A 72089-nucleotide genomic window follows, 5' to 3' on the forward strand; every position below is an offset into this window, starting at 1 on the left:
AGTGGCATCACTCATTACCTAGGCAGGCTAGTGTCTGGTATCCACTTTATATAATGGGCATTGTAATGGCCAAGTAGGTGCCCCTGCTAGACCCTCTGCAGCAGAAGAACAAATATCTGTGTTTCCTGACTGCACCAGGTAGGAGCCCTGCTAAAACCAGCACCTGTGAAGGCCATACCCACCCTACTGGTCTTCAAGAAGAGCAAAATGGTAGCCCTGAGTGCATGGCCAGATGGTTGGACATCATTTGACATGCATCAATTGTCAGCAACAGTGGGCTATCGAACATATTGCTAACACAGAGTGACATCAATATGGACATTGCAGGCTTTGTTCATGAACATAGTATGCAAGTCAAATCAGGTCCTGAATGGGTATAGACAAGTATGCTTGTAGTACCTGGTTGTAATAGGTCAGTATGTTAAAGTTACAGTTTAAGGGCAGATATGAAAAATTACATCAAGATAATTGCCAAGCTGCAAGACTCATTTTAGCTTGATAAAGCATGTATATTGATGCATACTGCACTAAGATATGCAAATCAAGAAACAGAAATTCATTGGTGAAGTCATTAAACTGTTACAAAAGTATATGGATGGAAGATAACATGCCTCGTAATGTACCTATGAGCTGTACTGAGTAGCCACAAGGGATGGCAACAGCAAGGGTAGAGTGAAACCATTAAATACAGATGAATTCACAAACACTGGGGAGACCATTCTGCAGTAGGCTTTGCACACATTGTGTGGAAGACATGCTGCAGGGGATACAGCAGACTCTCTGTTCACAGGACATGACTTGGGTTTGTGTATATAGGGAAGGCAGCAGCACAGAGTGTGCACAGCTCAACTTGCTGGTAGGAGAGTGATGCAGATTATGAATGTTATAACATGCCCATTACAAATGTTAGTATGGGACAGGGTACGAATGGCCACAGCCAGCATCACTCAGGTGAATAGCCAACAAATAGATGGAGGAACACCAGCGGTGCATTTGGGCAACCAAGGACAGACATGCATTTAAAAACACAAACACACACACACACACAGACACACACACACACACACACACACACACACACACACACACACACACACACACACACACACACACACACATATAGACATGCTGAACAACTTGTTTTTTGCAGGTGGACACATCTTGCCATGGGCCCAAAAAAGATCATGAACCATCTCACACCTCTCAGAGTCTTGAAGAAAACATTGTAACATCTGACATTTTAATTTCTTCATTTCTTTTCAAACTCCCTGTACCTGAACATTCTTAATTTCCTTCAGACCATATTATCTTGTTCCCCCACAAGGCCTCAGTTCTATCCCTCTTCTCTTTTTAACACCTATTGTATATAATATACATATAATTTCTGCTATTACCTTCTTACACCATTCATTTACTATTAATCCCCTGATATAATTTCTAATTCTGTTTTCATTAGCACTTAGTATCTTTCTTTGCTTTTTTTCCCCACTTTTTCTTTTTCTTTCCCTTCTTCATACACTTATTCTTATTGACTTTTCATTATTTTGTTCTTGTTCTTTTGCTGTGTCAGAATGCCATCCTCTCCTTCCTCACTTCCCGGTAGTTCATATCTACTCTCTTCCTAAATAACAACATCTTTGTCAGAATATTTAACTCCATTTTTCCAAAATTATTATATTTTTCTTCAATATTTTTATCCACATAATTATTTATCTCCTATTTGCTATTATTGTCAGTATTTTCTTCTGCTATTCCTTTGTCCTGTAATATAGGCCAATTTAGTAGAAATTTCCTTGGATAATATATTTACTACACTTTGCTTCACAATTTTTAGCTATATGTCCCCTCTCCACATTGCTTGCATCTTGTTTTTTCACAATCCTGTACTAAATGCCTTTCCTCTCCACAAAAACATGTATTTGGCTGGACCTAGTATCACATAGTACTTTTCTATCCATTAACATTTATCACATTTTGGACATGCTGCATCCATCCTTCTACCACAGTTAATGCTATTACCACTTCCCAACACAGTCCACACAATTATTTCATCAAATATTTTTTTGTATGATGTACTTCCTTACAAACAGATAAGAAAATGAATAACATGTGAAACTTGTTGGAACTGCCAGTTATATGCAATTTAATGAAACCGTCTGCAGTTGCAATGTATAGGGAGATGTTGCTATAAGTGAATTTTGAAACTTCATCACAGAATTTGATGACATTAGTACATTCGAAATCTTTAATTTCTGAGATACTGGTTTTTATATGTTTAGTGATTTGGAAGGTGAAGGTAACTAGTTTATAATCTGACTTAACTAGGGAAAGAGGTACTGAGGGAGTAGTACATGAAGAAGTTATATTCATAATGACCATGTCAAGAAGATTCATCCTCTTGTGGTATGCTAATAATCTGGTCCAAGCAGTTTTTGTTTATTAAGCCATCTTGCTAATACATACAATAGATTTAGGAGAAAAAGTTTTCAACTGTTGAGAGTAATGTTAATTGAGTTAAATATGGTGTTGCTCTGAATAGCATTCCTTACTTCAGGTCAATTGTTGCTACTACGTAGTCAATGTGTTTGTCAGAGTTTACATTTTATTGTTTAATTATTTAAGAAGCATGTGTGTGTGACGTGCTGTGGAACTGTTGTTTAGAGGATTTTATATTGAATTCAGAGTTACATTTTGGTGTGTATTGTATTAAAGTTTTTAGCACTTAGGACTAATTGTGAATCAAATTAACCAGTAACCATTTGAATGTCTGGACTCACTACAGAGAGCCCCAAAACACAGAGACTGAATGGCCAAAAACACAAATGTAGATATACTAAGTGCAAGATGGCCATTTATCAGAATATTCCCTCTGAGGTATAGGTTCATAGATTCATAGGTATGGACTAGGCTAATTGACCTGGAGCCTTTACAAGCCTAGCCCATAGAAGTGCCCTGGCATTGTGTTGCCTGACGTTAGTTCCCAGTGCCTCTATCAAGTAGAGCCACTGGAGTGATCCCTGGGGTGAACTTTCTATTTCCCATACACTCATCAAGATTTCTCTTGAAGACAGATGGTGAGGTGTTTTGCTTGACTTGTATGGAAAGTCTTTTCCAGAGCATGGACAGTCTCTGGGTGAGGACCCTGTCCCTCCAGCATGTTCTGTTGATTGTGGTAATGAGGTTGAGGTCTCTGGAGCATGTGGTGTGTAAGGATTGGGATTTCTTTAGATGTAGCATTTCTAACAGAGGTCGGTCATACATGGCTTTGTAAGTCAAGCGGAGATCCCCTCTAAGTAGGTGATATGAGACAGAGAATGGATGAAGTCTTTTGAGTCTGTCCATGTAGTACATGTGTTTAATGCCTAGAATCCCCTTCGTAAGGTACTTCTGTGACCTCTCCAACTGTTGCAGGTGCCTAGTGAGGTACATGCCAAATGGGGCATTATACTCATTGATTGGTCTAATGAGGGAAGAGTTGAGAGAGATGATGACCACTTTCTTCCTGGATGCAAAATCCTTGGTAATGAGATGTGCCACATAGTAGGACTATTTGACTACAGTGGCAATGTGGATGTTGAAGGAGGGGTTTCTGTCAACCTGCATCCTCAGATTTCTTATAACTCCTTCAGTGTTCAGTGAGCTCCCATCAATGTGGTAGTTAGTGGGAACTGAGTTTTTACCAAAGGGGATGACGAGGCTTTTTTTGGCATTAAGCTTAAGGCTGTGGTTTCAACACCAGTCATTGGTCTCAGTGAGACCTTTCTGTAGGATATCTGCATCACTTGGGGAGTTAACAATGGCTCCCAGCTTGCAGTCGTCTGCGAACTTGGACAGCCAGAGTCCCTTTGTGTTGAACCCCCAATCCACCACACAAAGGGTGAGAATAAAAAACAGAACAAACACCAAAAACAAAAAATGAAGGGCAAACCACACTGGTTCTCGAGTGGAAACACTGCTTTTAATATCCTAATAGATTACTGAGCGCTTTCACCTGTAAATCTCAGGCTTCATCAGAGTCACCATGAAATAACATCTCTTCCTTTATATACTAAAAATCCAGTGACATCACAAGTAATTGACTGCTGCCTAAGTTAAAACCAATTAATATACAAACAAAATAAATTGTAAAATCCGTATATGACCCAAAAATTAAAAACAATCCCATAAATGAATTAATACAATTATATCATAGCATATGAAAAATACAAAAGGTAACCATGTTTTAGTCACAATATAGGCTCTATATAATAAGAGATCTCTGTTTCAGCAGGGGGGGGCAATAGAAATATTGTCGTTAATGCCTGGTGAATTTTTGGCATTTAATCTCAGTTGCCGGTTTGTTTCACACAACTCCAAAATAATTTTAGTGTTGCCCCCTCTTTCATTCATTTCAATCCTATCAATGATAAAAAACAAAAATCTTTTAAAATTAGGACAAGCTACAGAATGATTGTAGAGTGCACTACTAATGTTCCTATTCTTGATATCCCTCACATACTCAGCAATTCTGTCCCTTAATTTACGTATAGTTTTTCCAACGTAAAATGCCAACCATGTACTACAAGTTGCTACATACACAATCCCCAGGATTCATGAACGTTGCGCCAGGCGGACGCATAGTGTAGGCGTTACAACACCAGATATGGCCGCTGAGCGATCCAGGTACGATCCAATTCCACGTGCACTACCGGCGTGCGCCAGATTTGCGCCGCCTCCGGCATAGGTATGTTAAACACCCCATGTGCGGTGTTGCACCATGCAAATGAAGGCATATAGCGATCCACGAAGTGGCGCAGGAGTAGCATAAGGGCACGGCAATGTAAACCAAAAAAAACGGTTTACATTTACCCAAACATGACATAGGAGTAACGGAAGGCTGTCAACGTCAGGTATCACACTGTTGCCACATGCCAATGGCGAAAGACACAGAGAATGTCAAAAGAAAACATGCACAACATGTAAATAATGACATAAATGGTATGTCCACAGAAACTCACAGCAGAACCCCAGGACATGTCCGCGGAAGGTGCTAAACAATGAAATAATATGACAATGTCATAAAAGAGCAGTGTAATACACATCAGCTTCACAGCCACAATACACCATGGTATGCATGGAAAGCCACATCCACGGTGCAAGGGTTGCCAAGGAGTCGCGGCAGTGTTCGGCGTGGTAACTATGAATTAGTAGTCAATGCCATGCAAATGAGGCAGATAATACTGAATTGCAAAACCCCCACCGGCGTAAGGCTGTACCAAACGGCGCAGCGGTAATACACCGAGGAGTGGCTCAGAGGGAATACATGTCAACTGCAGAGGGGTGTGCCACAGTAGGAGGAAGCACATTGGAGCCCAGCAAACATGGGCTGTACATTGCACATCACAGCAGCAGGACTGGCATGTGGGGAAATAGTTGAGCTGACAGCACACAATACGTGTAGAGATGCATATGCACGAGGATGACTATGTTCCCTTAACCCAGTCATGTGACGCCTGCCCCGTCAACAACAACGGATACAGGAAGGTGATGCTGCGAATATGGGGAAATGCGGAAGCAGTGTAATTGAAGTAGTAATGAGCAATCAACACTAATCAACCCACGAAGGCCAATTGGCGGCAGCTGACAACTCTGCATGCAGAAACCTGCAAAATGGGATAGGGGAGGCATATGAATGCAAAGAAAGTAGGGGAGGTAGCAGATTGCAAAGAGTGAAGAACCGACACAGCAGAGCCAAGTAAACAGGCAGCATAATGGCGGCGGAAGACAAAATGCACGATATGCCATGTCCCAAAAACTACACATGACAGGGCTCTGCAGGATGCAAGCCAGGAAATAGTAGGCACAACGTGCAGAAACAGTAAGGTAAGGTCGAAAGCTAATCCAATGCAGGCAAGAGTAATGCAACACCAAAGGCAACAGCGTTGCAGTGCCAATGGTAAAACACGAAAGATAATCCACAGATACGGCCGCACAGACACACCCTATGACATCACCGGGTGTACAGCACAACAGTATAAAGTGCGAATGCACACAACACACAGCTGTGTATTCCCAAACGCCGCACTCTAGGTGTAAACACACGGGGAACTTTTAAAATGTACATGTTGGGTGCCGCCATGGCTGTGATCCATCAGCATGTGTTAGAGACAGACGGAGTTGTGGAGGAGGGTGCCGACAACTACCGTAGGCCTCAGAGGAGAAGGAGAGTGTTCAGACCAAGGGTAACCTACCAGGGGCTACAAGACCTGGAGATAGTAGAGCGTTACAGGGTGGATAGGGACACTTTACAGCAAATAGCGGAGCTGTGCCGGCCACGCCTGAGAACAAGAAACAACAGAGGGGAGCCCATCCCAGTGGACACAAAAGTATATGTAAGCTTGTGAATACTGGCCACAGGTACCTTTCAAAGGCCAACTGGGAATATAATGGGCATCTCACAGGCATCAGCATCCAGGGTACTACACCAGTTTCTGGATGCCATGTTACCACATGCCAATGAGCATATATACTTCCCCAGATCTCAGGAGGAGTTGGCTAGCAATATGCGCCACTTCCACCATGTGGCACAATACCCGGAGGTACTGGGTGCGATAGACTGTACACACATACAAATCAAGTCACCACCTGGGGAGCAGGGTAGACACTACATAAACCGCAAGGGATTCCCCTCCATCAATTGACAGGTCATGTGCAATACGCAGGGCATTATCATGGATGTGTGTGCTGGCAGCCCTGGAAGCTACCACGACTCCCATATCTGGCATGCCTCACAGCTGTATCAGGTACTCGCCAGGGGGGACATCACACAAGGCCACCTTGTGGGGGATGCTGGCTATGCACTGGAACCGTGGATGATGACTCCCATCAGAAATGCACACACACATGCAAGAACGCCATAATGAGGCACACGCACAAACCAGAATAATCATAGAACGTGTGTTTGGGATGCTGAAATCACGGTTCCGGTGCTTGGATACATCCGGTGGAGCCCTGCAGTACTCTCCAGGCACATGTGCCCACATATTCATAGTATGTGCCATGCTACATAATATGATCCTGCGGAAGCAGCTGCTGCAGGGACATAATGGTGAAGGGCCACAAAGCCCACCACAACTGCCAAGGCCAGTACAGGCACAGAGGGTTCAGGACCATGAACACACTGTGCCAGCCCCAGTAGGCAGACGGAGGCATACCCAATATGCCTATGCCCTGGCAAAGAGGGAACGTATAGCACATACTCTGACAGCGTAGGCCCCATGGACTGACACCTCCCTACCTGCACACACAGTGAAATGGACGGCACACAAACATGGCCACCGTAGTGTACCGTATGGGTGGCCCCATGTGTGACTCCAACATAGGCAGCACCCAAACACTGCACACCCAACAGCCAGCGGAGCATGGAACGCCAACACCTGAACCGTACGTGGGTCCTACAGCAGACGGCGTTGCTGTATGCTGCCACATTCGCCGCAAGGTGTATACATATAGACATGTACATATGTGCATATACAGATATGGAGACAGATATAATTACACACATAGAAATATATGTACACATATACATATAAAGTACAACAGGTAAGACAGGTAATCAGAGGGATGCAAGGTGACAGAGAAGTAACACGCGATATCTGTACATAGCAAACATAGTGAACGACAACCTGAGCATCCGGGAGGTTTAACAGAACAGGAAACCACCACCCATGGAAAGGTCAACATACCGAAATGCATAACCGCGAGCCGGGATGATCGCCAGGCCACAGTACAGTAACAGTACATGTGCGGGTAATACTATGATGATATGAGGGGGGAGGTAGACACTGCCGCCGGTGATGCGGGCCATGCAGGTACTGTGTGCAACGGTCCCTGTGACTGCCGCAGTATGTGTATGTGTGCGGTGAGGGTGCTGTGTGTTTTGCTGTGCGAGTGTAATGTGTGTGCCACTGTAAAATGTGTATGTTGGTGCCATGTGACAGGCGGAGTGGAACAACATGTGTAGGCATACAGTATAGGAACCACAGGCGTATGTACAGCAGTACTCCCAAAGTAGTACTGAGAGGCCCTCCTGGCTAGGCGGTGGCGGTTATAACGATGTAAAGTGAAAATGTCCCAGAATGTACCACAGGAATATAGCCAACATGAAATGGAAAGGACGTATGTACAAATCATGACCGTATGTATGACACCGATATGCTAATTGCAAAACGATACGTCGGCAAAGTTACACAGCAATAGGTATGTACCGCTGAAATACGCATGTGCTACCCGGTACTGATCGTGGCCACGATCGTCCCGTAAACACCGCTGTGTGTTCTACAAGTGTCAAACAAGCAATCGCCACCTGAATAGGTGGCAACCACTAGCAAACAGGCCGTCCCAAGTACAGGACCACAATGACTGTAAATATCCGGGACAGAATGACAAGGGATAGTCGCACGCACAAACAACCGCAGATATACCACCGATGTGACGGAGGAATACATGCAGGAAGCACACACGCAGGTGATACCAACACCACATGACAACAACACAACCTACACTCCCAGAACAACAGACAAGTAACTGCCAACTTCCCAGGCAGGGATGGAGCACACAGACAAGCATACCGTATGTAGAGATGCAAGGCCCACAACCCGTATCCGTCACCTACAACCTCCGATATTCCCCATCGCACATATCAAAGGGATACAAGCCGTAATAGCAGCACAAACATACAGGCAGTCAATGACAGCTGCATAACCGCAACATCTCGCGTGGGAAACACTATCAACAGCGGATGCATACTTGCATCCGTTGTTTAAAGGAATACAACAGCTATGTTACACATCCGAATGCAAAACTCCATCAACAGACGCCGTCAGGACAGGGACACCCACATGTCGAACATAATACCATACCCAACACACACAATCCACGGCTAACACCACTGCAAAATGTACCTGACGCCACACATAGCGGCTGCAGTTACACATAACATAACACAATACAGACCATCTCCACGAAGGTAGGGCAAATAACCAACGCCCAGGTGAGGAATGCAACCATGCCCTAGTTACGACGCGTAATGTACGAATGGAGTAGATGCACAGGTGATATGTGCACAAGTACATACTGAGGAACAGCTATTGGTGTGATGAACCCACATGTTGCAGGTAATGACGGATATAAGGATGACTCCCAGGATATTCAAACCGTATGCTCATACCGGACTACATACTCAAAAATGGATAGAGTGAGAAAACGCAATAGCGAGACACGCAATGAAAAATGGAAGGAAACACAGAAAAGGTATGTAGAACCCACGATATGTACGGGTGTGTAACGCATGATGTGTATGACGAAGCTGCACTGTATGTGAACGGTGTTTGTAAGTAAGGATACTTGTCCATAATGCAGAGAGCGGTGAAAGGTGGTTATGTAGTGCTATCCTGCTGAGCATACCAACGACTGTGGACACCGTGTTCACAGCAGTGGGACATCATGTACACAGCCGGGATAACACAAGGGCTGCCACAGGGGGGCATAACACAGAACAATGCCACACCACACGCCGATGCTGGCAGTGGATGTCCAACAAGGAAGTGCCATAGCAGGGATAGGACATGTATGTATACTGTCACAGCACACATGTGTATGGGCATATACCGTCGATGTCATACGTAATGTGCGCATGACGTGCACGTATGCCTTGCAGTAGGGGATACTATGTCAACTATGTGTAATGTAAAGCTGTCATGGTGGATATGACAGACATCATACACAGTATCACAGGCATATCATGCATAATGGAGTTATGGCCTATTGGTATGTACAATAACAGGATACGTATGGCCTGTACATATGGGACAGAGTAGTAGCATAATAGCCATCCGAAATGGAAGGAACACCAAGTAACCATGGCCAAACGATCTGTAGCAGGTGCAATGTGGGCAACAATGAAGTCCGGCAGGTCCATGTGTAAACACATGTGCAGTGTACACAGTAGTGTCACCTCCCCACGGTAGTGTCCAGTGAACAGCAGAGGTGGGTGTCAACTGCATGTCTACACAGTACTGCTGCTGTGGTGGTACCATGACTACGTGTCACTCAAACAGCAAGGGAGCTATCACATGAACAGTGCCACTGTGTGTCCCTGTGGGATGTGCACAGGACCTATGTTAGACAGCATGGTGTGTGTTGTGTCTGCGGAAGTAACACAGAAGCCCAGCCCATGCAATGTGGCATGTGTGCACATATCCATGAGTGGTCCGTTCACACTGCCCACTGCAATTGCCATGTATGAGTACTACATGCATCAGTAATGCGGAGGACATGGTCCATGTCAGAGCAGAAGACACCCCTGTGTATGTGGTATGCAGATGTGTACAGATGTGTTACCCGTCTGTCAGCCGCATATGTAAACTGTCTGAGCCTGGTACACATCATGGCATGATAATGCTGTGCCATGTAAAGTCATAGCCGTTGTGGAAGGTACACCACGAATGTGGTATTGTAACCCTGCCCATGTGTAGATGTGTGTATGCCACAGGTACAATGGCTACCTATGTACCAGCATCACACACAGTACAGATAGGTGTGGCCCTGCAGATGTGTACCCATGCCACAGTGGAATACGGCAACCACAGCACCATGTGGGGCATGTGTGTACAGCAACCATGTACAATTTGATATGCATGTACGGGGACAGTATCCATGTGATACTCAGTGGATGAATGTTGCTATGCAAAGGTGATGTGCATGCACCATGTGTCATGCATCCTGATGCCATGACACCCACATGATGTATCTGCCACACCGACACCCATACGGTTGTTATCAGTATGAGCTGGTGGAGCTATAATGGTGCCAGGTATGTAGATGTGGGATATCTAGGCATGGACAGTACTCTGTGACAGCATGTTGTGTATGTAAGCAAATAGTGAACATGAGGGGCCCCATGACTGAGGACTGTGTAATGCCACATGTACCTGACATGTAGTAGGTAGCATGATATGCTTGCACCACTGTGTGTCCTGTCCAGGAGTCATATAGCCTAACATCCTGAGACACAGGGTATGATGTGACGGTGGATGTGTACATTGCCAATACCAGAATGTGGAATGGTGCTGAAGGGCAATGTGAGGACAATGTCTGATCTGTTGCCCTCTGTACTACACCAACCACCCATGCAATGGTATGACAGGTGGCCAGCATGTGTATGTGGCGTGCTGTGGCACACAGAAGCCCAACAAGGGTGCCAGTAAAGGCATGGAGGTCATCAATGAGTGTGTGAAGCACATTTGTGAGGATGTGCCCCAGTGCCATACAGAATGGACCAGTCATGGGTGTACAAATGCAGTCCCACACGTGCAATGCAGTGCCACCCATGTGTAGTGCGATAGATGCAGCAGTGTGACGGTCAAGGTACACAATGTCCGACAACAGGCTAGCAGTGAATTCAGTGGGCTGGTGTGGAGACACATACCAAACAGGTTGGCGGGACATAACAGCTAGGGAGATCGGAAGGTGACATTGGGACAGTGTCTTAGGACATAACGTGTGCATGGCAGTACCATGTATGTGTCCACAGGGACATTACGATGTCCATGTATGGATTGCAACCCTGTAGTGAGTGAGAGTGTGTATTGTTGGTAGGTACACCATTGCCTGGCATGTTGCCAACATTATCTCAGTCAGCAATGCCTGGGTGACTGTTGTACGCGACATCGAATGTAGATGTAGCCAAACAACACAGACATACCACCACACTGCCTGAGGACCCACACTGCAATGTGCGGCAGTCATGTGTAGGTAGCTAGCCTTGGAGCATGTGATGGACCACGAGGACCCACCATGGCTGTCAAGTGATGCACCCCACACATGTGAATATACCCACTGTGCAACAGCCTGCACATGTGCCCATACAGTAGATGTGCATGGAACATGACCACCACCGTGGCGATCTGTGAAAAGGCCAGTACCGCCATGTCTCTGTGTGGAATAGCATGGTCCCTACCATTGCGTACATGCTACGGAAGTGCACTGTGATATGTGTTAGCATAGTCATGTACACTGTCCATCTGCTGGGGTGCCATGCCATTAACAACCCCCGTCAGCAGACGTCAGTAGTACCGGCTGTAGAGCACATGTACCATGTATGCTGCGATGGGTGTGTGTCCAGGGTGTGGCTAGCAGGGCCGTGAAGCATATATGTTCATCTACCAGAGGGGGGATAACCCCAGGTTTAACACACCAGACACATGGAGGTATCGTGCATGCTGAGGGTAGTGTAGGTATGGTATGTGTTGTGTAATGTGTCACCCAGCTAGGTGGAGTGCATGCCCAAGCATGTGTCGGTACATGGGAGTCCATTCTAGGGAAGTGTGGGTCGCTGTCAGCACATGGCAGTAGCAGCTGTCCAAGGCCCAATGTACAGTATGACAACACAGACAGCATGTAACTTGTGGTGTACAGTGTAATCTCTGTTGCGTGTTACAATGTGTCTAGCGGTCACAAACATGGGTATCTGAACATGGAGCACCTACGATGCATTGTGTTCGGCAAATATCCAGTATGTGTGCAAAACATTGTGTGATGTGGGATCCCCTCACCTGTGTGTGTTGCAGTCCAGGTATGTGCCTGGGAGGTATGATCTGTGTACAATCTGTACTTGCAGGTGTGCTGTGCAGAACATGGAGGCAGGTCCCAGGCACTGCAGATAAATGTAAGGCGTGCACTAGTGTGTGTGCCTTGCTTGTGTGCAGCAGAGTGGAAGGTGCAAGCATTGTCCCACATGACCGCATGCCGTGCCTGCCTGTTACAGCCCTGCTGGAGACAGTCATGTGACACCGCCACAGAGGCAGTATAGCATGTGAAGATGTACATGTCTGCTCCACACCCCAGGCAGATGTCCGCAGGTCATGTGTGCCACAGTAGTGTGGTCGACCAGGACTGTCATAGTGGTCAGATACCACATGCCTGTATAAGTACAGTATGAGCATAGTCAACAGTTGCAGTGACAGAGTAGGTCAATGTACAGTGTCCCTGTGTTCAGACCACTGCCTACTGTACACTTGGCTAGACACACACCCAGAGGGTGAATATACCGGTGAGCCATCACATGTCACAGTACACGTAGCCTGTATAATGCCATCACAGGGTGGTCACAATAACATGTGGTATGACAGACATGTTGTACCAGGTGATGTGCCATGTGTGCATATGTTGTGTTGCACAGCCGTTCATACGTCCACAACATATCAGTGCATGATGTCTAGTGTAACATGATGTGTGGAACTGCACTGTGATCCACAACAGGGTCATCTGAGACAGGTGTGTTGTGAATGGTGTAACCCATGGTTCCACGGGATATACACTGGTGCTGTTGGCTGCCATGCTGGGGGCCACCAGTGGTGCCTGCAGTGGTCATACAGACATACTGCACACATTGTTCTGGCAGGAATGTCCATTGTTGTGGATGATGTGTTGCTACGTGAAGGTAGGTGTGTGTTGTGAATGTTACCCATCCAGATGTGACCATCAGGCGCAGTCATGGTTGTCGACAGCATCACACCCATCCACAGCAGTCAGAACCCTGTCCCCAGAATGGGTGTCAGCCGCCTCGCTGTGTGACGTATGTGCAGATGGCGGAACACCTCCTACTGGCTGGATAACAGTGTCATCTAGGAAGGCTATGTGATGGCTGGAATACGTTATAATGTATAATGCTGGTATCCCAATGAAGTACATGGAATCACACACAGTACGCCATGGCTGGCATGTAAACCATGTACAACAATGACTGTGTGACAGACACAAACAATGTGGAGCCATGTTGAACATGCACCCATGAGAACACCAAATGAGGTATGTTGCACATATCGATGTACAACTGTCATCTATGGCCATAGCATGGATGCAGACGCATATCCCCAGAGGCAGTACCACGCCATGTAGGTAGGGGGGCATTGCACGACTACATGTGACAGTTGCTGTACCGCCACATGTCCTGCATATCCGTCATGTAGGGGTAGCAGTGGTACGTGACTGTTGGACATGCCTGTACATATGACCATGTCCCACAGGATATGTGTTACGTGTGTACAACACGTGTTGTGCCGTCATCAAGCTGTGAAGTGTATGGCTGCCAGTGTACCTGTGTGACATGTTCTGCAATGGGTGCAAAGGTACGCAGTAGTGCATTGCATGCCCACATGCCCCACACAGGTGCATAGCCTGAACATACAATACAAACAGGGTGTTGGATCATAGCAACCCACAAGAGGAGATGGGTACGGGTGGCAACCCACTACCACCTGTTCGGGTAAGGTGTGCATGTCCATGATGCATTAGCACCCGAGAAGCTAGCAGTACAGCAGTACAGGGTGGCATGCATATATGTTCACTAATACCCCTGTGTGTCCCACCACTGGCCCGTGGACAGACAGACACCAACACAATGTGCAGAATTGACATGTGCACAGCACATCACCGCTGGCTACTGTAGAACAGGCTTACTGTGTAGACATGTGCACAGAAGGTCTGCGCCAGCCACACTCAAACACGTTATGTGTCGAACCACACCATTATTGTAGCCCATGCCACAGACAGATGTTCACGCATCTGTGTATGTACGTCTGGGAATGTCCCCGGCCTAGCAGTATAGCTGTGTCAGTGTTGCGAACAACATACTGAATGGGCTGTGTGTGTGAGGTGTGCGTCATACGTGTATGGTCCGATGGATGATACCATCAGTGCCCCTGCTATGTGAACATCCCTGTCCCCATACATGGATACCTATGCTGTGCTCAACACCACGCTCCCTGTGGGAGGGATGGCGCTGTGTGGTGCACCAGCTGACATGGGGGTGGCAGCAGGCACTGGATGTAGACATATGTGGTACCCATGTCAGGCCAGGCAGCCATACATGTGCACGGGATAGCAGTGTGTGGGCACATACAGCACTGTGTTGATCAATATCGCAGCACATAGCACCTGTCAGGGGTAATGTGTATGCATGGATGTGCGATACCAGCATGCACCATACACACCCCCACCAAGCAGCGTGCAGCCTACCTTGCAGAAGCCCATTGTCCACACCATGATGATAGACATGTGTAATGTCCACATACACATAGCAATGACATACGGAATGGACAGCCACCTTGCCAATAGCAGTACCCCTCAGGTGGGACACATCCCAGTGCCATGTATGTGACATACCCTGCCATACCATGCAGCCCTGCCCAGCAAGGCTGCACGTGCTATCACAGTCCTACATGGTGCGATGGACAAATGGCACTTGCACTATCAACCATCCACAGCAGTAATGTGGCACTGATGCACACTGTGGTGTCACAGGTGCTGTGTGTTGGTGTGAACAACGTGCGTGCGCACATGCTATGCATGACCTTTCCTGCTAATGTCACATGGTTACACAATGTCCCATGTGTATCACATGTGCAATACAGGTGAGCCGTGGCCGGTTGGCCAACACCCGTACAGTGCTGTGTACATGTACATGGCACAACACATGCATGTACAGGTGTCCATGTGTATGTGTGCAGTGCCACCACTGACATTCATAATGGCCGCGTATGTGATGCCTAGTGACATATACACAGCATCCAGGTGAACAGTAGAACTGTTGTCACATTGGGACACGTGCCAACTGGTATGAACACAGGTGCAGGCAGGTACACATGTCCACAGCAGGCTACCATCAACATGGTGTGTGTACAGTGTGATGAGTTGACACACAGATATGATATGAAACCCACTGCTTAATGGTGTGACGGCAACACGTCAGCTGTGTCACTGCCATGATGCATCGCAGAGATTACTGTGCAGATGTTGTACATGTCATAGCAATGTATGTCCAGCAGTATGCCAGTACAACAGTGTGAATGTGACCTGTCACCATCATTATGTCTTACAGATAATGCCACGTTCCCGGCTGCCAGCCTTCAGCCGCCAGGAGGATGATGTGATAATACCATTGCTCCACGACAACTACGAGCTACTATTCAGCCATGTGCCACAACAAGCACAGTAGCGGGATGACGTGTGGCAGGATATGCGCAGGAGGGTGAACAACGTGGGTGGCAACAACCGCACCTACCAGCAGATCCGCCGACACTGCACAGACCTAATACGGCACGCGAAACAGTGTGCCACCGCAATCACCAGACAACAAGGTGGGACAGGTGGTGGGCCACCAACACAGCACCCACTCACACACACGGAGAAGCTCCTGGCCAGTCTGGGGACACCCAGGGAACAACATGCAGAAACACTCGCTGCCATCGTGGAGGTGGGTGTCTCCCAACCAACGAGCCTGGAGCTGCCTGGTAAGTCAGTCTTGCATGTGTGTATGATAACTGACGTAGGTGTGGGTGTCATAGTACACCACATAATGTACCAACACATGCCAGGTATATGGCCACACAAGCTGCATACTACAGTATGCTACGTTGTGTTTGCAGACATGTGCATAACACATGCTACCACACAGGTACATGATGTGACATGCACAGTGCTTACCTTGGCTACAGTAATGGATAATGTGTATACTGTTGTGTCGCCCCTATACAGGTACATCTGGCGTGTCGCACAGCCATGGGTCCGTCGCAGTTGAGACTGTTGCTAGTAATAGGCATGTTACAGTGTATAGATATTCCCCATGTGTCCAGGTATGACATGCACACCTGGGTCTGCTCCAGTCACGGTATACAGGTTGCACCACCGACACACGCCACCCATGTACAGTAGATACAACCGTTAGTATACACCGGCATGACACCACATAACCCATCGGTGTGATATGTGCAGTCAGCTATGTATACAATGGTGGAGGTGTTCTACAATGGCTGCATGTGTAGTATGCATCGGAATGCCTTTGCGGTACGCACACAGTACCACATAGTGAGCTGTGATCTGGCCAGCACACAGGTGTTACCAATGTGACCTATGCCACTGCATTGTGTGCACATGTTGTGACATGGCACATGACATGTCCCATGCACGTGGTGTTCTGTCTGCAACAATGTCACACCATGACATGACCTACGCATGACATAGCAGACATCCACAATGTCTGCATAGCCTTCGGGATTGTGACACCCCAGACTAGTATGTGTGTATGTCACATGGGCCACCACAGGGATGTGTACACGATGCCCACCACACACAATTGTCCATGACCCAGTCAAACATGGCCATGGGTGATACCCACAGGCATGTTGCCACACAGTACATCTGCAGTGGGTAGTCACCGTTGCACCCTGTCCACACATAGTGCGATCATAGCTGTAGTGGACCCCCTGTACATCTGATGTGGTACACCAGACAAACGAAATGCCTGTCTGCAGCCACTGGAGGTGCCACCAATGTCTACCATATACGTGCTGTGGAACAGCATGACTGTGTTGCACACATGGCAATGCAATGTGTCCATGTTACGCATCGCACAGAAACATACCTGTGTCTTGCTGCCATGCAGTGGCACAGTGCCCGTACTCCCCACTGTACAGCTATGTACACAGCTCACACCAACCACACCTGCACAGACATCCTTGTTACACATGCATTCTATCTGTAGCCTGTACACATAACACTGCACTGTGACGTCCAGTTTGATGTGGTGCATGTGGTGGGACACCATCGTCACATGTCCACATGTTATCGCACATGTTGGTGGAGTACATGACAAAGTGACACCAGCCATGTGTACTGTTAACCCGCCTGTGGCCACACGGTGTATCACGGTGATGCATGCAAACTACCATGAATGTGTGTACTGCATGCCTACTGAAATGACACCTGCTTGATGTAGTGTGCACCCCAGGGCAGTATGCATACTACCACTATTAATGTCTGGCCTGCATTCACTGAGCTGTGGTGTGGGAATGCTGCATGCCATCTGCAATATCACATGCATGATGTGTCTGCATTTGTGTGTGTCTGCGTGTGTGTGTCAGCGTGTGTGTCTCCGCATGTGTGTGTGTGTGTGTGTCTGTGTGTGTGTCTGCGTGTGTGTGTCTGCGTGTGTGTCTGCGTGTGTGTAATGTATCTTACAGTATGTCTTTGTATTCACAGGTGCTGTAGGTGCGTTCCCCTCCTGCGGTCCATCTGATGCTAGTGTCCCCACAGATACTAGCGGTGATGACCATATGCATGAGGCACAGGCAGGGTCGTCATGGGCAGAAGCTGTGCCATTGTTTAACATCCCACCTATGTCCCCTTCATCTCCGCACATGGTTCAGGTGCCGACACATACCACATCACCGTTGCCCATAGAGGAAGGACAGTCAGCGTCTGTTAGCACTGAGCAGGAATGTGTGGTGGCTACAGAAGGTGCGGGTACACACCATGTTGCCAGTGTAATGACTGGTGATGTGCCACACAGGCATGTGGCTGGTGCTGCTCATAGGAGGAGCTCTGGTAGACATGCACCTGCCATACAGGGTGCAGCAGCTGGTATCACCAGACGCATGTTCCAGACTGTAATGGCGGCACAGGCACGTGCTGAACGGCAGAACCAAGAAGGGCAGAGGCTGCAGAGGGCCGCAATCCATTCCTTAAATGAGAACATCCAGTCATTGGCGAATGCTCAACAGCAGCTTGCCGATGTTCTGGATAGGAGATTAGGTGAGATGGTTGGAATCCTCGACCGAGGCATGTCAATCCGCGAGCGTGAGCTGTCTGTGCTGGAACACCTGGTAGGGGTGAGGCATAGGACACGTGGCCGTAGGCCAGCAACACCACCTAGTGCAGGTCGACGTGTGCGTGCCACCTCTCATGCCCACTCACACAGTGCTGGTAGCAGCAGCAGTGCAGCTGGTGCTACACCAACCACACCAGGACACAGCAGGCCACGTGGACGTGGCCCGGGCCGGTCCCAGCGTGGACACGGTTCCAGTGGACATGTGTCATCGGAGAGTGGCCACTCCATACCTCCACCCAGTAGTGCCCGTGCGACCCCAGACAGGCACGGGTCACGTGGCTGCAGGCGGACACAGTGAGCTGTACAACCTGCACTGTACAGTCTGGGGCTGCCAAGTATACCCCATGTAGGCATCACTGATGGCTGAACTGTGTACACACATACCCACACACAGCAGACACAACTGTAGGGCTCCACCACATCCACATGCATTCTGCACAGTCATGCCCAGTAAATGCACCAGCCCTTACACACACACATGATGTCATCCATTGGTACAGCCTATGCCCCTGGCACACATATCACCCTGTGCATATGATGAAGCCTCTGCCGCAGCACCGTGATCCACACCATCGGTGCACGGTTATGCAAACATATTCTGATGCACAGGGTGGACAAGATAGTGAGAGGTGTATGTGATACCTGTGTCCGCATAGTGCGTGATGTGTATGTTGCAGTGGTTGTGTATGACAGGTGACAGGTGCGTATGTGACATGGGTTGTGTACCGACATCATGCAGCAGACATACCATGTAGTGCAGGTGCAGCATACATTGATCTGTGTACAAGGTATGTGTGGTGATTACATGTGTAGCACCATGTTGGTTCTGTTAACCTGTATGCCAAATATGGTGTACTTGCATGTGCCTACTGGGAGCACTGTTATCAGTCCCCTACGTGTAGCTGTGGGTTACCCACAGGCACATCTGGCAATATCAGCATACCACAGGTACCCGCAACCTGCATGGACCCCTACATAGGTACATAGGCGCATAGGTACATACCAGGCTATGTGCCCTATGGCATGTGTAAGCCTAGCCAGAGTGTGTGTGGCTTTCACCACCCCTTAGGATGAGGATACTACATCCATCGGTCCGCTGTCCCTCTGTCCAGCAGTGACACAGAGATGATGCCTGGCGCATACCTACGATCACACATCCACACGTCAGGATTACTCTTGGACAAAGTCAGTCAGGGGCTGTGCTTCACATGGGCTGGGAATCCTTTCCATGTTGTAGGGGGTCTCTGGGCGATGACCCTGTCCCCCCAGCATGTCCTATTTATGTCCGTGTTGAGGTTTCTGTCAGTTGCTTCTGTGTCCGTGTTTGCTTGGAGCCTAGGAGGTGGAACATGTCCATGTCACCCAGGTCAGACATGGCTGTGTATGTCAGGCATAGATCACCACAGAGCAAACAGGCTGAGAAGGTATACAGCCGGAGTCCCCTCGGTCGGGCAGCGTGTGACACATGTCTCAGCACCTTTATCCCTGTGTTGTGGAACATTTGAGTTCCTTCCGAGTGCTGCAGGTGTCAGGGTAGGTACATTCCAGATGTGGTGTTGTACGCAATCATTGGTCTGATGTGTGAAGAGTACAGGGGTACAATGACCTCCCCTGATGTGGATGTGAATCCCTTCATGACCAGGTGGCCACAGTGGAATGTCTTCCCAACCACATTGGCAATGTGAGTGTCGACAGAGGTTACCGACAGGTTTGGTACCCATATCCCTGATCATGTCCACCATGTTTAATGGATTACCACCTATATGGTAAGTCGGGGTGAACATGTCTTTCCCAAAGGGTAGGTCTACACCTTCCCTGGCATGTAGCATCAGGCCATGGCTGTGGCACCAGTTATCCATTTCTATGAGACCCCAGGTGGATGTCCGTGTCTGATGGGGTGTTGAGTATGGTGGCCGGTGTGCAGTCATCTGCATACCTTGTCTGCCACAATCCCCCTATGTTTGCATGCACATTGGAAAGATGAATGCCGAACAGGAGGGGGCCCAGGACTGAGCCCTGTGGGCCACCACTCGGGACCAGCTTGGAGTCTGACATGGCACCAGGAACACAAACCCTGTGTGGTGTGACCTCCATCCAGTTGGCAAACCATCATGTGACATATGTCTCCACATGTACGCTGGTGAGCCTTTCTATGATGCCCACGTGGAGTGTGGTTTGAACGCTCCCGCCAGGTCATGGTAGTCTGTGCAAACCGACGTACCCCCATCAATGGCCTTAGTGACTCCTCCAGACAGGTCGAGCAGGTTTGGGAGGCAGGATCTGCCCTTGACTAAGTCGATGTGGGTATGTTCCGGTATTGGCTATACACCAATGTCTTTATTTATGGGCTCCAGTATGGACCTCCCCACAGCTTTGCAGACAAGGCTTGTCAAGCTGATAGGGCAGGGATGTCTACAGTCCATAAGAGCACTACCCTGGTGTAGTGGGACCACAGTTGCCGTATGCCATCCATCGGGACGAGTCCGTAGTAAGCCTAAGATGAAACAGCGGCCTTATGTGCGGGGTGAGGGCCTCAATGAGGTTGTGTAGCACACAGCCAGGGACACCATCTGGTACCATTGATGCTGTGTTCACTGCTTAACAGATATCAGCTCTCTCCTGGGCATACGGGATGTTTGGGAGGCTAGACTCTGTTGGGATGGATACGTCCCTCTTGGGGGTAGATGTATGCATGGAACATGTCCGCTGGTTTGTTGACAATGTCTGTGGGTTCAGTGATCATTGTACCATTCTGGAGTAATTCCAGGCATGACTGTGTGCTCCCACCCATGTTCCTACCATAGCTAAGGAAGGCCCTATGGTTGTCTTATGTGTCCTTTGCAGTACCACTCCGACAGGCGGCCTTGGATGATTGTATGAGTGATCGTATGTTAACGCCGGTATTAATCAGTGATGCCTTCCCTGGTACTGATATTGCTCTGTCATGTATTAGCTCTCAACTCTTGTTGTACGGTTTGTCAATGGCTGGGGTCCACCAGACCATGTGCCTGCCTTCGGTGGACAAAGTCCTGATGTTATCAGGATCGCTTGGTGCAGATATTCCTGGGGGTGCTCATAGAAAGCATTTGTAAGGGTTTCAGCAGTGTGGCCTGTGTTTACCACTGGCATGGAGGCCTTGTAGGGTACCACACCGGTCATATGACGTGTGTGGTTCGCTGTGGAGAGGTCGTCACTGTGGTCTCCCATGCCGGTGTTGGGTGCAGGATGCGGATCTCCAGTGGGTTCACTATACGGTCTGACATCACCATTGAGGGATGTACATTCTGTGTGGAGCATATCGTCCCCATGTGTGATGATCAGAAGTAGTATACGTCCCCCCTTGTGGGTATGGTGCATGGTTGTTCCACAGCATTCAGGTGTATGAACACCTGGGACCTTTGGTGTAGGGTGTTGTGTCCTGGGTAATGTTCCCGGTCTATGTATGGGTGGTTGATGTCACCCAATATGACGGTGTTGTGAGAGCATTCACACTCACCAGTGTCTTCAGGAAGGCTGTGCAGGTATCCTGGGTTTGGGAGGGTGGTCTGTAGCATGCAACAAACTGTAGGGCAGTCCTACCCATGGTTAATTGCACCTGGATATTCCCCGCTGCTATGTTCATCTCTGCCAACCTGGAGGTGTGTGTATCCTTCATGGAAATGGAGACTCCCCCTCCTTCTGTGTTAGGTCCGGGTTATGGTCCTGAACGCGTGCTATGGGGTATGACCCAATAGTGCTGGGGTGCTCTTAGCAGCCCTGATCAATGTTTCAGTCACAGCACTGACATCGATGTCCTCCATACTGAGGAGGGCATTTGAGGGTGTGCAGCTTGGGCGTAGACCACTGGCACTGAGCAGTATTACCCTGTGTGTTCTCCAGGTTTGTAGTGTAGGGTGGTAGGTTTATCATTCCAGCCTTGCCTGCAGTGGGCACTGTGGGGGTGGCAGGTGCCTTAGCCAAACCCTTGAAGACCAGGGGCGACAGGTGCGAGCCATACCTTGCGAAGGGGTGTGGCATGCCAAGCATGTCATCCCAGGTATGAGGAATCTGGATCCCCTCAGACTGACACCGGTAACCAGGCACATTATCAAGGGTGACCACTTTGAGCCAGTATAGTGGCATCATACTTGATGAGGGTGGGATACTGCCCAGGGTCAGGGACATGCTGGCCTGGGCTACACAATCTGAGTGGCTCTCTATGTCTCCTTTAATGTATCCCAGGGTGGTATGTCTCCAGTCGTTGACACCAGCATGGGCAATGACCACGTCATACCTGTTCATGCTGCGGAGTGACCTGAGTGCGTGTGTTATGTGGCATATTCCAGTGCCTGGCAGGCAGCCTACTGTGATCATTCCCTTGTTCAGTCTGGTGGGTGGGATGTCAGTGTATCTGACAGTAGCGTCACCCATTACACGTGTGTCTGGCAGTGTGTGTGTTGCCTTTGGGGCTCTGACAGTTTAGCACACTGACGTTGAGAACTATGTGTTGCATGTCCTATGTCTTGTGGAGGCAGTTGCTTGTGTGTCTGCTTCAGAGGGCTCGTTAGGTTCGTGACATGTCTTAACAGTGACTCCAGGTATGTCTTAGTGTGTTCATGTGTTTGATTAGCATTTGCGATAGTCACATGTGACACTGGATATGTGGTATGCATGGTGTCCTTCCCCTCCCACTTGGTCTTGCCGGTCATGGTTTGAGAGAGCACAGCCCCCTGTCTGGCTATATAGTTGCGTCTGTCACATGTATTATGTTCATGTCCATGAGGCACCTGTAACAGTGGCCAGGACGCCCAGATTCACCATCTGAACAGGAGAGGTCGCTAGCAATTGACCCTTCGACATGCCAGAGAACGTGAATGCATTTGCTGTGTAACCGGGTCAGAAGGCACCTATAGGGAAGTGGGTACACAAGGGGATTCTAGGCCAGTGTAGTACTCCATTTAGTATACATGTACTTTACCTATGTAGGAATACTATGGGAGCAGGTGCAGAGCTTTTGTGATATAGAGAACAGACAGTCGGGATTGCAAGAAGAGAGGTCATACACATAAACCTGCGGAGCCGGATACAGTGTAACGTTGCTTACACGGTACATGACGCACATGTCCACACATATACTGCACCTGACGCCTGTGGTCGGTGCCACAGGCTACAGTGGACAGAGACATCACATACATGGCATGACACAGTACAGGTATGGTGACATTCTGCAGGTGTCGTACGCAGTGTGCTGGCTACTGACCGCAGGTGTCACCTGTCAGCTGTGGTGCACGGTGTTCGACAGTCGGATGCTGTACCGGTACAGGAATATGCCCGCATTCGCAGACCTCTATGGCACACACACCATTGTGTGCAGATGGGGACACCTGTCTGTGTGGTCAGCACCCTCACAAGACAATGCACCGACGCGCCATGTCACAGGGGGTGGTCTTGCACAGGTGGCCAGTAAGGCTCACAGGTATGGCAATGACAGGGCTGTACAATGCAGCACCAGTATGGGATGGTCACCCTGTGTGGTCAGTGTCCAGTCACAACACTATATCTGCATACACCCTCTCAACAGGCAGCAGACATACACACATGTTGACACACTGACATGGTGGTGGCCACACATGTCTACACGGAGGGATGATGTGTTGCATGTACTGCACCATCCACATCGATGCACCCCACACTGAGGTAGGTACAGATCTCTACCATGGTGTACAGTGATGTGTGGCACATGGCACATAGTCCCCCGATCTGTGGCATACATGGGCACACATTCCTGCACACATGTTGGTGCTAGGAATGCCACACCCGCCACATGGGATTTGTGCAGGCGTGCAGCGGTATGTAGTGCATCCTGCGTACTACCACTGTATCTGGCAGCTGTGCCAATATCTGCACTTGGGAGGTGGTAGGGGTTACAGTGGCAATGTGACATATGGTCGATCACGCATGGCCGATGGGTATGCATCATGGCAGCGCTGTCATGTAAAGGCGACATAGCAGACTGTATGCACATGGCAGGGTAGGATGGTGTGTGACACACCTGTGACCAGCACCTGCACACATGCATGTGGACAGGTGTTTAAACACATGGTGTACACACAGACTGCCATGCGTGCTGTTACTATGCCACCATATGATGGCCCCCATGATGGGTATGCATGTGGTAGGGGGTTGCAACTGTGTTACGGACACCGGACACCGCTCCTGCATGGCTGCACCGTGCACAGTACACGTGTCACATGTATCCCCTGTTGCCATGTGTGTATGCATTGCTATGTTGTGACATGTGTGTCAACATACATGGAACATGGACTGTGGTATGGTATCACAGCTGTCACAGGCAAACTGTACAAGGGTATGTGTCCCAATGAACACCGCTACACCCTGTAGGGGGTGCATACCACAAACATGTGTCCGCCTTCCCTTCGTGTGTGTATTACCACGTATGCCTGTGTTATGCATGTGGTACATCACAGGCTTCGTATGTGTCCTGCGTGCAGTCCATGCACACAGCCAGGAAATCACATATGTGACATATCCGGACATTGTTTCACTGTGGTACAGCTGCAGTCATGTGTCATATCTGTGTCAGGCCCGTGGTATGTGTGGAGCACGCCTGTCCGTGTATACCAGTACGGGTGGACTACATCACACCTGGGGGATCATTGATAGTACATGTGTACTCTGCACGACGGACGTACACTGCCACATAGTCTTCTGGACATATGTCACATGCAGTTGCTGGACCGTGAGGCATACTGCTGCACCGATGACATGGTGCTGGCATAGCAGCTACAGTGTTCACTACGGTGTGTACATGTTCAGCCTGCACCCGTGACGCCTGTGCTGTCATCTGTGTGTGTACGTGTGACTGCATGTGTGTCCACCCTGTGCGTGTGTACGGGTTTACCTGGCCGTGACTTGCGGTGTGTGCACTCCGTCTGCATGCCGGACGGCGTGTAGCACATACTACGTGTGTGAGCATGGCCGGGTCGCTGTTGTGCGGGTGGACACACACGACGGTCCACATTCTGCCTCCCATGCCGCGCCCATGTGTATGCATGTCTGCACTGTGCCGATTCTAAGTGTCTGAGCATGCCCAGTAAGCAGCTGTGTAGATGGTCACACAGTACAGTGCACACCGCTTCGCCTGCATTGATACCCCGGTGCATGCCTGTTTCCCCTTCGCAACTGCCACGTCTGTGGCATGGCTGGGTTGCTGTTGTGTGGGTGGACACACACGACGGTCCACATTCTGCCTCCCATGCCGTCGCCCCATGTGTATGCATGTCTGCACTGTGCCGATTCTAAGTGTCTGAGCATGCCCAGTAAGCAGCTGTGTAGATGGACACACAGTACAGTGCACACCGCCCGCCTGCATTGATACCCCGGTGCATGCCTGTTTCCCCTTTGCAACTGCCACGTCTGTGGCATGGCCGGGTTGCTGTTGTGTGGGTGGACACACACGACGGTCCACATTGCACACACGACGGTCCACATTCTCCCTTGCCATCGCCCCATGTGTATGCATGTCTGCACTGTGCCGATTCTAAGTGTCTGAGCATGCCCAGTAAGCAGCTGTGTAGATGGACACACAGTACAGTGCACACCGCTACCGCCTGCATTGATACCCGTGTGCATGCCTGTTTCCTTCGCAACTGCCACGCCTGTGGCATGGCCGGTTGCTGTTGTGTGGGTGGACACACGACGGTCCACATTCTGCCTCCCATGCCGTCGCCCCATGTGTATGCATGTCTGCACTGTGCCGATTCTAAGTGTCTGAGCATGCCCAGTAAGCAGCTGTGTAGATGGACACACAGTACAGTGCACACCGCACCCGTCTGCATTGATACCCCGTGTGCATGCCTGTTTCCCCTTTGCAACTGCCATGTCTGTGGCATGGCCGGGTTGCTGTTGTGTGGGTGGACACACACGATGGTCCACATTCTGCCTCCCATGCCGTCGCCCCATGTGTATGCGTGTCTGCACTGTGCCGATTCTAAGTGTCTGAGCATGCCCAGTAAGCAGCTGTGTAGATGGACATGCTTTTAGACGCTTCGCAACACATACCTTGGCTATTGTCAGCTATTCCCTTACGGATGATGTCACCCACCTAGAAGTATGCCTCTGACAGCGCTGTGCTCAGTAATCTCGGTAGCGCGTTCTGTAAATGCATCATGCTGTAGTGAGTTCATGTAGGTAGGCATAGGTTCGACTCCTGGCCCTTCCCTGTGTGTGTGTGTGTTTCCAGCTGCCTCTGCAGATGAACATGCTTTTAGACGCTTCGCAACACATACCTTGGCTATTGTCAGCTATTCCCTTACGGGTGATGTCACCCGCCTAGAAGTATGCCATTGACAGCACTTTGCTCAGTAATCTCAGTAGCGCGTTCTGTAAATGCATCATGCTGTAGTGAATTCATGTAGGTAGGCGTAGGTTCAACTCCCAGCCCTTCCCCGTGTGTGTTCACAGCTTCCCTAGTAAAGTGTAGTTATTTTAGACGCTTGGCAACACATACCTTGGCTATCGGTGACTATTCCTTTATGGATGTTGTCACCCACCTGGACATGTGCCTCTGACGGTGCTGTGTTCGGTGGTCCACGTAGCGCGTTCCATACCTGTGTCATACTGTTGTGCGGTTGGGTATGTGGGGGTGTGGTCAATCACCATGCCTGCCACATGTGTGTGTGTGTCTGTGCTCCCAGCTGCATGGGTTCATAGGGTATGGCTTTAGAGTTTCCACAGAACACTCATATCCTGCCGCCATCCCTGTGTTTGTGGATGGTGAGACACAGCTCGTGGACTGCCTGTGTGCCTGCTGTGGTTGGCGACCTCTGTAGCGTGTTCTCCACGTGCACCCTGCTATGGTGTGGTGGGGTGGTGCTGTGTACGTTACACTCACGGGCTTGCCACATGTGTCCGTCTGTATCTCTGTCATTGTATATCTACATACCTATGTTGTGCCCATAGCGCTGCTCTTGCATGGACAGCTGTCTGTCCCATGTATCGCATATTTGCACGGCTGACACATAGAACTGTGGTACGATGCATATCCACTCATTGTCCATGCAACGTCCGTATTCCAGAACACCCTAGAGACATCTGCTGGATATCGTGGCAGACAGCTATCCTTGCTGTACTGACACTGTACCCGTACACGCCATAAACCTTGTGTGTAATTGCCTATTTATGGTGTGTGTATGTCTAACTGTGCTGTATGCATGGTCGTGTGTGTGTCCCGCTATAGCCATCTGTGCAAGTGTCGCCACTATGGGTAATCATTGTGGACCACTGTTTCATGTGCACTTCTGCACATACCTGTAGACCGTACTACCCCTCCTATGGCAGCAGCCTTAGATCGACCACTGCCCTAGGCTATAGGGCTCCATGGCGCCCACCACCACAACACATGGTGCCCCCATCCTGGTATACCTACATGACATACCTACTAGACAGGTGGCCCTACTAGTGCGGCGCCCTAGGCAGCCGCAGGATTGGCGTATGCCTACGGCCGGCTATGAGCACATCACAAGGCATACGTCTACATTCAGTGTTTTATGAAGGCTAGGTTATAATACCAGAGGGGGGACCTCATCAACTGTGCTTTAGAATGCGGATTTAGATGGATTATTAGGTGGAGGGTTGACCACACACCAGGGCTGACTGATGAAACACTGATGAAGCCTCTTTTGAGAAGCAGGTGGCTTAAACCCCCATAACAGGAATGTAGTTTAGGTACAGATATACAGTTAACACACATTAGTCCACTCTTTAAGTTGTTTACCACTGTATTACATTGATATGATATGCATATCTTCTATATATATTGTTAGATCTTTGATTGATGAATATTAGGCATAGTACAATATCATATAATACATGTGTTAATAGGATGTTTTTGGAGATGTTAATATATGTGTGTGTAGTTAACATTGTGTCTGTGCTTTATATGCTGTGGTTACATGTTCATTGTTTGCTGAGAAATTAACCAATGAAAGTGTAAGGGGGGATATTTAAAGCCTGGATGCTTTTATGTTATGTGTAAGTCTGACGGAGCCTACGGGTGAAAGCGCTTACATGCCTATGAAGGAACCTTTGTATACCATTTGTGACCTGTCCTGGACAATGTCTACATTGACTGTTTCATCTACCTATGTGTGTTTTGGATTGTGTGCCATAAGGTGCCAGCGGTTCTTTGATGTTGATTAGGTGTATTCCATGGTCAATTGACATTAATCCTATTAATTCACTGAAGGATGTTCTTTATAAGTGGGAACGCCATAGTTTGACCATCCTATGACCTTCCTAGCTGAAGTTGTTATTGTGCCATTGGTATGTGTTCCACAGGTCGCCCATTTGTTCCGCGGTATGGAAGTGAGTGATCCCCATTTTGGTGCTGGCAGATTGAGTGCTGTGTACGCCGGTATTCGCACGGTGGTCTGACTTTGTATGGGGAGTGTCTACTGTAGTCCCTATCTGTATTTCCTGTGTTATGCCTCACTGCAGCTGTGTGATTCCACCAGGTTTGCAGTTATGGGTGCCATCTTGGTCGTACACTTGTCCATCCATGGGAATTGTCTACTGGACACCGGTATAGGGCAGTACACATTTCACACCTGCATTTAACATTATCCGGTGGATACTTTGCATTATTAGTGGGGAGTAAGGCATGTGCTACTCCCACATCCCTCCCACGGGGCGGGACAACGGATTATCTGCCAAACAACACCAAGCCCCATTTCTGCATACCCAGGATCCCATGGCTGCAACCCTCAACGGTACCCATTACACATCCGTCATGTGTGCGGGAATGGGATGTGGATGCACTTCTATGGATTCTACAATCTGGGGATTTCTGTTCATATTTCCTGCATTTCATGGACACTTGTCATCAACCTTGAACAAGCTGGTGGTGCATATGTCTGGCTGTGCCATAGTCATGGCTGTCAGTTCTTCTGGGTCTCTCGATCGCAGCTGGTTGATATTGCATACGGATGAATTTTTGGGGTCCTACAATGGACACCAATGTGCATATGTAAAGTGTAGAACTTGTTGGACTGTGTCCATCTGGCCAGTGGGTTTGACTGCTGCTGTATGTTCCCCAATCGTGGATGTCTGTTTGACTACCCATATTATGTAGTGCTACTTTAACCAGGTTTTTCTAAACTGAACCCAAATGGTGTAAATCCAATGATGCAGGCTAACAAATGCTTTAACTAATCCTCAGATGTCCCATTAGGAAATTTCTGCCACTGTATTGTCAAAATAACACAACCAAAACATGTAGATCCTATTAATTCATTGAAGGATGTTCTTTATAAGTGGGAACGCCATAGTTTAAAGATCCTATGACCTTCCTAGTTGACGTTGTTGGTGTGCCATTAGTATGTGTTCCGCAGGTTGCCCATTTGTTCCGCAGTATGGAAGCGAGTGATCCCCATTTTCTTGCTGGCAGATTGAGTGCTGTGTACGCCGGTATCCGCACGGCGGTCTGACTTTGTATGGGGAGTGTCTACTGTAGTCCCTATCTGTATTTCCTGTGTTATGCCTTACTGCAGCTGTGTAATTCCACCAGCTTTGCAGTTATGGGTGCTATCTTGGTCGTACTTTTGTCCATCCATGGGAATTGCCTACTGGACACTGATATAGGGCTGTACACATTTCACAGCTGCATTTAGCATTCTCCGGTGGATGATTTGCATTATTAGTGGGGAGTAAGGCATGTGCTATACCCACATTCCTCCCACGGGGTGGGACAACAGATTATCTAACAAACTAAACCGAGCCCCATTTCTGCATACCCAGGATCCCATGGCTGCAACCCTCGACGGTACCCATTACACATCCTTCATGTGTGCGGGACTGGGATGTGGACGCACTTCTATGGACTCGACAATCTGGGGATTTCTGTTCATATGTCCTGCATTTCATGGACACTTGCATCAACCTTAAACACGCTGGTCGTGCATATGTCTAGCTGTGCCGTAGTCACGGCTGTTCACTCCTTCTAGGTCGCTCAATCGCAGCTGGTAGATGTGGTGTACGGATCAATTTTTGGGGTCCTACAATGGACACCGATGTGCATATGTAAAGTGTAGAACTTGTTGGACTGTGTCCATCTGGCCAGTGGGTTTGACTGCTGCTGTATGTTCCCCAATCGCGGATGACTGTTTGACTACACATATTATGTAGTGCTACGAAAACCATTTTTTTCTGAAATGAACCCACATGGTGTAAATCCGATGATGCAGGTTAGCAACTGGTTTAAATAAACCTCAGAGGCCCCAATGGGAAATATCCGCCACTGTATTGTCATAACTAACACCACCAAAACATGTAGATCCTACTAATTCATTGAAGGATGTTCTTTTTAATTGGGAACGCCATAGTTTAACCATCCTATGACCTTCCTAGTTGACGTTGTTGGTGTGCCATTAATATGTGTTCCACAGGTTGCCCATTTGTTCCGCAGTATGGTAGCGTGTGATCCCCATTTTCTTGCTGGCAGAGTGGGTGCTGTGTACGCCGGTATTCGCACGGCGGTCTGACTTTGTATGGGGTGTGTCTACTGTAGTCCCTATCTGTATACACATTCCACACCTGCATTTAGCATTATCCGGTGGATGCTTTGCATTATTTGTGGTGAGTAAGGCATGTGCTACACCCACATCCCTCCCACGGGGTGGGACAACGGATTATCTGCCAAACAACACCGAGCCCCATTTCTGCATACCCAGGATCCCATGGCTGCAACCCTCGACGGTACCCATTACACATCCTTCATGTGTGCGGGACTGGGATGTGTACGCACTTCTATGGACTCGGGACTCTGGGGATTTCTGTCCATATGTCCTGCATTTCATGGACGCATGTCATCAACCTTAAACACGCTGGTGGTGCATATGTCTAGCTGTGCTGTAGTCACGGCTGTCGCTTCTTCTGGTAGAACGATAACAGCTGTATGATATTCCATAGTAATCAATTTTTGGGTCCTACAATGGACACCAATGTGCATGTGTAAAGTGTAGAACTTGTTGGACTGTGTCCATCTGGCCGGTGGTTTTGACTGACCTTCCTAGTTGACGTTGTTGGTGTGCCATTAGTATGTGTTCCACAGGTCGCCCATTTGTTCCGCAGTATGGCAGCGAGTGATCCCCATTTTGGTGCTGGCAGATTGAGTGCTGTGTACGCCAGTATTCGCACGGCAGTCTAACCTTGTATGGGGAGTGTCTACTGTAGTCCCTATCTGTATTTCCTGTGTTATGCCTGACTGCAGCTGTGTAATTCCACCAGGTCTGCAGTTATGGGTGCCATCTTGGTCGTACGCTTGTCCATCCATGGGAATTGCCTACTGGACACTGGTATAGGGCTGTACACATTTCACACCTGCATTTAGCATTATCCGGTGGATGCTTTGCATTATTAGTGGGGAGTAAGGCATGTGCTATACCCACATCCCTCCCACGGGGCGGGACAACGGATTTTCTGCCAAACAACACAGAGCCACATTTCTGCATACCCAGGATCCCATGGCTGCAACCCTCGACGGTACCCATTACACATCCTTCATGTGCGGGACTGGGATGTGGACGCACTTCTATGGACTCGACAATCTGGGGATTTCTGTTCATATGTCCTGCATTTCATGGACACTTGTCATCAACCTTAAACACGCTGGTGGTGCATATGTCTAGCTGTGCCGTAGTCATGGCTGTCGCTTCTTCTGGGTGGAACGGTAGCAGCTGGATGATATAGCGTACGGATCAATTTTTGGGGTCCTACAATGGACACCAATGTGCATATGTAAAGTGTAGAACTTGTTGGACTGTGTCCATCTGGCCAGTGGGTTTGACTGCTGCTGTATGTTCCCCAGTCGTGGATGTCTGTCTGACTACCCGTATTATGTAATGCTACAAAAACCAGGTTATTCAGAACTGAAAACAAATGGTGTACATCCAAAGATGCAGGTTAGCGACTGCTTTCAATAATCCTCAGAAGGCCCAATAGGAAATATCCGCCACTATATTGTCAAAATAACACCACCAAAACATGTAGATCCTATTTATTCATTGACAGATGTTCTTTATAAGTGGGAACGCCATAGTTTAACCATCCTATGACCTTCCTAGTTGATGTTGTTGGTGTGCCATTAATATGTGTTCCACAGGTCGCCCATATGTTCCGTGGTATGGAAGCGAGTGATCCCCATTTTCTTGCTGGCAGATTGGGTGCTGTGTACGCCGATATTCGCACGGCGTTCTGACTTTGTATGGGGAGTGTCTACTGTAGTCCCTATCTGTATTTCCTGTGTTATGCCTTACTGCAGCTGTGTAATTCCACCAGGTTTGCAGTTATGGGTGCCATCTTGGTCGTACGCTTGTCCATCCATGGGAATTGCCTACTGGACACTGGTATAGGGCTGTACACATTTCACACCTGCATTTAGCATTATCCGGTCGATGCTTTGCATTATTAGTGGGGAGTAAGGCATGTGCTACACCCACATCCCTCCCACGGGGCGGGACGACGGATTATCTGCCAAACAACACCGAGCCCCATTTCTGCATACCCAGGATCCCATGGCTGCGACCCTCGATGGTACCCATTACACATCCTTCATGTGTGCGGGACTGGGATGTGGACGCACTTCTATGGACTCGACGATCTGGGGATTTCTGTTCATATGTCCTGCATTTCATGGACACTTGTCATCAACCTTAAACACGCTGGTGGTGCATATGTTTAGCTGTGCCGTACTCACGGCTGTCGCGTCTTCTGGTGGAACGGTAACGGCTGGATGGAATTCTGTACGGATCAATTTTTGGGTCCTACAATGGACACCAATGTGCATATGTAAAGTGCAGAACTTGTTGGACTGTGTCCATGTGGCCAGTGGTTTTGACTGCTGCTGTATGTTCCCCAATCGCGGATGTCTGTTTGACTACCCATATTATGTAGTGCTACGAAAACCAGGTTTTTCAAAACTGAAACCAAATGGTGTACATCCAAAGATGCAGGTTAACAACTGCTTTAAATAATCCCCAGAAGTCCCAATAGGGAAGTATCGCCACTTTATTGTCAGAATGACACCACCATAACAGGTAGATCACGAGCACTTTCGCCCGGTCTTACCGGCATTTTCAAGTGTAATTAGCAGAAACATATAACTAAATAAATAATAATACATATTTTAATAATAAAGTTAATACTATGTTATTTGGACAATAACTTCTGCTATTGTCATACAATGCTGTGGGTGGTGCCGGTTACCATACATATGGCTTTCTCATAAGCCGACTTCACATTTCTAAACACTAGTGTGGCCTCTTTAAGGCCCCTGAGCCAGTGGTGAACATTACTCAAGCCACTGCATCACTTACATATGCCTTCTACCAGCACCTACAGGACTGCATGGATCAGGCAATCCCTTACGCAACTGTGGGTCTTTGTACCAATGCCAAGCATCCAGTGTGATGTACCCCAGCCATACACAAGCTCTACAACGAGAGGAGGTAGCTACTACAAGACAGAGCAGACTCCTTGTGAGGTATGACACCCTTGCTCATTATATGTGAAGAACTACAAGCTCTCATGACATCATCCGGGGCAGGTCCCACAGATATATCACCAAGGACTCGACAGACAATCATACGGCCTTCTTTAGCTATGTTGGACACCTGGGAGGAAACTCCCAGATATGCTCTGACTGGGTTCACAATGATGTGAGGTTTACTGAACATACACACATTGCCAACATACTGGTTGACAGATTCAGTGAAGACATCTCTACCCCCCCCCCCCACATGGAGAGATGTCTGTACCAGAAGACTGTGGCCCCTGAATGTTCTGTAACGCACAGGTGGGGCATGCTCTCTCCAAGGTAGTGAACACAGCATCCATGGGACCAGATGGTGTCCCGGCTGTGTACTCCGCGATCTCATTGAGGAATTAGACCCACACTTAGGACAGCTGTTTAATCTTAGCCTCACCTCAGGTAACGTACCCAAGTTGTGGCGCACGGCGACTGTAGTCCCACTTCACAGGGGCAGTGCCTCCACTGACCCTGGTTATTACCATCCCATTAGCTTGAGAAGCCTTATCTGCAAAGACATGGGGAAGGATCATACTGGAGCTCATAGATGATGACATAGGGGACCTGCATACTTTGCATCCAACCCAGTTTGGCTTGGTCAAGGGCAGAGCATGCGTTTAAAACTTGGTTGATGTTTTAGGAACAGTCACCGAGGCCATTGATGAGGGTCAGGCAGTCCATACAGCCTACCTCGACCTGGCAAAGGCCTTCAACACAATACCCCCCTTGGGTATCATTGATAAACCCATCGGCTTGGATGTGAACCCGTACATCGCAGGATGGGTTGCAAACTGGCTAGGTGACACAACCCACATGGTCATAGTTGCTGGCACCATGTCAGACTCACTGCCAGTCACAGGCGGTGTCCCACGGGGCTCTGTCCTGGGTCCACTCTTTTTCTGCATCTACATTTCCAAAGTACAAGCAAACACAGGGGGGTTATGGCTGACATTGTTTGCAGATGACTGCGAACTGGGTGCCATAGTGGGATGGACATCTGACACAGATATCTTTCAAAGGGGCCTCACAGATATGGATATCTGCTGCCAGGGACATGGCCTACAGCTAAATGCCGGGTAATGCATAGTCATACCCATCGGGAAGAACAAGGTCACCCCTAGCCGCCATATGGGTGGCAGTCTACTGAGCACAGAGGGAATTACCAGGGATCTGGGGACCCAGGTTGTCAGTCACCATTCGTTCGACACACACGTTGCTAACGTGGTTCGGTAGAACTTCTACATTGCCCACCTGATCGTGCAGGGATTCACATCTAGATCAGGGTAGGTCATCGTCTCCTTGTACTCATTACTCATTAGACCTATGATTGAGTACATTGCCCCGTTCGGAAGGTATCTGACCTGACACCTGCAGCAGCTGGGAAGGCCCCATAGGTTCAGCGTCAGACGGATGCAGGGTGTCAGGTATTTGTGTTATACTGCCCGACTGTAAGGACTCCTGCTCCATTCAGTCACATACCACTTGTTCAGTGGTGACCTGTGCCTGACATACGAGGCCATGTCGACCCATATTTGATGACTATGCTTCACCTAATGGATCTACATCCCTCAGAACCACAGGGGCAGGTGACGTGAACCTTGACACGGTCATTAATAGAATGTGTTGGAGGGACAGATACATCACCCAGACACTCACTATGCTGTGGAACAACATCCCAGTACATGTGAGGCAGAGAACCTTGCTGGCCTTGTTCGAGGGGGATCTTGTCCAATGGATGGGGGATTGCGGATATACCCCAGGGATTACATCATTGTCACTGCTTGACAGAGGTACAGCAATATAATAAGCATTTTATCTCCAGACTGGAGGGTTTGCAAAGGAAACATAACTATGGCCTAGGGTTATGGCTGCCCTTGGGTAGATAGCCTACTATGTACCTATGGACCTATGAACCTATGTTCATAGTTTGTCCCATTCACACTTGTCTATCCCCTATCCTCATTCATATGTGTATATTTCTGTGGCACATGATTGAACTATGTATTACCTGCAGGTATGCTGTCTACAGTGCACATACGTCACGGTTGATTACAGTGTGTCTGTGTACCTACCTCTGTGATACTGAGGACTACCACACATCCTTCACAGCATTACATGCATATGTCCATACTATTATTCTTTGGCCTGAGGGGGTTGTTAGGGCAACGGTTACACATGTCCCTGTTTGTGCACGCGTCATGGTGGTCTTTGACCAGCCTCCGTTGCTATTGTGGGATGGACGGCAATGTTGATGTGTGTTTGGGATGTGTTTTCACTGCCGGTACATCTGTGGGGGGTGGGGTTGGCACATGTTCCTCTTTGCAGGGAGCCCCATCCTGGACATTTGTGTCATGCATCAACACTTGGCACGTGCCATATGTCCTGTGCTATTCCCACAGTCATGTATGCCTTCCTGCATTACTACTGCGTGTTACTGGCTGTTTGTATCTGGTACACATGGCTATTATGGTGGATAGCTTGGCCTATTCCCATGCTATGACATACCCATTCATCCAGGCATATACATGTTATTCCATCCTTTGCATTGGCCATGGGTGTTTGGCCGTCCGGCAACGCTATTCTCAATGTGTGATGTCCCACCTTCACCTTCTGTGCCTGTGGCACCCTGTTGGGGCGTCCTGCTTGGTGGCAGATGTTCCGCCATATGTGTTGTGTTTGACGTGTCTGCATAGCTAATCATCAGTACGGTGGCTGAACATACTGCCTTGTCCAGATGTGCACAGTTATGGGCACCGTGGCGTGTTCATGCCTATGGGGTTTCGACAGGTCCATACCACATGCGGAATGTACACATTCTGCCGACACATTCACATGCAGCCATTTGGATATCTGTACCTGAGGTGGGATGTTAACATGTGGGGTACATATTTGCCCGCGTGGCACTGCCAAGGACAATACTTCTTACTACATTTCAGGTATACCCATTGTGTGTAGGTGTGTAGCTGCGCAAGGCTGCTGGCTGGGTTGGGTGCACGGTCGTACATGGGTGCGGGTTACATGCTATGACGGGGCTGTTGTGTATTACATTTGCATGCATGGGTTCTGCTTCTGGATATTACACTTAGGCATACGCCGTCCTATGTGTATGCAATGGGCACGTTGCTGGGTGTAGTACATGTTGCTATGCACATGTTTGTCTGTGTTTAGGGTATCTAGTTTCCTTCTTGTTGTTATATCGACATGGCTACCTGGCTGTGTACTCTCACTACTGCTGGTGACCATGCCCATGTGGCTACTTCTATGTAGGTGCGGCGCGCTGACATGCTGCGGTACACCTTCCCTGGGTATGCCCACTGACAGTGCATTGCGTGACGGACACGGTATTACGCGTATCCTTTGTTCCTTGGACGGGTACACTTTGGACTTCGTGGGTTAATGTTTGGTTCTCCGTTTTGTGTGAACGGGTACTATGTTGCATAGTCTGCGTACGTTTCATTATCCACGGACCCTCGCTGGTGCGGTTACTATTGCAGGCGGCCTGTGGAAGTCAGCACTTTAGGTTGCTCATCGCCTGCCGGCTTGGCCACGCCTACGGCCGCATCCTACTTGGGCTCACTCACGTGCCCTCCGCACGTGTCTGTGGTTGCGGCGCGCACTCATTACTATGCATATGGCGCTGCTACGCCGATTATTCACTGCACTGCCGGCGCAAGCCTTACACCGGCCTTGCGCCGAGCTTCATGAATCCCGGGGAATGTTTGTTTTAGGACAAGTGCCCCACCCAGGGCATTCAAGGGTTCGGTAATAGCCCTCTACTGCCATGCAGGGGCCATCATTAATATATTTGCAGTAGTTGCAACAACCACATTTGTACATTCAAGACCTATAAATTCCATTTTCTTTCTTTCCATTCTGTTGTAAAATGTCTTTTAAGTTCCTACCTCTGCTGTACATAATTTTTGGCTTGTACCCCAACTTATGCTTAAGTTCCATGTCAAAACTTTTGTCCCAGGCAGAGTTCAAGACAGTTAAAAATTGAGAACAATCCTGGTTATAGTTCAACAACATCACATTGTTGCCTATAGAAGGTGTCATTGTAGCCTTAGTAGAGGTAATCCCAGCCCCTAAAATAGGGCAAAAAACAGTAGATCTTCATACTCTCAGGAAAGACATGGTCACTTTTAATTCCAGTATCATTAGTAACTTGCTATTTTTTGACTACAAGGACAAATATAATAAGATTTTGGTGGATTTGGAAAAGTTTGTCAAGGGCTATATGGGGAAAAAAACAGGCTAAATTAAAACGCGACATGAGGGATTATGCTACTAAGAATGTATATGTCAGTAATGTGCATGATAAAGATAGTAATGATGTTTTACCTAATGAAAATGTAGGAAATGATGGTCAAGATTTAAACAATGCTGTTAACATTAACATGAATGGTTCTGGTAGTAATGTTACAAAAGTGGGAAACAGTTGTGAGGTTAGAGATGAGGTTTTGTTAGAACCCCTCCAGAGCTGAGAAAATCAGAATGTCTGAAGAATCAGGCCGACCAGAATGGTTTTGGGTACCGGAGCCATTGGTCATACAACCAGAGGACCTGGAGGGGGAGAGGGAGACAGATCCATCGTTATTAGATTTTTCTAACAGCATTGATAATGCACTTGTAGCTAAAGAAACAAGACTTGAGCATCAGTATAGTGTGGAGATTCTTAGAAATGGTGATTTTACGGTGTATAATTTCACTAACTTGGTATTGACTTCTACACATTGTAAACTGTTGAGTAAAGGTTTTTCATTTGTTCCACATTACAAAACTGATATTGCCTCCTTGTTATAGAATTTTAGATTATACACATGACAATTAAATTTAAAATTGTTATTCCCACAGGAGTATGTGAATTTTGTAATGAGTTTAAAAAGGACTAGCCCCTTCATTCCTTCATGTCACAAGAAGATGATGGTATTTGAGTCCTTATGTGAAACAGAATTTAGGAAACAAGTAAACAAGAATGAGCTTTACATTGACAACCTTAGCAAAAATGAAAGGGAGGCATTACATGAGATGAAAAATGACAGGATGAGTAGATTTATGAAACTGGATAAAGGGGGTGGGATTGTGGTTATGTCGAATCTTGATTATAGTTCAAAGATGTTTGGGATTCTTAACAACCCATCCACCTTTTCCACAGTTTCTCATAATGAGATCAACTGCGCTTATTCAAAGATTGACATTGAGTTGTTTGATGCCTTTTTACAGATGTTATAAATGGAACTGAACTTGAATTTTTGACTGTGGAGGACCCCATCATTCCTGTGATTTTTGGCATTCCCAAAATTCACAAGTGTGTATATGATCCACCATTTAGACCTATTGTGGCAGCTAGGGGGTCAAAGATGGAACTATTAGCTGCCTTTATTGACCATCACACTAAACCTATTATTGCTGCTATGGGCCATATTTGAAGGACTCTTGTCATTGCCTTGAGATGTTACGGGACGTGGTTTCCGTAGATAATGTGATTTTTTGGCCATGGATGTGGTCAATCTTTTCTCTGTGATTCCCCATGGTGAAGGCATTAAAGCCTTTGAAGAGTGTCTTTTCATTTCTGGTATTATACCCAGCGTGAAAGTTAATTTTTTAACTAACTTGATGGAAATTGTTTTGGAAAACAATTTCCTATTCTTTGAAGGAGAATACTACCGTCGAATCACAGGTGTTGCAATAGGGGTGAAATGCATCACTGTGTTTGCAAATGTGGTTCTACTAGAATGGGAGAGGGAAATAATTTTTAAGTCTAGGTTTATGTCCAAAATCATTCATTATTTAAGATTTTTCGATGATATTCTGGTCTTGTGGACAGGGACTGAGACAGAAACTGAGGATTTAGTATCTTTTTTGAATAGGAGAAAAAAACGAAAAATAAACTAAATGGAAAACAAAAAATGAAAACAGACTGTTACAGCTAGACACGGACTGTTTATTGAATGTAAGCGCTTTCGGGGGGGTTATTACCCAACCTTCTTCAGACAAAACCTTTTTTGAATAGCAGTACAGGCTTCTTGTCCTTGACTTCCACTATCTACAGGAAACCAACACATTCAAATGGGTTGTTACATTATGACAGTTGCCATCCTCCCCATCAGAAATGGAGGATAGTGAAAGGTCAGATGTGTAGACTATCAGGGTTAATTAGAGATGACAATGACTTTAAGAGTGAAATATATACACTCATTAGGATGTTTATGAACAGGGGATACCCCCTTAAAATGTTGTTGAAGATTAAGAAAGAGATCTATAAAATAAGATCTACTATATGTTTGTCCTATTTTAGGGGCTGGGATTACCCCTACTAAGGCTACGATGGCACCTTCTATAGGCAACAATGTGATGGTGTTGAACTATAACCAGGATTGTTTTAAATTTTTAACTATCTTGAACTCTGTCTGGGACAAAAGTTTTGACATGGAACTTAAGCATAAGTTGGGGGACAAGCCAAAAATTGTATACAGCAGAGGTAGGAACTTAAAAGCCATTTTAGAGCAGAATAGAACAAGAGCAAAGGGAATTTATAGGTCTCGAATGTACAAATGTGGTTGTTACAACTACTGTAAATATATTAATGATGGCCCCTACGTGGCAGAAGAGAGCTATTACCGAACCCTTGAATGCCCTGGGAGGGGCACTTGTACTACAACAAACATTGTGTATATAGCAACTTGTAGTACATACTCGGCATTTTACGTTGAAAAAACTGTACGTAAATTAAGGGACAGAACTGCCGAGCATGTGAGGGATATCAAGAATAGGAAAGTTAGTAGTGTACTCTACAATCATTCTGTAGCTTGTCCTAATTTTAAAAGATTTTTGTTTTTTATCATTGATAGGGTTGAAATGAATGAAAGAGGGGGCAACACTAAAATTATTTCGGAGTTCTGTGAAACAAAGTGGCAACTGAGATTAAATGCCAAAAATGTACCTAGCATCAACGACAATATTTCTATTGCCCCCCTGCTGAAACAGAGATCTATGATTATATAGAGCCTATATTGTGACTAAAACACAGTTACGTCTTGTATTTATTCATATGCTATGATATATTTATATTAATTAATTTATGGGATTGCTTTTAATTTTTGGGTCACATACGGACTTTACGATTTATTTTGTTTGTATATTAATTGGTTTCAACTTAGGCAGCAGTCAATTACTTGTGATGTCATTGGATTTTTAGTATATAAAGGAAGTGATGTTATTTCATGGTGTCTCTGATGAAGCCTGAGGTTTACAGATGAAGGAGCTCAGTCATGTATTTGTGTATTAAAAGCAGTGTTTTCCCTTTGTGTTGGCCTGGACTTCTGAGAAGTAGATGCCGAATAGGAGAGGACCCAGGACCAATCCCTGTGGGCCTCCACTCATGGCTGGTCGGCGGTCTGAATTGGAGTTCGCTACTTTCACACTGTGTGTTCTATCTGTGAGCCAATTTGCAGCCCACCTAGTGATATAGGGGTTGATGCCTAGTTTGGTGAGTTTATCAATAATTCCTGAGTGAGGAATGGCATTAAAGGCCTTGGCCAGATTGAGGTAGGCTGTATGCGCTGCCTTACATTCATCCACAGCCCTGGTGACTAACTCAAAGAAGTCAACCAGGTTTAGCAGGCATGATCTTCCTTTTACAAACTCAAACTCTGTGTGGTCCAGAGTTTGGAGATTTCCTATATCTTTGTTAATCAGGTCCATGATGATGTGCTCCATAGCTTTAAATATCAGACTCGTCATGCTAATGGGGCAATAATTCCCAGGGTCTGTAGTTGCTCCTCCTTTATGGAGAGGGATGACTGTAGCAGTGCGCCATTTGGTAGGGACAAAGAGGTGAGGGTGTGACTGAACAAACAGGGCACAAGATGTAGTGCCAGTTCGCTTTGTAATTCATGTAGAACACAGCCAGGGTATTATCAGGTCCCATGGTAGCTGTATTCTTGGCCTTGGACAATGCAACTTTAAACTGGGCTGCAGAAATTCTGGGTACCTGGCATTTTTCCAGTATTGTGATTGGTCCTTTGGGGAGGTTAAAGTTGGCACTGAATCTTCCGGCCTGTATGTTGTCAATATCTATTGGCTCAGTATAGGAGGTACCATTGTGTAATAGCTCAGAGCAAATCTGGGTATTGCCATGGAGGTTCTTGATATAGCTATAAAAGGCTTTGTGATTGTTTTTAGTGTCTGCCGCAATTCTGCCTTCATAGCTGGCTTTAGATGTTTTGCTGAGGGATCTCAACTTTTTGTTGAGGCTAATAAGGGAGTTTTTTCTGTCTTGGGACTTCACCTTTTTCTGCAAAAGTTTCTTCCTTCTGTTGTAGAGTTTATTAATGGCAGGGGACCACCGGACTGGCTTCCTTTTTTTGGAGGAGAGTGTCTTGGTTATGTTGGGTATGGCTAGTTCCATGCATCAATGTACATGTTCGTACAGTGCATTGGTGTATGATTCAGCAGTCATGGAGCTATTTTCCATTGGCATTGGTGCCATGAAGTTAGCCACCTCTGTTTTTAGGAGTCCAAAGTCAGCTTTGGAGAAGTTTTTCAAGGTGGTTACCTTTGTGGGGAGTGTGGGTGAGATGTGGATTTTCATGGTAATTAGTTTATGGTCGGATCTGACCAAGGAGGGATTGACTATTGGTGTAGCAAAACAATAGCCCATGTTAGTAATAACCAGATCAAGGATGTTGCTTCCTCTAGTGGGGGTCAGAATTAGCTGGTCCAAGGCATTGGAAATGCTGAATTCCAGGAAGCGTTGGACCAGTGTATTGGTGCTTGAGTAGTGGCAGTCTCAGATTTTGTATATATAAGTTTGAGGGTGCAGGGGGGCTTTTCCCCCTACAAAAAAAGAAGTATTAAGAAGAAGAGCGATATACAAGATTGTCTTCTCTCCTGCAGTTTCAGCCTTTTTTGTTGTGGTGTGTCAGCACTCAGAATTTCCAGAGATGATATTTCAATAGAGAGCCCAAATAACCACTGTTACAGATTAGTAAAGGAGCTCTGTGTGTAATCCTTCGGAGATCTGTTAGTAAAGTATTTGAGACTATTATGATAATTTGTCTGCATATTACAAAATCATGGTGTTTCCAATTATCTTGTACACATCATTAATATATTAAACAATACTGGACCTAAAATGGAAACTTGTGTTACAGTACCTAAAATAAGTTGGAAAGCATATTAAGCATCTTGCCAACAGACTCACTAGGAAAAATGTCTTAGATAACTTTTAAACCACTTAATCGTGGACTTACTCATGCCTTATTTAGCTAATCTGTTGAGTACAAGTTCATATTAAACAGTATCAAAAGCTTTTAATAAATGTAGGAAAAGGGAAGCAGCACTGAAGTCTAAATTATTTTGATTTATTTAATTTAAGAACTGGTGTATTGCAGTTTTACTGCAATGGATTGGCCAAAAGCATGTTATGTAGGAGAAATTAGATTGTTATTCAACACGCATCCAATAAGTTGCTTAAAAATATATTTTTCTAGGATTTGTTCGGTCCTGTGTCTTCTCTTGTTTGGTATCTACTTCTCTGAAGTCCAGGCCAACATGAAAGGACTCTGGCTGACAAAGTTCACAGACAATTGCAAGTTGGGAGCTATTTTTAACTCCCCAAGTGATGTTGACATCCTACAGAAAGGCCTCAATGAGACCAGCGACTAGTGTCAGAACCATGGCTTTAAGCTCAATGTAAAAAAATGTATCGTCATCCCCCTTGGGAAAAACCCAGTTCCCTTGAATTACCACATTGATTGTAGTCCACCGAACACAGAAGGCATTATAAGAGATCTGGGAACACAGGCTGACAGCATCCTCTCTTTTGACTACCACATTGCCACTGTGATCAGAAAGTCCTTCTATGTGGCACATCTCATTACTAAGGGTTTTGCATCCAGGAAGAAAGATGTCATTGTCTCCCTCAACTCTTCCCTCATTAGGCAAGTCATCGAGTAAAATACCCCATTTGGCATGTACCTCACTAGACACCTGCAGCAACTGGAGAGGCTGCAAAAGTACCCCACAAAGAGGATCATAGGCCTTAAACACTTGTCCTATACGGAGAGTCTAAAAAAACTCCAACTATTCTCTGTCTCATATCGCCTACTTAGAGGCAATATCTGCTTGACTTACAAAGCCATGTCTGACCCACCTCTGTTAGAAATGGTACATCTAAAGAAATCCCAAACCCTCCACACCACATGCTCCAGAGACCTCAACCTCATTACAACAATCAACAGAACATGCTGGAGGGACATGTTCATAACCGAGACTGCCCATGCTATGGCATAGACTTTCCATGCATGTCAAGCAGAGCACCTCACTAGCCATCTTCAAGAGAAATCTTGATGAGAGATGGGAATTACCCCGGGGATCACTCCAGTGGCTCTACTCAACAGAAGCACTAGGACCTAAAGTTAGGTGGCATGATGCCAGGGCAATCCTATGGGCTAGGCTCGTAAAGGCTCCATGGCCTTTAGCCTAGTACACACCTATGAACATATGAACCTAAGTAATAAAATGGCTATTGTTCAGGAGTTAGAAAAGTTGACTGAAGTGCCTCCTTTAAGTAATGGAATTGTATAGGATTGCTTTAATCTTTTAGGAACATAAAGGTCTTTGATGTCTCTGTTTAAGAGTTTTGCTATAGGATAACATGTTTCTTCTACTTCTATATGAAAGTATAGTGGTAGAACATTGTCTGGTAATAATTATATCTGTTTTAACTTTTTAATATAACATTGATATGACTAACAGAGAGAGTATTAAATGTCTAGTTGTTATGTCATTTTATATTATCTAAGTTTGTGTTGCTTTGGAGGTCAATTAATGATATAGTGCCTGTATAAAATCTGAGTTTATTTTGCAAGCTGTATTATGATTTGTCTTCTGTGGTTCTAGGATAGGTTGGCTTTGCTTGCCCTGTATTATTAGAATACTGATACAGTATCACAACTGTTTTCGATCATGTTTGTGTACAGTTCACAAGTATATGCTGTTTTTGCCTAATTTTTAAAAGTTTGTTAGTTTTGTGCTTGAATGGTGTTTGTTTTGTTTTCCATTCTTTTTAAGTTTAGTCTCTGAAGGGCATCAATTCTTTTAGTTTTAGATTATTAGCCATAGTAATGATCTGTATTTTGTATTTTAAATTTTGTTTTAGGTAGAGAAGGTAGCAAATTCAGAATGTTTAGTTAAATGTTAGTGGTTCATCATGAGGTAGGCTTTTATTAGGATTCCAATTATGTGCAATGAGGATCTGCTTATATAAGACTCTTAGGAGTATTCTTATACTAAAAGTAGCTCAAATAAACTACTTCATTTATTTTAGTCTTGCTTGAAACTACACATGGGATGATGATCACTTTTATTTGGTATTATGCCAGTTTGACTAATTTTGTTAAAAGTTTTGTTAATATCAAGTCTCATAGACTTTGCCTGTTCTGTTCTTTATACTGGTAGGATATGAGATTAACTGGAAGAAGCCATGAAAGTTAATGGATATGTGTTGTTTTTCAGATTTTTTTTTTATTTGTTGTTGCTGTTGACCAGTCCAAACTGATATCTCCTTTAATTATAATGCCTTTTTTTCTTAGGTTTGATGTAATCCAAAATAAAATGTTTTCTGTTTGATTGCATTTCTGAAGGGATATTTATTTTTATTATATGGGATGCTTTGTGTGCACTTAATTTGGATAATTAATGTTTCTGATTTGTCAAGGAATGTGATGGATAAGCGATGCTTTATAAATTAGAAATGGTTAGAATACTGAATTGCTATTCCTTCTGCTACTTTGGATAGTATGTCTGTCTTTATCATACTATAGCCTAATGGTAGCATTTCTTAATAATTTGTTTTTGTTTTAACCCAGCTTGCTAAAATATACGGTACATGAGGTTTATAGTAGTCAATCTAGCTGTGAATGTTAAGCATTTTGTTGCACACTCTTGTGGTATTTATATGATATACTTTTAGACCTTGATTTATTTTTCTTTGTTTAGAAGTATGTATTTCAGTTTTAGGAAATCACTCTACTCATTGTGAAAGAACAGTTGGAAAATAAAAGTACTGTAGTTATTCTCACTGTCATTAATTAGGTTGTATTGTTTTCTGTGTTATACATAAAAGGAATGTGACGGCTCATGGCTAGAATTAATACACATGAGTAGTACGTTTTTTTTTTTTTAGTATGCACTTCTTGGCTCAGTATTAGTGTCAGATATTGAGAGGCTGACTTTTTTCCAATGTAAATTTCATGAATGGCTTTGTGTTTGGATATAATTAAAAATAATAGAAATGCAGATGTTTAAACAACTGCAGTTGGCAAAGGTTAAGATTGTACAAGATAAATTGTTTGATAGTTACACTATGCAGTGGAAAGAAGGCAATCCTCTAAATAGAAACGTGTGTCAATAATCAGTGTAGGCTACTCTGGGGTTGAATTTGTTCCAGTATTAAATTTATAAATGGTTATATGTTTGGTTATAAGATATTCTTTATTTCCATTAAAAAGAATTGCAGATCTGATCTTGTTTTTGCCCTTTGCAACTGACAGAGTTTGGTCTTATGAGATTACTGACAGAAGCACAATGGAGAAAAGAGAAGACAACCCGCTAAAAAGAAAGAATCACATGAATAAATATTCATGATTCATATTAACAGAATTCAGTTGTCAGGTGTAGTTTGGTTTGAAATGGCATGAGTGGTTATTTAATGGGTGGAGTATCTGAAGTACAAGTAGAAGACCATTAGGTAGCTGGGTATGGTCGTAGGAGGAGAACAAAGTGAGTCACCAATTAGCTGGAGCAGTAACCAATCAGCTTGCAAGCATGTACACACAGGATGCAGCTACACAGTTATGGAAAAACAGATGCATACCTAGGCTATCAGGCAAAACACTTTGTTAACAATCTGTTTTCCTAATTTAGAAGTGTATGTATCCTGGAAATGCCATCTTAATGCACAATAACAGTTTAAGTTTGATAATCTTTTCACAGGTAGCAGTCACTAATCTGAGAAAGCCTAAGTTATCACTTGTCTTTCACTTAAGGTTTTCAGCAACCATTTCTCTCTTTCCTGGGATTTCATCATGCTGGGAAAAAAATGCTTCCAGCAGACACCACCAGCAATAAGTATTTGTGGAAAGACTGTCACACAAGTATGGCTTTAAAACATATTTTTGATATGGTAGTGTTTTAATCAAACAGATAATTTAAGTAATCCAGTAAAGTAGTTATTGGATGCTCCATGATCTATTCCCTTTGTATCATCCTATGAAATAAATGCTTTTCATTTTTCAGGAAAGACTTCCTTGTAGTAGATAATTCTTACCCCTTTAGCATGTTTAGCACTTGAGTAGCTAATAAGTGACTGATATCCGGTCTTCTAAGATGATAGAGAATCAGTGTCTTGAAGCTACAGAGTTTCATTTTGCTGTGTTAATATAGACTTTTGCAGAAGCTTGGGACAGGCTGGAGGACTGGTGATTAGGTATGTTCCACAGTAACAGAGAGAATGATAGTTACCTTTTCATTTGTATTAGTAATATGAGAGTATATTGTTAAGTATGTATTAATGCAAGAGGTTACAGTGTATTATATGTCTGAATATCCAACATTTAGTAAAAAGTCTTGTTAAGCAAACACACCTAATGGCTATTCTCTCAACTGTCTTGACTATGTCCATATTTATTTCTATGCATACATGACGGGATGTCAGTTTTTTTTTCTAGGTCCTTTATCTCCCTCTGCTGTAGAGCAGAAAGCTTTACCCTATAACAGTTTGAAAGAATAATAGTATTCACTGTCTTTTCAAAACTGGTGCTAGCATGATTATTAGCTTGAATAAAAAGCTGCAAGAACGATATGAAATCTAAAGGGTTAATTCAGAAATAGTACAAAATGCAGAAAAATAGTAAGTGTGCTGGCAAGCATATATAGCTTAATTAGATATTGGCATCCATGTAAAGGAGTATGTTATTGAGAAACAAAGTCTGTAAAAATAACTGCAGATGACAGCTGGAAGGACATCAATGAAGTAAAGGGATGTAACATCAAGCAAGATAAAGTTGGAACATCAAGTTTCAAATCGTGCAGGAACACCATTTTCAGATAACTGAGTTTCCTTGGACCACCAAACTTGAAAAAGAATCAAGGACAAATCATAAATTAGAAGAACAAAGAAAAGTGTTATACAAAGGAAGATTGTAATACATCAGACTGAGAAAAAATATCAGACCTTTTGGTATAAATATGAGTGTGTATAAACAAGCTTTGGGAATTTGCCATAGAGAGCTGACAGCATCTGTGTTGCATGCTTGTAGATCCAAATGGAAAATATAATAGTAAATGCATATTAACTGAAGCAGTTTGTCTCAGTGTATTTCTTGTACTTATTACAATACAGTAATAAGACTAGTTGGTCACAATAAATAGTTAAATATACTGTGGTATGCATGCATGTAAATGCAAGTAACAGCAAGAAACCAACAGAAGGCAGTATATATTTTTTTAAGTTAAACAAATTCATTCCTTAGCAGTGAGGAAACTTCAGAGCCACTAGGAAAAGAACCATCTAGAGGGATAGTCACTCAGGCAGACATCAAGGAGTTTGCACTCTCAACAATATACAAACAATAAGAGCTTTAGTGTAAGTCTCTCATCCATGAGAATCAGACCTGAGCAATATGCCAAAATGACATAAACACCAAAAAAGCAACCATAATAAACAAACTATGAAGAATGCCCCTTACTGTGCAGAATTTCCTAATTTTAGCAAGGACATTCTTTTTAAATGAAAGTTTTGTTTTGTTTATGACTATACCCAGAAGTCTAACATGATAATCTGTTGCCAGTAGTTTACTACTTAAGGCATACAGATTACAGGGACTGTTCACCCCAAACTGAATTATCTTTGATTTATTTACTTTGAACTCCATATCTTTTGTTCTAGACCATTCATCATGATCATCCCAAAAGCCTTGTAACCTTTCTTGATCCCTTTTTTTGCTGACAGTATTCCCTACTTTCATACCAACAAACTTGATCCAAGCATTTGTCATTGTTAGGAAAGTTACTCAAAGATTTTAAGAGAAATGGTCCTAGAACAGATCCCTGAGGGACACCCTGTTAGACTTTTTTACTGTTAGATAAGGCATCTTCAATTTTAACTCTACATGTTTTTTCAATAAACTAATTTCCTATCCATCTGATGATATAGTTGTTTACCTCTCCTTTTGTCATAGCCATCATTACTTCTACATGTGGGACAGTATCAAATGTCTTGGTTAAATCTAGGTACAGCACATCGACACTCAATCCAAGGTCAAGTGCATCCCATACAGATTGATAGAAACAGATTAAATTATATGTACAAGACCTTCCCTCTGTGAAACCATGCTAATATAGATTTAGGTTATTATTCAGGGTACTTTTCAAAGTTCACATATCACTCATTCAAAACACTTGCTTAAAATATAAGTAACCGCTATAGGGAGATAGTTGTCAACAGATGTTCAACTATCTCATTTTTGATAGGAGCAATTATTGCAACTTCTCAAACTCTGGAAACAAAGCCTGGAATAAGCAAGTTTTGATACAAATATAACACGCCTGGTGTTATTTGCTCTTTTGTTTTAGTTAGAAAAAAATGTAATTTAACCCATCAGGTCTAGCTAATGTGGAAAGCTTTATTAAATTAATCACCCTACTCATTACACTTCAAAATAATAGGACATCTGTCTGAATTTTCTGACTAGCATACATTGCTGTTAAGAGCAGTGTTCTTAAAAGAGTTTCTGAATTTATCATTTTGGCTAATAGACTTGGATTTGATATAGGCACCTCATGTTTGTCTGCTGTTTTTTTTCTTTCTTTAGCTTCTTTGATGTTTAAATAAGGCCTTCCTGATTCAGTGAAGGATGCATGTTTATGTTCATATTTTCTTCATGAATTTCAAAATGTTTTATGGAAGATTTTCATAACCTGAATAAATCTTAACTTGCTTGTTTCATTAAGACTATTCTTAAAGACTTTCCACAGATATGTCTTCCTCTTTTAAGCTTTTCCTAATTTCATTGTCCACAGAGAACAATATGATCTGAAGTCCTTCTGTAACACAGTTAGGCCAAACTTTTATATTATTGTGTTTAGATACTCATAGGAAAAGTACCAACAATTGGAAATATGTTTATTATTCATACTTTACAGTTTGTTCCAAAACCTTAGCTCCTTATTTGCTGTTTCAAAGTCACTTCTGTAAAAAGCGTTTTATAAACTATTATGAGATCCTGACATTTTTAAACTACAAGTATTAAGGGACCAAAAATAATTCAGTTAGAATCATTGAAATCAGGTTGTATATGCATCTCCTCCACCTCAGTACTCTCTTTGGCCCAAACAATATCCAATATATTGCTTTTCTTGTTGGCTCCTTTACTTCTTGTTAGTATAACGGTTCCATGCTAGTTACATTAATAATTTCTTAGCAGTGTTCCCTGTTGTCATAGACTCCAGTTTATCATTGGTGCATTCAAATCCCTGGCTGTTATGTCATGGCCATTTATGAAGTGCACCTTGCCAGACTCAAACACATGAGGACAGATACAGAAAGATCTGTATCAATCTGTGATGCCACAGAAATAGGCATACTGTGTGTGTCATGAAGAACACACTTGAAGGGCTTTCAGGTCCCCTACTTTGGAGGGCGATGCCTTAAAAATATGGCCCTATGGCTGTGCCACAAATACTTCCTTTCCTTAAGGCACTCCTGTCTAACATGGTTATCTGACAGACAGATGTTACCAGATTCAAACCCCTGCCTCTCAGACTACACACTATGCAGAGTTGTGTGTTGACTGTATCTGCAATGCAGCATAGCAATGGATCTTGTCATAAATAAATGAAATGAATGTGTTAGGCAACAAAGGATATTTGAGGATAATTTGTACAATGCGATTTTGTCAGAATGATGACAAGGAGGTAACTACGTTAATGTCCACACGACTGTGAATGGCGTAATATCAATGTTTCTCTGCCAAAGAAGTTATTCTTGTTTTGTGCAACAACATTGTCCCAGAATTGAAACGCATTGTATTTATGTAGAAATGTTGTACAAGCCATTACTGAATGCACAGCGCACTCACACTGCAACATTTGCACAACAAAAGTTTCACTGGCAGGGTATTACAAAATGACTTTATATTTCTTTTCCTAAAGTAAAAATTGAGAATATTAACTTCATAGATTCATAAGTATATACTAGGCTAATGACCAGGGGGGCCTTTATAAGCCTAACTACACAGTCCAACCCAGTTTTGTCCCTATGCATCATTGGCATTTAAGAGTTGGTATGTTAGTTAAGAAGTTTCTAGAGGTTATGTGGGGGGGGGGGTGGAGGTTTGTTAGGCAGAGGCAGACTGTAATGCTCAACTTGTCAGAGATATGGGGAACATTTCCCATGCACTGTTGTTTGGTGATGTTACTATATTCATAGACTGTTAAGCTTTGCTGGAACTGATCATCACTCTTTGTAGGTCTACCAAGGAAGTCTTAACAAAGCTGTGACACTTCATCTGTGTGAAGCACTACATCATATGATTGTTTTGTAATTTCTGTGAGATAAAAAGGAATGGGGGAGGTGTCTCTCACTGTAATTGTTGGCATAATAACAGTTGAAGATGGCATTAATGCTTAACAGCAATAGGACAACACAATGCTTACAGTCAGTCAATGTGTGTACTGAACACCTGACTGTGTAATGACAGAAACTACATGTGGAATAAACATATTACAGTGCAACTGTTGCTAAAGTTGTGTGATATTTGGGTATTTGAATTGGTAACATCATGTTATTGCTACAAGGGGTATGTGTGCTTATAATTTCTTTAAAAGATTGTTGCTATATGTCTCTCTCTCTCTCTCTCTCTCTCATACAACATTGCCTGCTACTAGGTATACCCAAACATGCATAATTTGTAATGCAGTCATCACTTTGGTGAGAGAGTGGAAATCATGCACAATGTGTGTATAATCACAGATTCTAACACATACCTTACTAAAGCAACAACATATAGAATATTTTCTGATGTCCTCACAACCCAGGAAGCCTTAGCAGTTCTCATGGAAAAGCCAAATGTCATTCCATGGCATTATCATTATCCAGTAAAGCATTTATGTGTGAAAAATCAGCATACGTTCTTGTAAGGGGAATCCCCAGCCATACATGTACACATCAGATAGCTGAATGACAGCATTGTTACCTACCTGCACTTCACAGTCATACTGACACAAGTGAGTCTGAGAAGTAATGGTTGAACTTGGACAGACTACCTAAGATCACAGTGGGGGATCCAGAACAGATATGGCTGGGGAGCTACTTTCGACATTCAGTATATAGTCCCACATTTTAGTAAACTCACACATTTTGTTTTCATGTTTTATCCATTTAGAAATGCACATAGTAAGTTGTGAATACTAAATCACAGAAAGCAGACAGATTCTAACAGACATCAAAGGCATAAGAGTATTCTGTAATAGTTTATATTATATTTAGCTCAAAGTAATTATTTTTTCAATGTCTTACCTGATCCCTTTAGCCTTTACAAGCCATCTGGATGACTTTTTCTTGAGTTTCCATGCCTTATCTTACTCTTCCTCCTTCCTTTCACCTGACTATAAATGGCTAACTCTGCACAGTAATGCATTAATTAAACCAGGGGTCTGGGGGCATAGCAGTGACTGAGAACACTAGTGGAGTATACTGACCAAGAACGCTAGTATGGTGTACTGACAGAGAACACTAGTGTGGTATACCGACACAAATATCACTGAAGGAGTACCATGTTGAAGCTCTAAGCTATAAGTATAGCAAATGTCACAACAGCAGTGTAAGTAACAAACAGTGGACAAGTAGACATCCCACAACCTAATTTTATTCTCCCGTAGAGATGAAAATAATGAAACTCGAGGCAAAATCTCAAACAGCTAATGATAATCCCACTAACAAAGGCGCTTACAATACTATTTCTTGGAGCTACAACAGAAGTCAGAATATCACTCACAATACACCATTTGCTTCTGTTTGCCAGGTAACTCTGACTGGGCAGATACTTTGTTTAGCTGAAGCCCAGGGAGAAAAGCTCCAGAAAATTACAACATATAGAAACAAACAATAAATGCACAATAGTTTTTCAAATGGTTAATAAGCAAAATAAGTAAGCAATACAAATAAATGTTACAAGATAAAACATTTCTAAAAGTCTTATGAGCAATAGCTCTATTTACAGTCATATATCTATTTAACAAGTTTTAATTGAAAAGCTTTTTTGTTGACTACTGTAAAAAAAGGTAGAGTAGACTGTGGGAGAGGAAATAATATTTTGGTTTATATATAGATCAAAAGCATTATCTGAGAGGAAATTGCGGTGAAAAGAAAATGAGATATAAAGGAGACAGAAGGGGAAAGTGAGTGGAGAGGACACGAGAAACATTAGAGGTGAGAGACAAAATTAATGGGAGGAAAGCTTGAATATGAAGGAGAAAAAATAAAGGTGGAAGAGACAGATGGTAAATAGAAGGGAAGCTTAAATAAGAAGTGCTAACTTTTCAAGAAATTTCAAGTAGATATTATTATTATTACCTCTTCTTGTATAGCTTATGTTAAGGATAAGTATTGATAAACATAACTTTTTGTTTGAAGCATTGTGAAGGTCAGAAATGCCTTATGGAAAAAGATGACTTACTTACCCATTCGTGTTCACTAGCACAGCTCAATATGCTATCACCATTCCAACACAAACACATCAAAAAGCAAAAACAAAGCCTCGTAAATGGCATTGAAAGAATCTAAATGTTATTGTATGCTTGTTAGCTATTAAGGTAGCTTCATTTCATGTCCAAAATTAAACCAAAACCATCCATAAAGAGAGTGCAGAGAGGAGCAGCATGCATATCTGACTGCTTACACTGACTTCATGCTGCCAACCTAACTCCAGTCATATTGCATCCAGCCAAAGCCATTGTTACTCTATCTCTAGTAACCTTTCCAAGTACAGAAAACAAATTAGCCTTTAATAACCATATACTTTAATAATCCCAGACTATTGGACCACCAGCCTAACCTCCTCACACATAACAGCTAATTACAAAACAAGCAGCAGCAACCCAACTCTAATCCATTCATAATCCCCAACTAACTCTCGTAGTAATCCAAAAAAAACTATCACACTGTTTCTGCAGTTTTACTTACTAGTTGTTCCTCTCTCCTAAGAATTCCAAGCAGTCATTCAGATTCACAGACCTAACACTGCAAATGCATCTAATGCCAGTTATGCTGCGGGGTCACTGGCACAGGCTGATGATTCAACAGCTACTGATTGGTCAACCAGCAGTAAACTAATCATAAAACAAAACTCTATGGCAGTGTACATATAACCTCAAAACCATTCACTGATAAGAACACAAAAAAATATGGTAAGTGCTTTTGTTCTTTAATATATAGCAAAGAACTTCATCTGACCAACTCATGACCAACTCAGTAGTGAATTTTAGTTTTCTGTTAAGTACAAACTTGCAGTTTTAAAAGTACTGTTGTTGTTGTGTCTTTCGTTTTTTCCCGGTTAGGGGTCACCACAGTGGAACTCCGGTCTGCAAATGATTGGCAGTAGATTTTTACCTGCCGAGTTGCCAGCCCTGATGCACAACCTTCAACGAAGGTATGCCCATTCATGCATGTCTCCACACAGAAGACGCTCTAGCTGAGATATTTTCATTTTTTTCTGTTTCCTAATTGTGTGTTTCTGAACAGTGTGCTGTGTGTCTCTCTGCAGTTATTTTACTATAAGAGGGGGTATCACTTCTTTGTTATCTGATATTTAATAGCCTAGAGGGATTGCTCTGTACTTTAAGTGCTAGCCATAAAGTTTGAGAAATCATTTTATGCTCAACTCCTGAGAGATTTGCTTGGCTACAAACATCTGCATTATAAGCTGAAGCTAAGTGAAACATGCAGTAGTGAATTTTAGTCTTCTGTTAAGTACAATCTTACAGTTTTAAAAGTACTGTATTTTCATATTTTCTGTTTCCTAATTGTGTGTTTCTGAACAGTGTGCTGTGTGTCTCTCTGCAGTTATTTTCTATAAGAGGGGTTGTTGCTATCACTTATTTGTTATCTGATATTTAATAACCTAGAGGGATTCCCCTGTACTTTAAGTGCTAGCCACAACATTTGAGAAATCATTTTATGCTCAACTCTTGAGACTTGCTTGGCTACAAACATCTGCATTACAAGCTGAAGCTAAGTGAAACTTGCAGTAGGGAATGGTAGTCTTCTGTTAAGTACAAACTTGCAGTTTTAAAAGTACTGTATTTTCATTTTTTTTTCTGTTTCCTAATTGTGTGTTTTCTGAACAGTGTGCTGTGTGTCTCCCTGCAGTTAATTCCCCACCCTCCCTCCGTGTTCATGTGTTGGTATTAGTGTTGGTGGCTCTGGAATTGCCCGCCCCTCCTGTAAGTCTGTATTAGAACACTCCTCCTGGGTCCATCTCATTTGCTCACTTAACTGATTTCAGTTAGATCATACTTTGTCTAGTGTTCACTACTTAATACAGAGAGAAGATTTGAGAAGGCCAGCCCACTTAGGTTCTTCCTTCCTCTCTTCTTGCACTTAAAAAAAATGTTTTTGCACTTTATTCATTTGCTTTTACTGTATTTGTGTTTCCTCCTACTTTATTTTGCTTTTCTTAAAAGTACTCAATTTTATTTATTCTGCTGCATTTATTACTGCTTGTTCATAGTCTGATTAAATTGTAACTGTTATTCTAAGTCTTTTGGTTTAAGCACTTGGGCTTCATACAGGCTGTTTTACATTAAGAAGGTTTGCGGTCTGCGCTGTTGTGGCAGGACAGGTAGCTTACATCATTCTAAGCTGGGAATTGCTGATTGAAGGCCCAGTGTCTGGTATTCTAAGTGTATTAGTTCTGGCTTAAGCACTTGGGCTTCAGGCCAGTTATTCTACATTAAGAAAGTTTATGGTCTGCACTCTTGTGGGAGGAGAGGCTGGATTCTGCCCTTCTGAGCTGGGATTTTCTAGTCACAGGCTTATTGTGACTGCTTATTTGAACTGTTTCTTTCTGAAATTAGTGCGCCTTGTTGCTATAGCATAGACCAGATTCAGGCCTGCTGAGTCTAGCTTTGTTTGTATAACTTGAGCACTGATCCAGGCCATCTTTTTTTGGAGAAGGTTCCCCTGCACCCTAGTAAGCAGGGGTGTGCAGTTTGAACTTGTCTGAGTGAAGACTGCTGGAACAGAGCTCAGTTTTGAGCTTTTTTCTGGTTAATTGGGGAACTTGTTTAAATCAGGTTGTTCGTTTTCTGTTGTTTTATATATATATATATATATATATATATATATATATATATATCTATATATATATATATATATATATATATATATATATATATATATATATATATATATATATATATATATAGATATATATATATATATATATATATATATATTGCACTTTATTCATCTGCTTTCACTGTATTTGTGTTTCTTCCTACTTTATTACTGGGGGCATTGACTACAACTCTGATTATAACAATAAGTATCCTTTTCTGTGCTTTTAAACTGTTTTTTTGAGTGTATCTACTTTATTTTCTGAAAAGAAAAAAAATATATATATATGTATATATATATATATATATATATATATATATATATATATATATATACACTTGTTTCCCACCTTTCTAAGCTAGTATAGTCTAGTTTTCAGGTTAGTGCTGAATTTCAGGGCTGTGTTACAAATCTCTGTGTTTACCCATACCTTAGAAGGAAGTTTCTCTGTTCACCTGTGACAGAGGGGAGCTTTGAGCAGCCTATCTGTCGCTGGAGGAGTGGTTTCAGCCTAGAAATTAGTAGTTTATTGGCCATTTTTGGGCTAATTTATGTCTCTTTCATTTCCCTGCTATAAATACCATATTTGCCCGGTCTTGCTCGCTGGGCAGCGCCGGTTAGCTAGGGTAAAATGTTTCCCACCTCCGCAAAGTCTCCTCTTCAATTTATTTCCCTTGGAACTAGACAAACTTTCAACTTAAGCACTCAATCCATTCATTTCTCAGCCCGGCACTTGCTCAAAACTTACAGCAAGCACTTATAAACCCTAGCACTAGACCCTCCTGTACTGTAGAGAAGGACAAGGCTCCCTATCCGACCTTACCAGCCATCCAGTAAAACAGTTTACTGTATCTTTCCAGGCAGGTCCAAAGGGCAGTTTCAGGTATACTCTCCAGTCCAACTGGTGAATCTGGGCATTTTGAGGCAATGTTATAACTGCCTCATGTACACAGACAACCCCCTCCTCCTACTACCAAACACTAATACATGCGAGAGATGCAGTTATACAGCCAAACTAGAGGCTAAGCTCTCTCATCCCAAGACTGGATCAGACAGTCAAGAGGAAAAGGGAAATACTTGCATCACACCACCAGTCTTACATAGACCCATTAAACCAGCACTGGCAAAAAACACACATAAATACATGGAAACATACTCGGAGCCTCTAAATAAAAATCTGCAAAACCAACAGAGACCTCCAAAGCAAACATCCAAGCAACCTCCACCCCCCCAATACAAACCATGAAACACATACTTCACAAAACCAGTGTGCCATGCAATCACAGCCCTTAAGGCAAAATAACATACCCAACATACTAGTAATAGGTGATTCTATAGTCAGGCACACAGATGTCGCACTCACTAGGCTGAATAAGGAGAAGGTTACTGTTAGCTGCCTTTCGAGTGCCAGGATCCACCACATAACACAAGCACTCAGGTCACTCCAGAACAAGTACAAATATGACTCTGTCATTGTCCATGTTGGTGTGAATAACCTGAGCCATACCTCCCTGGACTACATGAAAAGAGACATGGAAGAGCTCTCTGATCATGTAGCCCAGGCCGGTATGACCCTGACCCTGAGTAGCATCCTGCCCTCACCAAGAATGATGCCACGGTATAAAGAAAAAATTCTCGATTTCAACAATTGGCAAAGTTTCTGGTGTCATTCAAATGGGATCCAGTGTCTGTCCTCCTGGGATGATATGCTCGATAAGCCACACTGCTTCGCTAGAGATGGCTTGCACCTGTCACCCTTAGGCTTTCAAATACTTGCCAAGGCTCTTGCCACCTCCATAGTGCCTTTTTTAGGGAAGGCTCAAAAGACAAACCCACTGCCATAAATAGCACAAGTAACAAAAAACTGAGGGTAATGCTACTCAATGCCAGAAGTCTAAACCTCAAAATGCATGCAGTCGAGGCACTCCTCAGTATGGAGAAAATTGATATATGTGCAGTAACAGAAACCTGGTTTAAGGCTCCAGAGAGCACCCCAGCACTACCAGGCTACAAATCATACCATACATTTCGGCCACAGAATCCAAACCGAAATACAAAAGGTGGGGGCGTATCCATATTCATCAAGGATACCCACACCTCCAGGTTAGTGGCACAGCACAATGCTTCAGCGATCATCCACGTGCAACTAACAATGGAAAAAACTGCAATTCAAATTGTAGCTTCCTACAGATCACCCACCATGTCCCAGGACCCCCATTCCACATTTCTGGAAATACTGGGAAACATAAAGGTCCTACCAAACACCCTAATATTGTGTGATTTCAATTACCCAAACATTAACTGGGAGAACTACTCAAGTACTAACTCCCTTGCTCAACCTTTCCTAGAAATTATAAACTCAAATGCCCTGGTTCAACTGGTCAACACTCCCACCAGAGGTGACAACATATTGGACCTGGTAATTACCAACATGGGCGACCGGTGTTCCACACCAGAGTTCAACCCCTCACTGGTTAGATCTGACCATAAACAAATCACTTTGGATATCCATATTCTGCCCCACCCCTGACAAGAAAGCCACCATGAAAAACTTTTCAAAAGCAAACGTCACATTACCTAAGATCGAGGTGGAAAGTTTCAAAGTCCCCATGCTGAAGGATAACACTGTCCAAGCTGCAAAATCCTTTACTAATGCATTCTACAGGCAGCTACAAGAATGCATGGATCGTGCCATCCCAAGCAAGATTCAAGACTCACTCCTCCAAGCAAAGGAAGCCAGTCTGGTGGACGGCTGCCATAAACAAGCTATACAAAAGAAGGAGGAAACTAGTACAGAAAAGAGTAAAATTCCAAGAAGGGAAGACATCCCTGATCAGTATCAGCAAGAAACTACGATCCCTCATAAAATCATCCAAGCCGAGCATTGAAAGAAAAATTGTCAAAGACTCCAAAGATAACCACAAGGCATTCTTTAGCTATGTCAAGAATCTAAGTGACAATGCTCAGATCTGCTCGGAGTTAGTGCAGAATGGCACAAAATACACTGACCCAACCAATGTCGCCAACATCCTGGCAGAGAGGTTCAGTGCAAACTTCTCCCCCCTCTCACCCCCAAAAGAGCCCATAACCATACCAGAAGAATGTAGAGTCCCTGAAATCACAGACACTCAGGTTAAAACAGCCCTCTCCAAAACCAAAAACACAGCATCAATGGGACTGGACGGTGTCCCAGGCTGTGTCCTACACAAACTCAAAGATGAACTAACCACTCACCTAAACACACTGTTCAAACTCAGCCTCTCCATAGGCTACATACCCATAGAGTGGTGCATAGCAATAGTTATTCTGCTCCACAAAGGTGGAGCCACAACAGACCCCAGGAACTATCACTCTATAAGCCTGACTAGCTTGGTCTGCAAGGCTATGGAGCACATCATAATGGAACTCATTAACAGAGACATTGGGAACCTCCAAACACTGGACCCTACCCATTTTGGCTTTGTTAAGGGCAGATCATGCCTCCTAAACCTGGTGGACTTCTTTGAGACAGTTACCAAGGATATAGACGAAGGAAAGGTGGTACACACAGCCTACCTAGACCTTGCTAAGGCCTTTGACACCATTCCCCATTCTGGTATTATAGACAAGCTCACCAGCCTGAACATAAACCCCTACGTCACAAGATGAATTGCCAACTGCCTCATGGACAAAACCTACATAGTGAGAGTTGCAGGAGCTAGGTCCGACTCTAAACCAGTTACAAGTGGCGTTCCCCAGGGCTCAGTCCTAGGACCCCTCCTGTTCAGCATATACGTCTCAGAGGTACAGGCAAGCATAGGAGGACTATGGCTGACAAAGTTCGCAGACAACTGCAAACTAGGGGCTATAATTGACTCTCCAGCTGACACAGACATCCTCCAAAAGGGTCTCACTGAGACAGATACCTGGTGTCAAAATCATGGCCTCAAGCTAAATGCCAAAAAGTACATAGTCATCCCCTTTGGAAAAAACAAAGTACCCACAACCTACCACATAGGTGATAGTCCCCTAAATACGGAAGACGTAATAAGGGATCTGAGGACCCAAGTAGATAGTAATCTCACCTTTGATAATCACATTGCCAAAGTGGTTAGAAAATCCTTCTACTTGGTCCACCTAATCACAAAAGGGTTCGCATCCAGATCAAAAGAGATCATTGTGCCCCTCTACTCGTCATTCATCAGACCCATCTTAGAGTACAACACCCCATTTGGGATGTACCTTACAAGATACCTGCAACAGCTGGAAAGACCACAGAAGTACCTCAACAAGAGGATCAATGGCCTCAAACAGATGCCCTATGCAGCTCGACTGAAGAAACTCCAGTTGTACTCAGTTGCATACTGCCTACTCGGAGATGATTTCTGCCTGACATACAAGGCCATGTCCAACCCAGAATTGATGGACATGCTCCACCTAAAGAAAACCTTATCCCCTTGAGCCACATGCTCAGGGTATCTAAACCTCACCACAACAATAAATAGGACATGCAGGAGGGATAGCTTCCTGTCCCAGAGACTGCCCATGCTTTGGAATAAGATCCCAATCTACATTAGGCAGAGCTCCTCACTAACACTCTTCAAAAGAAACCTTGACGAGTGGATGGGAAACAGAAAGTTTACCCCGGGGATTACTTCAGTGGCTCTGCTGGACAGAGGCACCGAGAACTAATCTAAGGGGGTGGCGAAAGCCAACACATTCTGGCTTGGCTTATAAATGCCTTCAGGCAGATAGCCTTGTACCCACCTATGAAGCTATGAACCTATATATACACAGTCACCAAATATTTAAAAGCTGATGTTGGCACTTACAGTATTTTTTGTGTTCTTCTCAATGGCTGGTTTTGCAGTTAAAGGTACACTGCTGTAGTGTTTTGTTTTGTGTGTGTTTCATTAGTTTCACTACTTTGGTGACTGTTTGAGTAAACTAATCATATTTTAAAGGTGCCACTCCTGATTTTGTTGCAACATGTTCATTTAAGGTTAAATTCAGTACTTAATTACTGGGGAATTAAGAAGTGCGTCTCACCCTAACCCGCCAGTCACTCCGAGATTGTGTGCAGTCATACTCAACAAATCCTCTGGTGGTAAGGTATTGGAAAAGCAATTCATTTAACTGAGTCGTCAGTCCCTTTGACACATACTTCGCAGCATGGCTTCTGAAATGTGATTTAGTGATCAGGATCAGCTGATGATGACTGATGCTCACAGTATAATCATGTTCCAGAAGCCATGCTGCCAAGCTCCAAAAAAAAAAAAAAAGTTGTTTTGTGAGGGAATAGATATACTGACTGTTTTAAAATTGTGATTGCCACTGATACCCCATACTATGAAACAGGTAGATTTTACTCACAGTAACGCAATGTACATGAACGACAATATATGAAATATGTCATTAAATGGGAATAGCACAGTGCTGTTGTGGTGGGCTGTCCACGTGCATACATTTGTCCCCAAACCTGTGATGCACATTAACAGATATTCTAAACAGTGAATTTTTACTAATTACAAATGTGCCTCTTGCTGTGAGAGGACAACACTACCAATGGACGACTGTGCCATCCATGTTTGCTGTAAATATTTTTTTTACTCTTTTTACCTGAAGCCTAACACTGGCAAGCTAATTTGCACTGCTGAAGACAAAGTATTAGTGTATAGAAATTAACTTCAGGTGTTGAACTTAGAATATGAATTTGCAGTACTCCATAATGATCTGTTGTGACCTTCATATAAATAAGCAGTATACTCATACCACCATGTCTGAATCTGATGGACTACAGAACAGATACGTGTTATGCTGATGTTTCAGGTGTTATTATTTACACATTTTTCATGAGAGATGCAGTTCTTAAATACTGATATGTATGATACAAGTGTATTCTAAGCATCTATGTCATAACATTGACAGCTGAGGTTGTCGAATCCAAAAACACCAACTCCTAATCGTCGAAAGCTTATAACAGCGAACGGCCACATAATCGAATTCTTTCCTCGGGAAAGAATTTGATAATGTGGCCATTCGCTATTATAAGCTTTCGATGCTTAGATGTCGATGTATAAACATTCTACAACCTAAGCTATCAACAATACAATAGGAACCCTATTCTGAAACACATGAAGTAACAAGCATGTTATTGCTGATGAAAACATGGATGATTGAACTGGCTGGAATCAAGGAGCTTTATTGGATGACACAAAGGGATGTGCAGAGGTAAACATTTGATGACAGGAATACACATACAAAGACATAACTTTATAGTCCATTTCTGCATATATTTGTGATGTGTTATTGTTTGCTTTAGCGTCATAATTATTCAGGTACAATCTGTAGATGAGTGTTCCTAACAGGGAGCAAGCACAGGAGAAGGGTAATATTTTGTTCAGAAAATGTGTAGCCAACAGTTACACTCACTGGAGTCATACGGAACATTCAAAAACACTTTGGCATACATCTGGATTTGAATCTTGACAGTGTCCCAAAAAAATTACAGACTCTAGTATTATAATAATCACACACATAGGAACTCTGACTTCACAAAGTTTAAATATGATAGCTTGCAGAAAAGGAGAATGTATGCATTACTGTTCATTACCCTCATGACAACTGCATGCTGTGATACACTCAACTCTTCAGCTTGTTCAACAGAAGATTAGCCTGACTATACATACAAATATATATTAACCCGTGACCTGTCTATGATATAGCATTAATTAGCCAGCCAATGCAGTTATTCATTATACTTTTATATATATATATATATATATATATATATATATATATATATATATAAATGTATATATATATATATATATATATATATATATATATATATATATATATAAAAGTATAATGAATAACTGCATTGGCTGGCTAATTAATGCTATATCATAGACAGGTCACGGGTTAATATACTTACACAACTGAGGAGTGTTTTCAGTCTTACATTCATCCTTATATTGGCTCTGGAGTTCCTGCTTGTGCATCATTATTTGGCTGTAGTGGTGATGACATTGCTCACCAGTGCATTGGAAGTGATTGCACTGCAGACAATCTTAGCCAGGCTACTCCAAACTGCAACCTTTTACTGAGACCTGATATAATCCCCCTGTAGCAGCCTCCAGCTGTAGCACTTCACGAGGAGTGCCACAAAAATCCTGAACTCCTCAACACCCCACCTAAATGGAACACCGTCCCTGCCATCACCAGCCATGTTGTAGCAGTTAAGCTAGATATATGGGTCTTAATTGGCACCCTACAATGATTTGATGTGTAGCAGCTTGTGCACAAAGATGCACAACCTTGTCATCATTCAGGCACTACATCAGCATGGGTCATTCCTCTAACAGAGAGACGAGGCGACAAGTCTTCCCATGATAATATCTGGAGCAGGTGGTCAATAATGTGAATGTAGCTGGAGGCCATGGACTTAAATATTCTAAAACAAGATCTAGGACCAGAGATATGATCATGACAGCCAGATATCAGGCAGCTGCAATTGCCCATGACCATATGTATATGAGGGGGTGGTCCTGCAACTTATCCACCACTGACTGAGACAGAAGAGCTCTTGACCACTGCCAGAGATCCACAGATCCATATATATATATATATATATATATATATATATATATATATATATATATATATGGGTCTACTTTACATCACCTAAAACTCATTTGACCAAATCACCTAATTTTCCAAATACTGAAAACTCATTTGACTGAATCTCATTTCACCGAATTGTAAGCCATAGACATGATGTGGGTTTCCATTCACCTGTGACTTGTTTGTGATAAAAATAATTTCTGTAACTTACAGTGCTGACTGTCAGAATACTGACAGTCATGTAGAAAGTAGGATTGTAGTGTTTTTTAATGTGGGTATGTCTCTTTACATTTTTATTGGAAGTACCTAAAGTAATATGGCGGATGCTTTGCGCGTTCCCAGCAGTAGTTTAATAGTAATAGTTTGAGTATATATTATTTTCTGGAAAGAGTTATTCATTTGACTTGTAAGAATCCCTATCTATGGTTTACAACATTTAAAATAGGTGGGGGGCTATGCCCCCCACACCCCTCAATGTGGTGGGCTGTACCCTCGACTCCCCCCCTTACTATATATAGTAACTCCAGGATCGCACTAAAGTGGGGAACAGGGCATATACCTGTTTAGACTAAATGAGTTTCAGTCAAATGTGCTTTCAGTGAAGTGAGCTTTCAGTGAATTGTGCTCAAGGAATTAATTTTAAGTGAAATGAGGCTTCGACGAAATGAGTTTCAGTGAAATGTGTTTTCTATCAAACAAGGTAGACCCATATAGATATATATATATATATATATATATATATATATATATATATATGTATATATAAAAGCAGGTGCCCTGCTTTTGGTCTAAATGCTCATTTGTTTGTGGACATCTGTTTCATTGACCACATTTGTTCGATATATACAGATAGTCAACAGGTGTGTAAGATTGACAAGCCTGGGGAAGAAGAATATTCCCTTTCCCCAGTGATTCTCCGATCTCAGAGTTAGTATATATAATTAAGAGGAGATATGGAAGTGCAGTGCCAATCATGGAATTGTAGGGGGGTCTTGTTCCCTTCAAATGTTATTTTTTGCATGTGTCTAGGTTCTTTCTTCGTGCATACATAGTAACATGTCAACTTACTGTTTGTCTACCTTTTTCAGCAGTCAACATATTGGTGGTCGATGTATGGACTACTCGAGCAAAGTATATATATCTAAAGAGTCAGCGAATTAGGTGGAATAGAAGAGCATTGAGGGAGAGGGAGAAGGGGAGGAATTGGGGTGTGGTGGGGGAAGTCCAGTGGACAGTAAAGATTTGTATGAGATGTGTCTTATTCTGCAGCTGCAGAACTGGCTGATTCTCCCTGTAAATATTCTAAGGGTGAGGTGCCACACAGGTGAGTTGGTATAGGTGCTCCGAGAGGGCCTGCTGTCCTCCCTCCTCCTTATGTGTCAGTAGGTGACACACAACATATGTGCAGGGCCATAATGGAGGCACATGCACATTTCTCCAGGACTTCAGGAGAGGTAGTGCAAGTACCAAACATTGTACATTCTGATGTATGAGAGTGTCTCCTTGTACAAGATGAATGACAGACTGGATTGAGAAAAGAATGTAATGGAATGTCTGCTGGGGGACGGTCTGCATCCATGTGGCTGTACAGTCACTACATCATCCAGTGTTAGCTGATGTGGCCTTGCAAGATTCTGCTCCCCTAGTGGTACTACTTCCACTGCTCTGTCAGTGATTGTGGTGTCCACACCCAGAAATGGTAGGTCACATAGTCATGGTCCTGGATGTAATCATGATGAGAGGTCATCCTGCAGATATCTCTCACATTTAGGTAGCACCCCAAATTCTAGCTAGGCCATGGAACTAGTAGTGCAACTCATAGCAAAGATAGTTCTCATGGTCAAGGGTAAGGATTCTGAACTGAGATGCCAGTATGTAGTGCTAGTGCAAGCACAGTGCTTGGTTGTGCTCATGCATACACACAGACAGACACAAAAACACATGCACACACACACACACACACACACACACACACACACACACACACACACACACACACACACACACACACACACATACACATTCAGGAAATACTTGCCCATACTACCACACACACACACACACACATACACACACACACACACACACACACACACACACACACACACACACACACACACACACACACACACACACACACACACACACACACACAGTACTTCTCTAAGCAGTATTGTTGACCACTATACATATCTTGCTACTTGCCCTGTAAACTGAATACTTAAAGAATAAATTGATGTCTTACATGCAAGCCCTCACTTCTTTGGTATCAGGTTGGTATCAGGCTTGCCCTTCTGTTCCCTCTCCCACCCTGTGCAACTGATGATGTGCTGCCCTTTGCACATTTCTTTGTGACTTTGGGTTGCATATATGTCTGATGCACAGAGTGGATAGCTGTTGCTTGCTTACTCAGAACCTTCCTTTAATGTAAATGTATTGCAGAATAAATGCTTTTATTTACAATTCACAATCAGCTGTGAATTATTGCTTCTGTAATTGTTGAACCTCACTGTTTTTGTGTTGCTGTTGTTACTCATGCAAAGTTGATGTGTAAGTATTACTTTCTGTTATACGTGTACAAATGATGCTAAATAAGTTTGATATGCACTCTGGTTTATATACAGTGGCTAAATTAAATGCTTTATGTACATTACTGGGCAAAATCGATGTACATTGCAAACATCACTTATAAGCTATTACTGTCATTACTGTACACCTGACACATGTATCACTTTAGGGATATGTGGGAAGTTGCATATCACAGTAATCACTTATATAACTGTATTGCTTTTTCTATACAGGTTCCAGACCTACCTTGGTAATAATGCAAATACAAAATGTCTCCTTTGGGGGTTGCCTGTGTCTGAGGCTAACAGAATAGAACCATTACATGGATGATTAAGTGCTGTGCAGCTTGACAGACATATGTTTTAATATCTGTATGTGCTAATGCTCTTATTCATTCATTTAAGTATAGATTGTGTGTGCTGTCATTTGCCTCTTAGCCAGAGCCATGGCATATCGTGCACTCCTTCTTCTGCCAGCAGCATCTGCAGCTTGTGTTTCTTCCTCAGTCTCCTCATCTGTATCTGCTGAATCTGTTGCCGTGCTTCTGGTATTTGGGAATGGTGGCCCTGACTCTAATTGAGATCATTGAAACTGTTTGCTGAGAATTAAATTGTGCAACATGGAACAGACTGAGTATTTTGGCACAGACTGCTGGGTCATACTGTAGGGTACCTCCTGAGGTATCTAGATACTGGAACCTTGATTTCAGCAAGCTGGATACATGTTCTATAATATTCCAAGTTTGAATATGGGCATCATTGTATACTTCCTAGGTGAGTTTTTGGGGTTTCTCATGGATGTCAGAATCCGCTGTTCTAGTCCATAACCTGCATCTTCTACTAGATGCTTTTGTGAAAAGCACCCCTAGCAAACCTTGTGTATAGCTCACAGGTGTGCCATATGTGTAAGTCATGAAAACTGCCTGGGTTACTTGCAGAGACACTGTATGTGATTCCTTGGGCATTAAAGACAGGCTGACAGTTTATGGAGTGGTATCCTTTCCTATTAAAGTACCCCCTTCCATGTTCACTAGGTGGGATTTTTATTTCCATGTGTGTGCAATCTATGGCCCCCAAACCTTCAGGGAAATCTGCTATTACATAAAATTCCTACATGGTTCTTGCTGTCTCCTGTGGGGTGCATGGGAAGCAGATATGCTCCCTTGTATGTTGTAGCATTGTATTTAGAAACTGAGTCAATATTCTGGAAGCTGAGGTCTGTGACACCCCTAATATACTCCCTGTGGATCTCTGGAATCTACCTGTAGCTAGTATACATAGAGCTATACCTGACTTTTTTCCAGTGGAGAGGGTCCCCACGATTTCACTGGGGCCTCAGGTAAGAGCAGCAGAGGCTGCATTTCATATTTCCTCTACTGTTTTCCTGTCCACTCAGTATTGCCCTGCAATTTCTGTGTCATGCAGTCCATAGTAAGACAAATGGAGTCTAAACGCCCTTCTTCTTGGCCAAGGTTTGGCTACAGCAGCAGCACATTGAATTAAAGCCTGTTGCATATACAGGTTAATTATGGCAGCAGCCATCAGTAACAAGTTTTTTTCCTAAGTGGAATTGTGGCTGTAATTCAAAGAGTTTTTCAGGGCAAATGACTGCACTGAGTGCACATGATTGCTTTATAGGCTCCCGAATAACTCCCGCCATGTTGGATTTGTTAATTAGCATGTCATTTGGCCTCTTATGCTGGCATTAGGATATCCTGCCATTTATATTTGTTTAATGAATATCAAATAGCACTTATTTGTATGTGTGGCATGCTACCAAATAGCACTCTATTGTGTGCATGACATGCTGTGCCACAAACATGAGAGTTGCACTTAGTGTAGCCATTCACGAATCTGGCCCCATTTTTTTTTTTTGTTTTCTTATATAGACATTCAAGGGCTTTTCTAATATGTATGCTTTATCTTCCATTCAAGCAAGACAAAGTAACATTGTGTCTATTTGTTCTAGGCAGCAGATTTTTCATTTCCCTTAACAAAGAGTCATCAATAATTAAAAACTGCAATGTATCAGGCTTAGAATTTATATATATATATATATATATATATATATATATATATATATATCTATATATATATGTGTATATATATATATGTATATATATATATATATATATATATATAAAAGTGTGTGTGTGTGTGTGTGTATATATATATTTATATATATATATATATCTATATATATATATATATATATATATATATATATATGAAATTTGCTTGCATTTTGTTTACCGGGAAAGTCCACTGGGCCATACAGAATCATTTTTAGTAGAGGCCCAGGGAGAAAAGCGCCACACAGTACAAGAAATTAGCAATTTGGATTACAAAATTGAAATTACAAAGAATTTACAAAGAATAAGTATGTACAAATATACAGTAAAACAATGAGAGAAATAAACAGTATAATCAGAATAATCATTATATAGTAAAGATCTACAAAGTGTACTTTCTCTATAATCTCTATCTAAAGTGGAATATTTTACACAAACAGCAAGGTCGATAGGAAGTGGAATGGCATACACATTCTAGGGGGCTTGGTACAGGTACACTTCGAGCTTGAGGATAGGTGGTTGTAAAAGGATGTTTTGAAAGAGGTAGGATTTTGAGTTTTTCTAATGGATAGAGGCAAATTATTCCAGTTCTTGGCTATTGAGTATGAGTAAAGTAACTGGCCAGGTGGGAGGTTAGATTTGTGCACCTGCAAGGGCTTTTGATCTCCTTATCTAAGAGGCCTGTTTGGGTGATAGTAGCTGGGGACTGAGATAAGGGCAGGACAGTCAAGGGGTCTAAAGAGTATTTTGTGAGCTGTGATTAGTTGCAAGTAGGACATATAATTTGGTAGTTCTAGCCAATTCAGTGACTTAAGAGCAGTGCAGTGATGGGTGCAGTATTTGGAATTGGTTGCGAATTTGGCTATTTTATTATAGCATGTCTGTAGTTTGGATTTAGCAGGGCTTTGGATATTGTAAGTAAAGGGTGCAGTAGAAGAGGGAGGGTAATAGGCAAGTTGTGTCTAGGGTAATTTTTGTGGATGGGCTAAGGAAATGATTATGTCTATCGAGAAGTCTAAGTTTAAGATGTGCTTTGCGAATGTTTTGTTGTATATGCTGGTCAGACTTCATATGTTCGATAGTGACACCAAGGAGCTTTTTGTGGTTGATTATTTTGATTACTGACTTATTATGAGAATAGATGGTGAACTCAATTTTATTTATGTTTTTTCTTAGGGTAAATAATAATATTTTGATTTTATTTGGGTTCAGGATTAGCTGGTTATTGTGCATCCAGGATTTAGAGAAGGCCTTTTGAGTTAATTGAAATAGATCAGAGATGAAGTTGGCAGAGCAGAAGATAGTAGAATCATCTGAGTATTGAATGACAGATCCTTGAGATAGAGATAAGTGGAAATTGTTGATGAATATGCTAAATAGGAGTGGCCCAACACTGGAGCCACTTGGTAGGAGTGTTGAGGAAAGAAGAGAGGGAGCCTTGACGTCTTACAGCCTGTTGTCTTTCAGTTAAGTAGCTAGAAAATCATTTTAGTGTGGGGAGGGAAAGATCAGTCTTACAGAGTTGGGTAAGAAGTAAAGCATGAGAAGCAGTGTTTAATGCTTTGGACAGATCATGGAAAAGGGTGGACACAATTTTGCCAGTGTCACATGCTCTGTTGACCGTATCCATGAAAGAGACAAGGAAAGTTGTAGTATTATGTCCAGGTCTGAAACCATGTTGTGAGAATGAAAGTATTTGATTGTCAAGAAGATAGTGGAGTGGTTGAGTATTAATGCATTTTTCTAAGATTTTGGAGATCGGGGATAGAATTGTGATGGGTCAGAAGTTAGCGATTTAAGTACTATTGCTTTCTTTGTGGAGGAGGAGAATGAAAGCCTTTTTCCAAGTTTTGGGAATGTAGGACTCAAGGATGGCTATATTGATAAGTATGGTTATGGGGTAAGTAATACTGTCAGCAGCAATTTTTAGGTATTCTGAGTGTATGCCATCAGAAGCGTTAGAACAAGGTTTTGGCTTTAGTAGTAGTTTTTTTATAGTTGAGATTAGGACGGTCTGTAGCATAAAGGTAGAAGAGAGGTGGCTATTGGGCATTTGTGATTGTTGGGTGTTGGGTAGGGGTGAATAGGTGATCTACTATTGATTAAGTGGCAAGTGGAATAACTGGTATGAGAAACATTTCTTGTATTATCAGCTATGGAGTTTATAAAGAAGCTATTAAAAAGGGAGGCTATTTCTTCAGGAAATTTCTCAGGGTAAGGGCTGGGTTTTTTTTTTTTGCCTGGATTAAGCAGAGAGGTAATGGAATGCCAGCATTTCTTAGGGCTCAGCTTGTGGTTAGACTGAGCTTTTAGGTAATGTTCCCTTTTTATCTTTGCTAACTAGCTTTTTTATTTGATTGTGCAGTTGTTTGAATTTTAGTAGGTCTGGAATGTTTTTGTGTGTTTGCTATAACTTCCATGTTTTGTCTCTGGCATGCATGAGAAGTCAAGTAGGTTTGAATAGCCAATAGGCATGGTTATTTTTGATTCTTTGTACACATACAGGTGCAAGGCTATTTAGAGTGTTCATGAAGGTTGTGTTGAAGCAATCAACTGCATTGTTGAAGGGGAGGGGTTTTAATAAATGCCAAGTTGTTGTTTTTATAATATTGTTGAAGGTTACAGAGATGAATGAGGTTAAATTCCTAATATGTTTATATTGATGTTGATTATGATGGGAGGGTTAAGCATGATTTATAAAGACAGAGAGATGGTCACTGAGGGTGTTTGGGAGTGTTCTGGCTGAAGATATTTTGTTGGGTGTTGTAACTTGAATCCAGTCTAAAATAGATCTGTTGTCATTGCTTTTGTTAGGTCTAGTGGGGGAGTCATTGAGTTGGGTGAAATTGAAAAGATTAATATTTGAGGATGGGTGATTAGAGTTGATTTCTACCCAACTGATATTTATGTCACTTAATATGATAATTTCATTTTAAATATTGGAAGAGATCCAGGCTACAATTTCTTCCAGTATAGGAATGTTGTTTCCAGGAGGTATGGGGAGTATGTAGAGGACAATGATGCAAAGGTTTTTGCTGATATTCATATCTAAGAAAGTTATGAGCAGTTCTGCGTTGGAGAACTGTGGTGTAGGTTAGTGAATGGAACTAGATTGTAGCAGTTTACAAATAGAAGGGCAACACTGCCTCCTTTT

The sequence above is a fragment of the Protopterus annectens genome, chromosome 7.part0 (assembly GCF_019279795.1).
Source record: "Protopterus annectens isolate FY-2018-M chromosome 7.part0, PAN1.0, whole genome shotgun sequence".
Lineage (NCBI taxonomy): Eukaryota > Metazoa > Chordata > Ceratodontiformes > Protopteridae > Protopterus > Protopterus annectens.